The sequence below is a fragment of the Lissotriton vulgaris genome, chromosome 6 (assembly GCF_964263255.1).
Source record: "Lissotriton vulgaris chromosome 6, aLisVul1.2, whole genome shotgun sequence".
Classification (NCBI taxonomy): Eukaryota; Metazoa; Chordata; class Amphibia; order Caudata; family Salamandridae; genus Lissotriton; species Lissotriton vulgaris.
Window position 1 is genome coordinate 754,255,335 of NC_141694.1, and position 72,089 is coordinate 754,327,423.

Here is a 72,089-nt window from a genome sequence, read left to right on the forward strand (position 1 = left end):
TCTAGAACGATTCTTTCCAGAGAAGCATGCATAGTGGTAAAGCCCAGGACGATGGTTGTACAAGAAAATGTGGACATTGGTAGATGTGAAAGGAGTCTCACATAATGTCTGACACAATGAAGCATGGACATTGGTAGATGTAGAAGAATTCTTACACAATGTCTTACACCATAAAGCATGGGCATTGGTAGATGTGGAAGGAGTCTTGCACAATGAATACACAATAAAGCATGGACATTGGTAGATGTTGAAGAAGTCTTACACAATGTCTTACGCAATAAAACATCGACATTGCTAGATGTGGAAGGAGTCTTGCACAATGAAGCATGGACATTGGTAGATGTAGAAGGAGTCTTGCACAATGAAGCATGGACATTGGTAGATGTGGAAGGAGTTTTACACAATGTCTTACACAATAAAGCATGGACATTGGTAGATGTTGAAGAAGTCTTACACAATATCTTACGCAATAAAACATGGGCATTGGTAGATGTGGAAGGAGTCTTGCACAATGAATACACAATAAAGCATGGACATTGGTAGATGTTGAAGAAGTCTTACACAATGTCTTACGCAATAAAACATCGACATTGCTAGATGTGGAAGGAGTCTTGCACAATGAAGCATGGACATTGGTAGATGTAGAAGGAGTCTTGCACAATGAAGCATGGACATTGGTAGATGTGGAAGGAGTTTTACACAATGTCTTACACAATAAAGCATGGACATTGGTAGATGTTGAAGAAGTCTTACACAATATCTTACGCAATAAAACATGGGCATTGGTAGATGTGGAAGGAGTCTTGCACAATGAATACACAATAAAGCATGGACTTTGGTAGATGTTGAAGAAGTCTTACACAATGTCTTACGCAATAAAGCATGGACATTGGTAGATGTAGAAGGAGTCTTGCACAATCAAGCATGGCCTTTGGTAGATGTGGAAGTAGTTTTACACAATGTCTTACACCTGTGGTTCCCAAACTGTGCGCTGCGGCACCCTGGTGCGCCATTATGACTTGCCAGGGGCGCCGCGGCACGATGTGGGCAACATGCAGAGTGGAGCTGCAGGGGCTCTTAGACGGGCTGAAAAAACAGCAAGGTCTCATTAACACGCAAATGGTCTTTTAAAGACCTGTGAAACGTCGGTTCGGGTGCGGCTGTGTGTGCACCGGGATGCTGTCTCATCCTGGGCAGCCATACACGAAGGAGAGGCGGAGGGGGGGGGGGGGGGGCAGGGGAGCAAGGGGCCTCGTTGCTCCTCGCCAATGTCACATTGATTGTTCCTTTCTTGTGCAACAGCACACAAACCAGCATGCCAACCCCACCGCCAACGAGCTCAGCGACAAAATGTGGCTTTTAGTCTAAGTTATCCTTCCCGTTTCTTTTCCTGGATCATCTTAAAGCCCCCTCATCTGATTTTTTTTTAATGCGTATTTCACACCAGGTTTGAGGCTTTCATCCCACCCCAGTATTAAAGTGACTCAGCTTTTCTAACCTCCAACACGTCCCTCTCTCCTTTGTGTGGCCAATGTTGAAGTCCCTTCTGGGTACACCTGCCAGGTGCCTCTTTCCTTGGCATCGCAGTTAACCTTCTCACCCCATCTGACACTGCATTTGCTCCTCTCATCCCAGGGTCATTTACCCCCTGTGCTGGTAGGTCTCCGTTCTCCACAACCTCTATACTAGCTTAACAGGTGCCTCTCACCTGTCTGCTCCTATATCAGAAGCACAGACAACAGCGGGGTGCCCTCTAACACTGTTAAAGCAGTGACATTGAAATATCCTTGGAGTGGACGGACTGGACTGCAGGGGTGCAGGAGGCACCGTACACCCTCGCTGAACTGAATCACACCTATTTCAGGGATCACATTTGAAAAGGACATCGTCTCCTGGGGTTTGACCCATTGCATCCCTTCCTGATGAATAGTAGACATGATGTCAACCCCATTCAGACACGCAGAATCTGTAAAACACAGCCTCAACACTAAAAGCCTTCTGACATAGCTCCCTCCTCTTCCCACCCAAATGGATCCCAGCCCCATGAAAAACTTGGCACAGTCCATATCCAGTTTCTAAGCTGCCAGCTTCACAAATTGACACCCGGGGGTGGGGGTGGGGGGGGGCTGATGTCCTTTGAGTCCAATGGGTGTTGCGCGCCTACGTCTGAGGGCACAAAGACAACAGGCATGGAATAATGGATAGAGGGCACAAACAGGAAGGGAGCAGACATGGAGAAAAGGGGCAGTCTCAGAGCACGAAGGGAGCAGACATGGAGGAAAGGGGCAGTCTCAGGGCACGAAGGGAGCAGGCATGGAGGAAAGGGGCAGTCTCAGGGCACGAAGGGAGCAGGCATGGAGGAAAGAGGCAGTCTCAGGGCACGAAGGGAGCAGGCATGGAGGAAAGGGGCAGTCTCAGGGCACGAAGGGAGCAGACATGGAGGAAAGGGGCAGTCTCAGGGCACGAAGGGAGCAGACATGGAGGAAAGGGGCAGTCTCAGAGCACGAAGGGAGAAGGCATGGAGGAAAGGCATGGACAGACGAGGTAGTCTGAGAGCACAAAGGGTGCTGGGATGGACAGAAGGGAAAGTCTGAAAGCACAGTGGGAGCAGGCATTGCCAGATGGGTCAATCAGGGGGCACAAATGGAGCAGTCATGGACACAAGGAGCAGAATGAGTGCACGAAGAAAGGAGGCATGCACAGAAGGGGCAGTCTGAGGGCGCGGGGGCTGGCATGGACAGAGGGGGCAGTCAAAGTGCACGGGGCAGGTATGGACAGAAGGGGTATTCAGGGGTATGGGGGCAGGCATGGACAGAAGGGTAGTCTGAGGGCACGACGGAAGAAGGCATGGACACTAGGAGCAGACTAAGTGCGCGCAGGAAGCAGGCATGGAGAGAAGGGTAGTCTGAGGACACAAAGGGAGCAGCATGGATAGAAGACACAGTCAGAGGACCCGAAGGGAGCAGGCATGGAAAGAAGTGACAGTCTCAAAACACAAAGGGGACAGACATGGGTAGATAGAGGGGGCAGGAGAGGTCACAAAGGGAGATAGCATGGGCAGAACGGGCAGTCCACTCTTTTAAAATGTCATTGTAAATGCATATTTCATATATTCAATAGGGAATATGCATTTACAATTACATAAAAAGAAAGTGTATTTTGTTTAAAAAACATCTTTACAGACAGGGCCATCTTCATTTTTCTAAACAATTCAAGACCAAAGCCAGTAGAACTCTCGGATGGTCCTTGAAATGGGAAGGCATTCAAATATTACTGAAACATCAGTATGGTCACTGGCTTCAATACGGTCTCCCACGCCTGAGTTCACAACGCATTTACATTCTCGTTGAGAGAAAACGTATCAGCACATAAAACAAAAGTTTGTTTTTCCCCTTTTACGAATGTTATCTTTTTATTTTGTTACAAATATGATTAAATACCTTCACTGCATCCCAATTAATTTAGGGAAAACAACAGGAAGTACTCCCCAGGTCGGGCTTACACCCCCACTCACCCGTCCACTGGTAAAAAAAAATTGGGGGGAGCCACGGCCAACTGCCAATTAGATCAAGGGAGCCACGGGTCAAAAAAGTTTGGGAACCACTGTCTTACACAATAAAGCATGGACATTGGTAGATGTTGAAGAAGTCTTACACAATGCCTTAGGCAATAAAACATGGACATTGCTAGATGTGGAAGGAGTCTTGCACAATGAAGCATGGGCATTGGTAGATGTGGAAGGAGTCTTACACAATGAAGCATGGGCATTGGTAGATGTGGAAGGAGTCTTACACAATGAAGCATGGGCATTGGTAGATGTGGAAGGAGTCTTACGCAATAAAACATGGACATTGCTAGATGTGGAAGGAGTCTTGCACAATGAAGCACGGACATTGGTAGATGTGGAAGGAGTCTTGCACAATGAAGCATGGGCATTAGTAGATGTTGAAGTAGTCTTACACAATGTCTTACACAATAAAACATGGGCATTGGTAGATGTGGAAGGAGTCTTACATAATGAAGCATGGGCATTGGTAGATGTGGAAGGAATCTTGCACAATGAAGCACGGACATTGGTAGATGAGGAAGGAGTCTTACACAATGAATACACAATAAAGCATGGACATTGGTAGATGTAGAAGAAGTCTTACACAATGGCTTACACCATAAAGCATGGGCATTGGTAGATGTGGAAGGAGTTTTACACAATGTCTTACACAATAAAGCATGGACATTGGTAGATGTAGAAGAAGTCTTACACAATGGTTTACACAATAAAGCATGGACATTGGTAGATGTGGAAGAAGTCTTACACAATGGTTTCCACCATAAAGCATGGGCATTGGTAGATGTGGAAGGAGTCTTGCACAATGACTACACAATAAAGCATGGACATTGGTAGATGTGAAGAAGTCTTACACAATGTCTTATGCAATAACACATGGACATTGCTAGATGTGGAAGGAGTCTTGCACAATGAAGAATGGGCATTGGTAGATGTGGAAAGAGTCTTGAACAACGAAGCATGGATATTGGTAGATGTGGAAGGCATCTTACACAATGAAGCATGGACATTGGTTGATTCCAGAGGAACTGTTACACAAGGAACATGCACAGAGGTAGATTACAGAGAGATTATGGCACATAAATCATGGACAATGGTAGGTTACAGAAGAACTTTTACACAAGAAAGGAAGGACAGTTCTAGATAACAGGAATGTTACACAGTGAAACATTGATAATGATAGATCCCAGAAGGACTCACTCAAAGAAGCATTGATAGTGATAGATTCCAGAAGAACAGTCAGAAAAGAAATCTAGGAATTAATAGAGTCGAGGACTCTTACAAAAGAAATGAAAAGCAGTGGTGCGTTCCACAAAGACAGCTGCACAAGGAAGCCTGGACAGTGATATATAGCAAAACTGTTTCACATGGAAGCATGGGCAATAATAGATTCCAAAATGATGGTTGCAGGTGCAGAAGGAAAAGGACAGTTATCTATTCTAAGAATGTTTATTAAGGGGGCATGGACAATGGTACATTCTAGAACAACTGCTAGACAATGAAGCATAGATAGTAATAGATTATAGAACCAATTGTCAGAGAAGAAAGCATTGAGAGTGCTAGAACTATGGACGTCAATTCACCAAAATGCCAGGTGTAACAGAAGTGACTTCACATGCCCCTTGACCTTCATTTTCACTCACACATACACATGCTTATACATACACACACATTCTCACATACACGCAAACTATGCCTACACATGCACACACACTCTGCCTACACATGCACACACATTCACAAATACACACACTATCTCTTAAGTAAACACACTCAAGACTGTAAGCACGAACACAATATACATACATTGAAAGCATTTTTTTGCTTATCCCAGATGCCAGGGAAAGTCATATATCAGCTGCTTGAACTCTATTGTTTTTTTTAACTAATAGCGAATAATGACATTTTATTCACTATTTGTATAATAAACAATTGACAAAAAACGAGGTGAATGAAGCCCCCCGCCCGACATCCATAAGGACAAGCTGCTTCTAATCCTGCAACTGAGTTTGCCACTGCTGATGCTAGGGGTTGCAAAGGCCCATGGCAACCCGTAAATTACGTCCATGGATAGAACCCTGAAGCATTGTTCACAAGAAAGCATGAATATAGGTAGATACAAGTACTGCCATATAATAAAGCATAGAGAGTGGTAGATTTCAGAGGGACTCTTACACAATCAAGTGTGGATAGTGTTAGATTCTAGACGGACAACTACAGAGGGAATTGTGGACAGTAGTAGATTCCAGAATGGCAGCTACAAGAGGAAGCATAAACAATTTTTGGTTTCCAAAAGGATGTGATTGATGTCATAGATTTACACCTTATTTCAAAACTATTCTATGCTATATGATGATACATAGAGGAATTCAGAGAGCATCTACATTGGTCAACTCAATAATGCTGTTGACGTAGCAAGCAACCATTGTAAAACAAGTATTGACAAAGCCAATTGGTCTGTCATTGACCAACAGACATTTGGCAATTGTTGTTTTGCTTTGTCATGCTTTTTGCAAAACTTTATTGTTCGAAAGTTGTTGGAACCTCATCAATGTAAAAAAAAATGCCCCTTGGCGCATGCTGAAGCAAGTGGCCGAAAAATGTGAATGACATAACCACAAACCAATAGATGAAGTATGGCTGAAATCCCCTTTAAGTAACTATGTTATACACATAATTTAGGTAAAAACAAAAGGTCTTGGCTAACATAGACGTAAAAAAGTAATTCTACCTTGTGCTTGGATGTTTTCCTTGTGAAAGAGCAAAATGCAGTCACTCAAAGTGGAGCAGACCAATGGATGAAAAGAGGTGGCTGAAAAGCCCCCTTAAGTAAGTATATTATCTATATAATTTTAGTTATATCAAAAGCTGTTGGCTAATGCCAGACCTAAAAACTCAAGGGGCCAAGAGCAAGGTTGCTTGTTATTAGCCCCAAACTTTACTCTCAAAGCATTCATGAAATGCTCCCACAAAGAGAGAAACGCATCTGTGATTGTCGAATATTTTTGAAAGAAAAAAAATCAACATTTCTCAGTGTCTCAAGTACATAAGATTATGTCTCTCAATTGAGCGACATTTATTGAAAGTAATATTTTTTTCAACATGAAACATTCAAGAAGATCCCCAAGCTCTGATGAAGTTTTCAAGAGTTACCCAAAATGTGTAGGTTTGTTATGTTTTCTATTTCATAAGCGATATTGTTAATAAAGGTGGAGCACGTTTTTAAAAAAAAATATTAATCATATAAGTGAGTTTTTTCTACGGCACAGATCACGTGCTGAACTGGGTCTCATACTGGATGGTTATGGAAAATGATACATAGTGAAATAAAACAATGGATCTAAAATCACAATTTGGTCAAGCAAGGAAGCTTGGATTTTTGGGGAAGCTAAGATTTGAGCGCAGGAGTGCATACAGTGCAGTTCAGAGACTGTAGGGTTACAACCTTCTCGCTTGTGTTTAATACCAAATCTCAGTTTTTATGTGAAATTATTCATTTATTGTTATACAGTTAGTTTGTAGTATATGGAGTTAAAAAAATACACACATCACAACGTAAACTATCACTATATATACAAGTGCGTATTCATAAGAATTAAAGATGTGCTATTTTATTTGTAATATTCCCTTAGACACCCAGTAGCGGCTGCAAGCATTGCAAAGTGGTGCGACAGGCAGAGGACGTAGGAATGCAAACAAGAAGAGAAGATGAAAAATAAATATAATTGTACTTACCTGGCGCCACCGCCTCTCTCCTCTCTCCCAATCCTCGACTCTGGCAGCTGGTGCACACTTGCAGGCTCCCAGATGCTAATCCCAGCACACCTCTCATGCTGGGAATACTATTCCTGAACAAAGTAAACACAAGGAGATACTATTCCCAGCATGAGAGAAGCGCTTGGATTCATCTGAGCACCCTGGTTCGGCACTCAGACAGGAACTGGGAGCCTGTGCCAGTTCTTCACCCAACTGTACAACACAGTCAGGTGTAGAAATGCTAAGTGTGCATGATGGTTTGGCCAGCCCAAGAGGCTGCTAAACGGTCAAACGCACTTAAGGTGCCCACCACTACTCCTCCTCCCTGCTCCGACGTCACATAGGGCATCCTCGCCCTAACCTGGCTCCATAATAAAAATAAAATGATAATGCAATGTTATTAATGTTGTGTTATTATCATTTTGTTTTTCCTTTTTCACTGCTCAGAAAGCAGTGTGGCTATGCTCCTTCCCCTTAGATGAGGAGCCGCCACAGCTAACTGAAGATCAAATTGCCAAAACATTTGTGTCAAAAATAATTCTGCGCTTCACGTGCACCTCCCAGAAGAGTTGGAACATATGGACCGAACTTTGAGGTGGTGGTTGTTTCCGAGACCTCTTCACTTTTGGTAATGTTTAATTGAAGTCTTTGGGATCTTGAGCCTCTCCTAAAATCATTATTTTTTCCCCAAGTCAGTGGAGCCAGAAAGAACATTAATATAAACTAGCTTCACTCGCCTTCCTTTGCTCAGCTTACTTCCCTGTTTGATAACACGGCCGTTTTAGGAGCGGTTCAACACCTCAGTGACCACAATAAATTAATTAAACAAAGGGGCAATACAGTCCCCCCATAGTTTGGTCCTCAAGTTACATCCTTTTACAGAGTCTTCACGGCGGTGTGCAGCGTGGCTTCACAGACATGCTGTGTCTGCCACTGTTTAACGTACAGTTTCTACTTCAAAATCTGAGGGGGATATTCCCCTGCGTCCCCCCACTCCAAAACATAGGGGGTGGATACAGCCCCCGGTCCCGCACGATTCCTAAACCCATAACCCCAATCCTTTGGTGGGGGAGGGCTCTCCAGGAAGTGCCTGCAAGTGTTGCCTTACGCAACGAGCCTTGCATGTTCCTCAGACTGGTCACGACCTCCCATACTGCCCAAGTCAAAGTCAACTACCTAGCAAAATGAGAGCTTCCCATGAGTGTGCTCTCAAAGTAAGCTCAGAGGTCAGTGGCCCAACAAACAAACTTAGGCTTTAAGCCTGCACATATTACATACTGCACTACTTGGACGGCTAATATATCGTGTTAAAATAAAGAAAGGGGCTCAATGGCAGGGAGCGGCCACAAGATGGCGGCAGACTCTATGGTTAATGTGTTGGCGCACTCTACGTTTGCGCCTTCATGCCGACTATTGACCCTCCCAGTGCCTAGTAGCATGTTACACAAAGAGAAACCCCTGCTATCTACTGCTGGGCAGAACTTTTCAACGGGGTATGTATTTTACACAGAAATGTATCTCTTCTGCTGAGAGACATTCTTAAAATGAGCCAGCTGGGACTCTCAGGAACATCTGGCAGGTGCCAGATCTCATGTGGGCCCAGAAGGGGGGAGCACAAGGCGACGCAAACAAATATGGCCGATCTGTCATTCTATAATAAATGAACTAACCCCCTAAATTAAACTTCTTTCCTACCAGCCAATACCTTTAATAACAGGATCAAACCACTTCTCAGCCGCCAGAAAGCAGATTGTTTATCAGAACAGGGCTTGTACCTTCTGATAGTGGTCACAGTTTCCTGTTTCTGTAACAGGAAATGCTCGTTGGTCTCTGGGAGGGAAATGCAACGCCTCACCGTTTAGTACAGATAAGCTGTTAATTATACCTAATGCAGCTTGTCAAAGTAAGACTGTTTCCATAAACACAAAATATGAGAATAGATTTGAGAAAAATAAGGTTAGTATTTATTTTCCTGACCGTGTGGTAAATGAGGCTCCACCCCTAAAGACAAACTTATGGACTACTCTTCTGCAGGAGGGCAGAAAACCAACCCGAATTCAAGTCTTTCTGCACTACTGATGGAGGCCAGGCATTCAAGGCATAATATGCCCCACTATCTTTTCTGTTTATTCGAGCTGAAAGCTCACAATTGACCGTTTGAGCGAGTGCTGTGGGAAAATGCTGGTTGCTATGAAGTGGATTAAGCTGGAAAGGGCGGGTAGAAAGCCACAGTCCGCACACAGCATGAAAGCAATATTGTGAGACCGAGAAACGAGGGAATGGGAGAGGAAGAGGACGGAACACACACCAAATGAACGGAAGGAGGAAAGCGTATATAGTAGTGGCACTAGGCCCACATCCTTGCAGATAAACCACATGGACACAGTAGTAGGGTACTGTTACTGGCCCAGGGCACGTGCGCCTGGCCCCCTTTTATTTGCAGGGTCACCTGACCAGTGACTCCTGTGATGGGTGGGTGTATGGTGTGGGGTGCAAAGACATGCAGAACACTAGACCGCTGAACAGACGCCCTTGTACACAGAATTATTGCCTGGATTTTGGTAGATCGTTTAAAACAAGGGATTCAAGACATTTACAGCAAGCCACAGGAAATGGTCCTATCGTGAATTTATACAGCCACAGTGTAACGTTCCTGAATTATCTCACACTGTAATTGCCAGCCTTTAAAGCAAGCCACAGGGCACTGGCTTCCTTTTGTAAGGGAGGTTCTCTTCCCCCTCCCCCTCTTTCATGATAGTGCTCCACTGCATCTTTCCTGACATCAGCAGATCACTCTGGCAGTCCACACTACGCGGGACGCCATCCTTGTGTTTTGGGGCTGTCCTCCTGTCCTGAAGAAGACCCGCCGTGACACATGAGTAATGCTTTGCTAGGGTCGAAACATCGACATTTAACCTTTGTCCAGTCCTAGACATCTCTGGGTCCTATTTTTGAGCAATTTGGCCCTGTACCAGAGTGATCTCTCTAATCATTGTTCTGACCATTCTCAAAATTGTATATGTTTGTACATAGTTTCACAATTGTACATACGCACTTCGTCACTTGCACTGGGCACTTATGTCACTTTGAAACACTTGTCACTTTTATATTTTGTTTTATTCAGAGAGCCTGAACATATGTATATTCATGTTAATTCAATAACAATAATAATAATTATGTTGCAAATATTTTTAGTCTCTGACTCTCCTTGGGGTTCTGATACTTGTCTTTACCTGTTGCGCGCATTGATTTGATTTTACATACATTGTTATTGGACTCTTTAAGTAAGAGTAAGTTTCCAAATTTCTATTTTGATTTGTTTCTTCCAACAAAGTAATTGTTACTCCTCGACAGAGCCACTGTAGTGTATTATATATAGTTACCCAGGCTCTGAGGGACACCGGGTTACCCCATTGTGTTTACCTTAACTAGAATGTGTCCATCAGGAGATTACATCCCTCCCAAACTTTAATGAAAAAGAAACAAACAAAAAGTACAACCTATGAAGAAAACAACAATACACAGCACTAATGAATCTCTTTAGGACATCTGCCAGGCGGTGCTGGAGCTCTGGCCCACACGGTCAGGAAGCTTTGGTCCGCCTCAGCAATGCAGTTCAGACCAACCTGGTCTGGCAGTGTTGAAGTCTACTTTCATAGTTCCAGTAGCGGTGCATCTGGAGCGGTGTAGAGTCCACTATGGACATCTTCTTGCATGCGCTCAGGCTCCTGTAGTTGATAAACCTGAAAATACTGAGGATGACCTTGGTGGATGAAGGCCTTTCCTTGGAGGCAATGATGCTTTCCAGTTCCTGTTGGCCGAGCAGCTTCAGGCTTGCCCCTTCTACCGGGACTTCCCTCTCACAGGAGTCTCCTGAATGGCTATCTTGTCCAGCTGCCCTGGGACCGTGTGGACCATGGGTACTCATAGTACAGCCCGCGGGCCTCCAGCGGCCCGGTAAGCCTTCCCTGGCGGCCCGCGGACCGTGCAGACATCGTACCCGTGTTTTAAAATATTTTTTTTAAGAGTGTCAGCAAACACCTCGGCAGAGCAACTCAGAGACTCTGCTGCTCTGTGGGGGCCGGGCGATTCCTGCCATAGTCAGAGTGGGGCTGCAGGGGCACTAAGAGGTGAACAAAGCCTCAATAACATGTGAATGGTCTTTTAAAGACCTGTGAAGTGCTGGGATGCGGTTGTGTGTGCCCGGAAGCTGCTCAGCCCGGGCACACACAGGCAGGGTAAAATGAAGAGGGTGACAGAGGAAGAGGGAGGGAGGTAGAGGGAAGGAAAGGGAGGGAGACAGAGTCAGACAGAGGGAGAGCGAGGCAGAGCGAGGGAGGCAGACAGAGGCAGACAGAGGGAAAGCGAGGGAGAGCGAGGGAGGGAGAGCGAGGGAGGGAGGGAGAGCGGGGGAGGCAGAGCGAGGGAGGCAGGCAGAGCGAGGGAGGGAGACAGAGCCAGAGCGAGGGATGCAGGCAGAGCGAGGGAGGGAGACAGAGGCAGAGCAAGGGAGAGTGAGGCAGAGCGAGGGAGAGTGAGGCAGAGCGAGGGAGAGTGAGGGAGAGCGAGGATGGGAAAGCGAGGGAGTAAGAGCGATGGAGGGAGAGGGAGGGAGAGGGAGGGAGAGCGAGGGACGCAGGCAGAGTGAGGGAGAGCGAGGCAGAGCGAGGGAGAGCAAGGCAGAGCGAAGGAGAGTGAGGTAGAGTGAGGGAAGGAGACAGAGGCAAACAGAGGGAGAGCGAGGGAGAGCAAGGCAGCGGGAGGGTGAGGGAGGGAGACCGAGGCAGACAGAGGGAGAGCGAGGGAGGGAGAGTGAGGGAGGCAGGCAGAGTGAGGGAGAGCGAGGGAGGGAGACAGAGTTAGAGCGAGGGAGGGAGACAGAGGCAGAGCGAGGGAGAGAGACAGAGGCAGAGCGAGGGAGGGAGACAGAGGCAGAGAGAGGGAGAGCGAAGGAGAGTGAGGGAGGGAGAGCGAGGGAGAGCGAGGGAGGGAGACCGAGGCAGAGCAAGGGAGAGCAAGGGAGGGAGACAGAGGCAGAGCGAGTGAGAGCGAGGGAGAGCGAGAGAGACTGAGGGAAGGAGAGCGAGGGAGGGCGAGGGAGGCAGGCAGAGCGAGGGAGAGCGAGGGAGGGAGACAGAGGAAAAGCGAGGGAGAGCGAGGGAGGGAGACAGAGACAGAGCAAGGGAGAGCGAGGGAGACAGAGGCAGAGAGAGGGAGAGCGAGGGAGGGAGAGGGAGGGAGGGAGACAGAGGCAGAGCAAGGGAGAACGAGGGAGGGAGACAGAGGCAGAGCAAGGGAGAGCGAAGGAGGGAGCGCGAGGGAGGGAGAGCAAGGGAACGAGAGAGAGGGAGAGCGAGGGAGGCAGACAGAGGCAGAGTCAGGGAGAGCGAGACAGAGGCAGACAGAGGGAGAGCGAGGCAGACGAGGGAGAGTGAGGGAGGGAGACAGAGGCAGACAGAGGGAGAGCGAGTTAGGGAGACAGAGGCAGACAGAAGTAGGGCGGAGACCTCAGAGTGAGGGAGACCTCAGAGTGAGGGAGGGGAAGGAGAGAGGGAGACAGAGGGGAGGAGGCAGAGGGAAGGAGGCAGAGGGAAGGAGAGAGAGGGAGACAAAGGGAAGGAGGGAGAGGGAAGGAGAGAGAGGGAGAGGGAAACCGTGAGTGAGAGGGAAACAGAGAGAGGGAGAGGAAAACAGAGAGAGGGAGAGGGAAACAGAGAGAGAGAGGGAGAGAGAGAGAGTGAGACAGTCAGAGTGAGTGAGACAGAGGGAGAGAGGGAGTGAGAAGGAGTGAGACAGTCAGAGTGAGTGAGACAGACAGAGGGAGAGAGAGGTAGAGAGAGGAAGGGAGAGGGAGAGAGGGAGGGAGACAGAGAGAGAGAGAGAGAGAGAGAGAAATAATGAGAGAGAGAGAGAGAGAGAGAGAGAGAGACAGAGAAAGAACGAGAGAGAGAGAGAGATGTGTGTATGCCGGGTCTGGTGGCTCAGTGGACGAAGGCGTCCACTGCAGGGACCTGTGATCAACTTCATGGTCACAGTTTTGTTGTGCTCTAGCCCCGCCCCCTCCCCCACTGACCCCGCCCCCACCGGTGCTGCCCTCAGACACAAACCACACTGTAAATTTGGCCCCCGAGAGAAAGTTTGTGAGTACCCATGGTGTGGACTGTGCGGGCCTCGTAGGCCACAAGAAGGCGTCGCTGAGGAACTGCCAACAGGACCACAGCCGTCACTCGTACAGCCACAAGGGGTGGTGTCTCAGAGTCTGTGTGCTCTCGCCGTCAGGACTCAGGTTCTATGCCTTCCTCAGAGGGTCTTTGGGTGCCCAGTCTCCGTCTGCTACCTCCATGCTTCCCGGTGCCTGTGGTGGAGCTGCTGCAGAGGCATCTCTTCGGTTTAGATTCCCTTCTCACAGGAACTCCGTTGAGGCCCTTGCCACTGGATTGCATTGTGACTGCTTGGGTTGTGCGGGCCTTTCACAGGCCATGCAGACGGGTCGCTGCAGAACGCCCAACAGGGCTATGGCCAAGCCTTGTGTAACCCCAAGGGTGGATACTCCAATGGTCGGGTATGCTCTTCTTCAGCAGTCTTCAGGTTAGCAGGGGCACACTGAAGGTTCCTGGGTGGCTACCCTCCCATGGCGCCAGGAGAACCTTGTTGAGCTCCGTATGTTTTGAGTGTTTGGATCCACTGTGGTGGTGCGATGCTCCCTTGATGTTCTTTGTGATGATGCACCTGGATGGCGAATATGATGTTTTTTTTACACTTGGGCAAACAGGCGGCAATCTCATGCTGTAGGTGACTTCGCGGAGTGAGGAGGACTGGAGGGACTTCGTGGCCACTCACTGTTATCTTCTGGCAGGTGCACTTGCTAGACTTGATGCCATCGATGACAAGCAGCCGGTGACAGGTGAGTGGACGGTCGCACTGTGAAGCGTGGGGCCTAGATGCAGATTGAGCTTGCTAGTGGTTAACTGTTGGTCCTCCCCCGAAGCTGTCTCCAGTGATGTCTCAGCACCCCGGTAACTGGCTAGTGCTGAAGAACACTTTCTCCAGTGCTGGCATGAGTCCTCTGTCCTGTCACTCTTCTCTTTTTCCCTCTTGCGCGCCTGTGGTGGTTGTTTGCTGCGTGGCTTCGTGCTACTCTCCTTTCCTCCTCCGTGGAGTGGCGTCCTGCCACACTCTTTTCCTTCGCAAAGGGTCGTCCAGCCATGCTCTTCTCCTCCTTCCGACCAGGTTCCTCACTCGGATGTGGCCTCCTACCACTGATTGAGCGGTAATTGCTTCTGGTAAGTTCTAAATATAAAACCCTCATGCTACCTCTAATTTACCGCTGAAAAAGGTGTTGGGCCCTTCACAACTTGTATTACCTTCAGGAGACTTTAAATAAAGTTGAACAGTCAAAATGCAATTATTATGTTAAGCCAATAAAGAGAGTTGTTGAGTATTTAAAGGGTTTTATTTTCTAGTCAAAAGTTAAGTTTTTCTCTGACCCTTTATTCATTAGTAAAATATCAATCAGGTTACAGAATTTGGAAAACAGGAGAAATAGCATTAATACAGAACATATTACAGTCTACATGTAAGCATCACACTTAGAAAAGGAAACGTGGCGCAAAATATCAGTCAAAATTCTTAAAGAGTTTCTAAGAAAAATAGTCTTGCAAAGCTAATCAAAAATCAAATAGTTTGCAAAAAATCTCCCATTAAGAGAAATAAATGCATAAGTCAAATAAATCTTTTCAGACCTAATTAATTAGTCAAAGCATAAACTTAAAGTTTAGCATCTAAATCTAAAAAGCCTTTCTATCTATTGCTGCTCTATGCATCTCTGTGTCTAAAAAGCAAACAAAGAGTGAGACAGCCCGCCCTTCACAGGCCTCAAAGGAATGTGGCCTGCCGTGCCAAAATATGACGTGGAAGCAAGAAATCTCCCCCTGACTCTCCTCGGACGCCCAAGGCTGCACCCGTGACGATCTCGTACCTAACCCATAGAATGAAGCAAAGCCTAAGCCAAAATGAGCAAGAAGCCAGCTGAGCTAAGAAAGCCCTATGAGCAAAAAAGCCATATGAGCCTAGAAGCCAAAGCCTCTTCAGAGAGGTCATTATTTATACTCTAATTCTTGGCAGTCTACACAAAAATGTTGCATCTTCAGGAAAACCTGTACGTGATTGGTCAGTCATGATGGCATGAGGTCTCACTCTCCTGACTCACTCTAAAATCCTGACTATACCAGTTTTAACAAAAGAAGCATACATAATAAATACATTTTATAAGTTTGCAACAATTGCCACGAAAAATGTTTCATTCTAATTCTCTTCCTTCCTTTCACAGCGCAGTAGGACGGATATTTTAACTAACTAGTACATTGGCACAATCACAAGAATGTACAGTTCAAGATGTCTTTGACTCCTTCCGCAGTTTGAGTCAAGCTGGTGTCTGCGCATGCTCTCTTCTCTTTTAATGCAAGCCATAGCCTTGCTGGATTTACAGGCAGACGTGTTTTGTGTAGGCCCAAAAATAAAACAAACACAAAGAGAATATTCATTTCATGTAAATCAGCCCATTATGTTTCCCAACTCCATACTAATACCCCTTATAAATGTTTACCTAGCCAAGCTATTAGTTTCAAGCAACTTTTTTATTATTTATGACAACATGCAAAATAAATGTGCAATGTGCAACATAGCATTTTCATGCTTTAGTGTAAAATTTAAAAGGATACACAGTTAATACAGCGCACACAGCAACAAGCTTTAATGTTTTAGGTAGCTCTTCATGTGAAAAGCATTTAGCCCCCTGTGTAGTGTTTGGTGCATTATTAATTCACACACATTATAAAAAGAGGTGTTATTAACTGAAAATGTTTATCCAAATATGCAACAAGTCAAAGTCTTTTAAGACAGGAATAGTGTATTTAGATTGCAAGGGATGAGCTGGGAAGAGAGAAACACATTCTATTAATCTTCAAAGCTAAAAAGGCCACTTTTCTCTACATTGCAAAAACACATGTAAATTCAGCAAAAGCATTTCAGACTGAATAGGCCTCACTTTCATATTTTCATGTGCCATGTTTTTAACTTGCACCAAAATGTGCGTGGCAATTTAAATGCAGTCTGTCTGAAGCACAAAAAATAAAACAATGCCTCACTGCAGATGAAATCTGCTCCATTACCACCTAGCTCAAGTTTGTGCCTTATGGACATCTCGCTGGCCGTGTCCAGTTCTTAGGACTGTCTTCACCTGATGCGTACCTGTGGCAGGCCTGTCCTGTCTCTAGGACATGCTTCTTTTCATTGTGTACCTTTCGCGGGCCCCATCCTCTCCTCAGGGATTTTTGCGGTGCTCCTCTGACAGGATGGCAGGCTAACTCTTCGCTTGAGGGCGTCGTGCTTGCACCTTGAGCCTGCGCCGTTGTGGCACCTATTTCTGCCTCTATTCAGGCATGCTTGGCACGTTTGGTCACTTCGAGTGATGTGCTCCTTGTTTGTGGTGCGATGCGGCATCCGGCCATGTGTTGCGTGTCCTTGGAGCACATGTTGCGGTGGCAGCTTGCCACGTGGAGTGTGTGACTCTCCTCTTGACTGTCTGGGGCCACTGGCGACTCCGTCTTGAGGCAGTGTGAGGGGCCACACACTATGCTGTCTTCTGGCCCACTGCGAGGCTTCGCTGCTGCGGTGGAGATGTAGAGGATCTCCCTACTGCCTTCAGCATTGCTTCTTCTCTGTGGAGATGTCTCTATCTCCTGGGTACATGCCCGTCCTGTTAGGTTCACTTGTGTGGCCTTCTGTACACCTCTGACCTCGTGAGCTCCATCCTCTTCTTGGGTGCCCTCTTCTGGCACTTGGCATGCTTGCTCTTCTTCCTTGCGATGGTGGCTGTTCACCGCTAAGGGTGTGTGATGCACTCTTATCACTTGAGGTGGCATAAGACAGCCGCTGGGGGTTGCACGCTATGTGCACGGTCTTCACGTACTTCCTGGGGGCCTTGCTGTCTTTTTGTGTTTGCTGCTTTTGTCTGTTTGGTGCTTGTCTGGGCTGGTGCAGCTTTGGGATTCTTGGGGCTCTTTGCTGGGGGTTTTGCAGTCTCTCCTTATCAACTTGACAGACAGTCCATGGGGACATGTGGCACTCTCTTGACCAGTCTGTTACTGGGATGTCTTGAGCAGTGCTCAGTGCCTTCCACTCTTTTCTCTCCTTGTGGTTGGGCTGTGCAATAATCTGTTCAGTGGGTGTGGGCACGTGCCCTCCCCTTTTTATATAATTGTCCCCTTCTGTGGCAAGGGTCCTGCAGTGGTGTATGTAGTGGCTACTCCTTGCCAGTTACAGGTGCTGTGCTGCTTCATGCACTTCCACTTTCTTGCTGCTCAGGCACTTTGGCAGCATATATGTGCTGGGGGCCTGCTCGAGTCATCCGGAGTTCTCTTCACGAGCCAGGTATCTTCTTCCTGAGGTGACTTCAGGCAGCACCAGGTTATTTAGTCTCTGTCACATCCAGGCCCCTCAGGTGTGGGGCATTCACAGCTGCCGCGGCTCATTTTGTTTCGGCAGTTAGTTAGCCCGATTTGGGCCGCTTCATTCTTGTGGCAGACACACAGCTGGGTGCAGTGTACAAGGCTGGAGCTAGACGGTGCTATGCCCGCCGTTCTACTCTAGCCGGCGCAGCCTTAATGTTGCAATTGTCTTGATGCTGGCATGCGGCTCACAGGAGTGACTCCGGCTGTGACTGCAGGCATGCCAGTGCCTGGGCAATTTCACGTTTATGTGCCTGTAAGTCCCATCGGGCCGCTTAGCACCGTCGGCTCGTGGATGCGCTCTATACTAACGACCGCCAGGTGGTGCAGGCTTCAAAGCAGGAGGCTGCAGCAGCTTTCATGATGCTGCAGGCCTCACGGTGTACTGAAGATGAGTGCGATTGGGGGCACTGAAAAATTGGTGCAGCGATCCCCCCTCCTTCACAAGGGGAGGTTGTGGGGTTCGCTGACCGCAGGGAGGTCCCCCCCCCCAGACAATTTGGGAGGGGTGAGGGGTGGGTGTCAGGCTAATATGGGGTGTTTGTCTTTGGGCTATTTTTTAGTAGCGCCCAATTTGGAGCCCAACCTTAAGTTCGGTTGGCTCCTCCCCCGGCCACCATTTTAGATCTCGGTGACCTGGTGGCCGGGGTTTAGGTTGGCTCTTTTTCTGGCTCGTTTTTCTGGCTTTATTTAGCCTTATTCGAGTTGGATAGTTTGAGAAGGTAGAGGTTGTGTAATTTCACGATGGCGGCTGAGGACTACCACGTTCTGGAGGCGATACGCCTTCTTATTGAAGCGGGTCGTCTTGATTTGGTTATAGGGGACGCGGCAGGGCCTTCTCGGCTGGTGCGTCAGGCGTCCGCTGGAGTCGCGGCTGTTGTTGTCGCCTGCATGACTCCAAAGAGGCCCAGGTTTGAGGTGAGTGAACCAGGCCGCCCGCGTTTTCGCAAGACGGCCCCGGCAGTTAAAACGTGGCCGACTGCGGAGCAGGAGGCGGGCGCAGGGCCCCTGCCGCAGCCGGAGTTTATTGTGCAGGCTAGTGAACTGTCGGGGGCATGTGTAGACTCACTGGAGCTATTTCCTGCTTCGGCGGTGCAAGTGCGCACTTCCTCGGCCAACGTGCAGCGAGGGAAGCGCGGGGGCGTCGGGGTACTAAGAGGCGCTCTACCTCAGCGGCCACTTGTTGCAGGGCGGGGCGTCGATGGGTGCGCAAGAGGTAGTTCCCCTACCCTGGCGCCGGTACTTTGGCGTACTCGAGGGAGGGGGAAGCAGGGGGTTGTCAGCCCCTCTCCCACACCTTTGCAGGGCTTGGATAGTTTCAGGAATGAGGAGAGGGGGGCAGGGGGTCCCTCTGCCTCTTGGCCCACATTTGGGGTTTTCTGGCATTGGGGGTGGGGTTAGTCCCTTGCAGGAGGTGGTACAGGATGAGACAGTGGGGGGGGGGGGGCAGGTTCCTTTTAGCCCCCTCCTTTTTTCTCCTCAGGATTCCCCCAGGGGCGAGGTGTTTTCAGTGCACAGTGGCTCTGTGGGTGAGGGTGAGTGGGATCAGGTTGGGGGTTGGGAGCTCTCTCCTCAACAGGATGCTAGTTATGAGTCGGGGCTCATGCCTCCTTCCGCCCATACATGGGCTCCAGGGGGGTCTTTGGTTGGGGGCTCTGGTGCCTTGGGGTTGGTGGGTGCATCAGTGAGGGCCAGTTCTCAGGGAGGGGTTGCCAGATCCTGGTCGGGTTTAGATATTTTTCCCTCATGGGCTGAAGGTCTGCAGGATGCTGGGTCTGGGGTTGCTCTGATAGGTCTTGGACGCCAGCGGAATGCGGTGAGTGAGAATGACAGGTGGAGCATTAGTAGCACAAGAGGTGGCAAAAGGAGGTACCAGGGTGCAAGAGTGTCAGGTCCTGGGCCCTGCGACTTCTGTCATGCAGGCCATGTTGGAATGGAGTAGTGAGGAAGAGGTGGGGGATTCACCCCCCCCCCTCTAGAGCAGAGGCTTCCAGGGCAGAGCGGAATAGGTCTGGTCAGGGGGAACAGGTTGGAGGTTTGGGGTCAGGCTCAGGTGTGACCAGTAGGCAGGAGGACTGGGGGGCTTTTAGTCGTAAGGGTCCCAGCACATCAGTCTGATTTTTTTCTCCACAGGCCAGGGATTTTCATAGTCCGGCAGACTCGGTAGGGCGAAGTGTGGCCTAGTGGCGCCCCGAGGAGAAGGGAGGGTGGAGCCTAGCATGGCACATTCTGTACCGTCAGGGGATCCCGGTGCGGCCAGCAAACTAAGGCCCGGCGCGACCTCGCTGCCCCCAACTGTACTTTCTTCTTGTCGGACAGAGTGGATTTCAGGAAACGCTTCTACAGGTGTTCAACGTTTGGGGGAGTACCGGCGGGTACAGTCGGCTCCCCCGCCTGGTGTGCAGAGAGGGTCTGTTCAGGCCCAGACAGGTCATGAAGGGTCCGGTAAGGCCCATAATAGGTTGTTGTTGGCTGGCCCTTCACAGATGGAGGAGCCGTTGGTGGTGGATTACAATGAGGATAGCCCAGAGGAAGGGGAACTTCATGAGGTTGAGGTCGGGGGCTTCTCATGTTTCTCGTAGTTTTTTGCAGGCACCGGCAGTGATTCCGCCCAAGGGGGCGACAGCGTCTGGACCCAGAAGAGAGCGCGGCCCCTTGGTGAGGGTTCCTCGACTTGGGGATGGTGTGGAACACGTGTCATGGCGGTCGGTGCCTGGTCAGGCCCCCTTATTAGAGCCAGGTGAGAGTTGTGAACCACGGGCCAAACCAAAAATGGTGTCTGTGGGGATGGGGGAGAGGAAGTTGGGGGGGCGAGTGAAGGGAAGCTTTACAAAGGTCGTTATATAAAGGATCAGGGGGTGGGTACAAGGGGGGAGGAAGGAGTGTTGGGTACAAAGGTGGAGAGTTAAATGAACACTGAGGAAGTTTCCATCATTAAAGACCCATTGCACAGCAAAGAATTGAAAATTAAGAAGTTGCCCTATATGGGCATTACAAAACCTTTGGGGGCACATTTGATGTTGGCAACAAAGGAACGGATTTGGAAAGGGGAGTATGTCGAAATTTTGAAACTATTGCATAGGGAGGTACGATCAAAAGAGGGTTCCAAAGAGGAGGAATACGAGTTGGCTAAGCACCGAAAAGTACCTTTAACAATTGAGAATTGGACTGCAGCGTTTTTAATTAATGATAGTGTTTATTGTGAAAAGTTCCCGGAGCGCTGCGTTGCTATTTTCAAAAACATGGACGTAATAAGGAAAGCCCAAATTACAGGTAGTGGTTTTGCATGGGCCCAATATGATGAGCAGTTTAGGGCTCGCATGACTTGGGATCCGGAGGCAAAGTGGGGGAGTTGGATACTGATTTGTGGCAACACATGATGGGAGCCTCAGCAGGGGGTAAGACAATCTTTACATCCAGTGGTTTGCCCTTAGTTTACCGGCCCTTTCAGGGAAGCCCACCCAGGAGGGGTGGGAAGTACAGCTACAACACAGACTGGAGTTGGGGCATGCTGGGACTTCAACAAGGACCTGTGCACGAGGGGATATTGTAGATTCCGACATGAATGTTCCCAGCGTGGTAGGAAGCATCCTTTGGTCAAGTGCTGGGGGGCAGGGAACTCAGGTAGTCAGCAGTGGCCACGGACAGCGGTCAGCGCTCCAGGCCCATCACAGCAGCCCCAGGTTTCAAGAGGGGGAAAAGGCCCACAGGGGTCTGGGCCCAAAGGCTCATACTCCGGTTAAGCTAGAGTAATTAGCTGAAGCGCTGCAGGGGTATGGGAATGTGAGTTCAGAAGATGTTACTGGAGGGATTTGGAGAAGGGTTTCGCCTTGGTTACAACGGGCCGCGGCTGCGGTGTTGGTCAAAGAATTTGAAATCTGCTGAGGAACACAAAGACATAGTGCAAAGTAAACTGGACAAGGAAGTACAGCAAGGTAGAATGGCAGGGCCATTTGATGACTGTCTTTGGAGGACCTGATTGTGTCGCCAATTGGGGTAGTCCCCAAAAAGGAGGCAGGTCAGTACAGGTTAATTCAACACCTATCATGGCCGGAGGGGTCTTCAGTCAATGATTTTATTGATGAGGAGGCGGCCTCTGAGTCATATTCCTCAGTTGACGTTGCCATGTCACTGGTGGGGACCGCAGGCGCAGCTGCAGAAATGGCAAAATGCGATATTAAATCTGCATTTAGATGCTCTCCAGTCCATCCAGAGGATTGGAATCTTCTGGGGATCCATTTTGCTGGAAAATGGTACGTTGACAAAGCATTGCCGATGGGTTGTTCAATGTCCTGTTCCCTTTTTGAGTCCTTCAGTACCTTTTTGCAATGGTTTTTCACACAGTGCAGTGGCCATGAGTTGGTAACGCACTATTTGGAGGACTTCTTTTTTGTGGGTTCCCAGGGCGACACAGAGTGTAAGGCAGCTCTGGACACATTTCAAGAGCTCATGGAGGAAATTGGAGTGCCATTGTCGCCAGAGAAGACAATGGGTCCATGCACGACTGTCTTTTTTGGGAATCGAGATTGATTCAGTGGCAATGCAAGCCCGCTTGCCAATTGAAAAGAAAGTAAAAATGTTGGAGCTCTTGGAGACCATGTTGAAAAAACAAAAAGTGACAGTGAGGGAGGTGCAACTTCTGTTGGGCCATCTTAACTTTGCGTGCCGAGTGGTCAGGGCGGGAAGAACGTTTTGTAGACTTTTGGGTCGGGCTCTGTCCGGCCAGCACTTGCCCCATCACCATGTCCGGTTGTCAGCTGGGGTTAAGGAAGATCTGCAAATGTGGTCCGTCTTTTTGCATTCCTTTAATGGAGTTCCTTTTGCCAGAGAGGAAGACTGGGTTTGGGATGTTCAAATTTTCTCAGACGCATCGGGCAATGAGGGTTTTGGCCTTTATTGGCAAGCCAAGTGGTGTGCGGAGAAGTGGCCAGACCAGAGGAAGGAAGGTGGGAGGAACATTGCCTCTTGGAACTCTTTCCAGTGTTGGTAGCTTTAACACTGTGGGGACAGTATTTGGCCCATAGGAAGGTGCTGTTCCAAAATCAACAATATGGCTGCAGTAGACATCATTAACAGACAGTCAGCCAGAGATGAACAGATTCTGAAATTGCTGCGAGTCTTTGTGTTAGGTTGCCGGAGATTTGACATCAGTTTTAGGGCTTTACACATCCCCGGAGTGAACAATGACATTGCGGATGCTTTGTCTCGTTCGCAGTGGGAGAGATTCCATAGGCTTGCCAAGGACGCGGACAGGACACCGACCCCCATGCCAGAACATCTGTGGTATGTAGGCAACATAGGGTCATACAACTGATGGTAGGTTCGTTGTCAGTATCCACTCGGGCCGCTTATGCGCTGGCTTGGAAGGAATTTTTAGAGTCAGGTGCTTGCAAACGGGAGTCTGGTTGGCGGAGGTCTGAAGATGTTATCCAGTTAATTCTGGATTTAATGGATAAAGGCTTGTCTAGAGTTACGATAGCTGGGAAGCTAGCAGGCATTGAATTTATGGGGAACCTTCTTTGGGGCTATACCCCTTCTGCAGGGGAGGTGGGGAAGAGAAAGTTGGAAGGTTGGGCCAGGGAGAAGGGTTCGGAAAGGCCAGCTCGGTCCCCTTTGTCTTGGCAGACTTTAGCCAGGGTGGTAGAGGCGTTGCCGTCAGTGTGCAGAGATTCTTTTGAGACATGTCTTTTTTTCTACGCTCATGGTGTGGATGTTTTTTGGAGCATTCCGAGTTTCTGAATTGTTGGGTTCTAAGTTAATTCAGGGCCTTAAATGGCAGGAGGTGCATTTGTCAGACAGAGGTGTTCATATTTGGCTGAACAGATCTAAAACAGATCAGAGGAGTAGGGGGAAAGATATTGGGTTAGTAGCGTCCTCCCCCTTGGGACGTGCCCGTTACAGTGGGCACGGCGTTGGTGGGTGTTGTCTGGTGGGGGTGTTGAATCCAGTGTTTTTCAGCATGCCGATGGGGCTCGGGTCAAGGAATACCAACTTCTCATGGTGCTTCGTAAAGCCTTATGGAGTATTGGGCTGGAGGGGTCACAGTATGGTACTCACTCATTCCGGGTTGGGGCTGCAACCGAGGCTTATAACCGGGGTTGGTCTAGACAAGATATCATGCACTTAGGGCGTTGGTCATCTAATTGCTTTCAGTGATATGGGAGACATAATGGGGGGAGGCGCTTGCGTCATCTGATTTGTCATAAGTTTGATGCTGTTTTTCTCTTTTCAGGTTCTGTGGCTAGCCCCCGTGCGGCGGAAATGACCATCTGGATTGTTGGGCACTCTTTTGTAAAATGGGCTCATGTTCAAGCTTGTCGCAGTTATTTTGGGTCTCTATTAGGTTTTAATGGGCATTTGTTTAATGTTGTGTGGAAGGGTAAAGGAGGGATGCTATGGAGAGAGTTGATTCCTGCTCTTAACTCTTGGTTAGTTGGGGGCCAGTGTCCAGATGTTTTGTTAATCCATTTAGGCGAAAACGATCTGTGTAGTGTTAAAGGTGTGGTTTTGTTGAGGGCCATGAAAAGAGATCTTACTTTGTTGAAAGAGCAATGGTCAGGTTGCCATGTGTTATGGACGGAACTGGTTCCACGTAGGGTTTGGAGAGGCGCACTCAAACCTAAACCAATCGACAGGGCACGCAAAAAGATAAACTTGGAGGTTTCCAGATTTTGCAGAGGCCTAGGTTTTGGTAGGGTGATTCATAGAGACATTCGTTTTGATGCGGTAGAGTTTTTTCGGAGTGATGGAGTCCATTTATCTAGGATGGGTATGGATTTATAACTCTTGGAGTTTAGGGAGGTTTTGTCTTGTTGTCTGAAAATACAGGAGGCAGCCAGTTAAGTCATCAGGCGTGGGTTTTTTGCATTCTTTCCTGACGGGGGTCAGTGGTGTTTTTGCCAGGATTGGCAGGATTGTGGTTGTTTATTTGCTGGGTTATGGTATCGTCAGGATGAGTTGGGTAGGCTAAGTTGTTGGAGTGGTTCCAGGGGTTGGGGGAACAACATTGGTTAAGATGCAAGCAGGGGAGTTTGGATAATGGTTTGGGGGATTTGTTAAGTTTAATCGATTATGCAGGGATTTGCATTGTTGGTATTTTGTAATGCTTTAATGTATGGGTGGGGGCAGGGCCAATGACGTGTTAGGGGTGGGGGCGGGGATCAGGGGTTAAGGTAATGTGTTATTTAGTGAGGTCTAGTTTTGTAAGGCGTTTGCCAAGGTTATTATAATTTGTTAATCTGCACCTGTTTCAATAAAGCGGCCTTTTTCACACAAAAAATGGTTGTGGTCTGCTCCCCCCTCACCCCCTACCAAGGGGGGCTTGGGGGAGGTCGCCGACCGCAGTGAGGTTACCCCCGGCCAATTTGGGAGGGGCGGGGGGTGGGTTGCAGGCTAATATGGGGTTTTTGTCTTTGGGCTATTTTTTAATAGCGCCCAATTTGGAGCCCAACCTTAAGTTTGGTTGGCTCCTCCCCTGGCCACCATTTTAGATCTCGGTGACCTGGTGGCCGGGGTTTAGGTTGGCTCTTTTTTTTCCCCCTCCCTCCCTCCCTTCTTTTATTGTTTCCTTACTTGTTAATAATCTATTCTTTTTGTATTTTGGTGGTGTTTGTTGGAACAGGTATACATGGGTCTCGGTTGTTGTATTGTCGCTTGGAACAGGTGCAGGGGTCAGTGGTGTTTTTGCCAGGATTGGCAGGATTGTGGTGGTTTATTTGCTGGGTTGTGGTATCGTCAGGGTGAGTTGGGTAGGCTAAGTTGTTGGAGGGGTTCCAGGGGTTGGGGGAACAACATTGGAAAATGGTTTGGGGGATTTGTTAAGTTTAATTGATTATGCAGGGATTTGCATTGTCAGTATTTTGTAATGCTGTAATGTATGGGTGGGGCGGGGCCAATGACGTGTTAGGGGTGCGGGCGGGGATCTGGGGTTAAGGTAAGGGGTTATTAAGTGAGGTCTAGTTTTGTAAGGCGTTTGCCAAGGTTTTTATAATGTGTTAATGTGCACCTGTTTCAATAAAGCTGCCTTTTTCACACAAAAACTGGTTGTGGTCTGCTCCCCCCTCCCCTCCCTCCCAAACTGAGGATGGCAGTCAGGGCAGCTTGTGGGGCGAGTGTTCGCTGTCGCAGCATTAATTGTGCCGTGTTGTACTCTATGAGGGCACCAGCTATGGAGAGTGGGAACCAGCTGTGGAGAGTGAGCTGCAGCCGTTCTTTGGCTTTAAGTTCCACTGGTTGGCCTCAGCTGCGGCTTGTCTTGTGGACAGGGGAGGGGGTGCGGTGGGGCACGGCTGGTGTTTCTTTCTTTTCGGGGCCGGCCTCCTTCCGATATGCCTTGTGGTGCTCTTCCGGCCAGGTGGGAAGCAGGCCCCCTAGCTTTTTCGCCGTTTCCTGAGAATTGACGGGGCACTCCCTCTTCACGGCAATGACCGGCACAGGCTCCATGCCTCAGCGGCATGGTTGTCGGGCCCACACCGATATCTCTGCAGGGTGTTCATTCACCGACACACCATCGCGGCTGACCTCAGTGCCTTGCCCGAGGTAAGCAGGTGGGCCTCACTTTCTTGGGAGAGCGCTGCTCCTTTCTCCACCTCATACCAGTGCAGACAGTGGCACGTTGGGGTATGTTATGGGCACTTCCTCAGGCGGGGGTTGTGTGTGTGTGCCTTGTTGTACCTTACGTTTCTGACTATCGCAGCAAAGGAGCTGGAAAAGAGGGACTGCCAGTTAGAACTAACTGGGGACACAGGGTGATAAATTGTGAAATAATAGGAATTTAACAACGGTAGTAGTCTCCAGCCTAGATAAAGTATAAATGAACATTTTTTTACTACTGCAGACTAATAGTTTACAGCACCAAGCACTTTATCCTGGAATCACTCAATTCGATCTACGGCACTAGTCTTCTTTTAGATCACCAACTCACTTCTATCCTTTTAACTTGTTTTATTGTAAATCTTAATGAGACTCATGTTAATTAATGCATTGATATAATCATTTTAGTACATTTTTTGAGATTCCTGTTAATTAATGAATCGATATAATCCTCCTTGTACATCGTGTATAATGGTGGATGTGCCACCCTTTTATGATTTAAACTAAATCAAATAAAAGTAATTATCTACTCTACTACTGTTGTTCCTTGGTGGGCCGCGACGCGTTGGACCTCGGCATCCAGCACAGTGGTAGAGACTGTCCTCTCCTATGGCTATGCAACATTGGGTCAGCCTGTTCTTGGTTGTTGTGCTCACTTCACACATGTACGCTGCAGTGGAAATCTCATCCCCCTCAAACACGGGGTTTCCTTCACAGGCGGCACGGCATGGGGTCAAAACCCCCTTATCGCCAATGTAAAGTAGTGGGCACCAAGCCCACATCCTTGCAGATAAACCACACAGATACAGTAGTAGAGTAGTGTAACTGGCCCAGGTCATGTGCGCCCGGCCCCTTTATTTGCAGGGTCACCTGACCGGTGACGCTTGTGATGGGTGGGTGTATGGTGTGGGATGCAAACACAGGCAGAACACTAGAACGCGTCCAGCAGGACACTACAGAGGGCAGGAAATGGAGGCATTTTCATTTGTGCATTTGTACTTAAGAAAGCAAAGCAACGCTCTTTGCTATACTGTGCATGGTGCGTCCACAGCGAAAACATACACTAACATTTGTACGGTGTACCTTCTCTCATGGACTGAAAGTGCATTACAAGGGCTGCTCATATCCCCGGTCCAACTAGCTAAAAAGGGGCAACCTCCACATATATATATGTTTGTATGCTTGCAAACGATGGAGTCCACTCCAGGCACAAAGAAGGCGCACAAGCCTGAGTTATTCTGACAGAGGCCCTTTTACAAGGATCCCCAGAGGCCCGACTCCGCCCCCTTTCTGAATAGGTGGAGGGGGTGGATAAACGGCACGTGCACGTGGGTATTTTACACATATCAATGAAGCCCTATTCACGCAGGCTTCCAGATGGGGTCTCATTAGCAAAAGCTTTTCAAGGCAAACAGCTACGCCATTAACCAGGTTGTCACGCATTACTGAAATGTCACACCACGTGAAGTGATTTCCATTTGCCCCCGCCCCACCGCTCCCCTACGAAATGAAAAGCACTGGTAAAGCCAATGGAGCAGTCCATGGAAAGTCTGTAATGCGTATTTTGCACGTATTTTTATTTTTTACAGCACATGCAATGGAAATTAAAAGCTAAAAATCAAATGATAAATATAAAAAGTGAAAGGACCTGTGCACAAGTGATAAGGGATATTGTCATCACTCAGACTGGAACAGAGCCAATGACTGAAGTAAGCCGACTCACCATTGCCCCCATGGTGTATTCTGCTCTGGGCAGAAGCAAAAAGTAAAGGACAGTTTAGCAGACACATGGATGAATATTACTGACCCAAAGCCCCGCTAGTAACATTTGTTCATATGTATTTCTATTCATGATATTTTTTTAATACATGAGACTGGTGAGACAGATAAAGCTGTATCTAGGCCAGACATAACAACTTGAGTACGCTAGTCCTTGATTTTCTAAAAAGTTTACATTTGATTACGAATCGATATAGAAAAGGCACACCAGAAAGTTGCTGTCCATTTAAGGCCTTCTTAAGGTTCTCGTCTTTGTATAGTCAAAAGCAGCTGAAATTTGCATAAATATGAGCCACAATTCCTGTATTGTGAAAAGACAAGTGATTTTACGATTCACTTCGAACATCCAATCATCTGGAAGAAGGGAATAGCTTAACAAATTAATTTTTTACACAATGAAATATTTGTTCAGCCTGTGCTCCCAGCCCCTGGCATCTAGGATTGAGTGCCCTGAAATAATATTTTTTTTCTCAGGAGCTGTCTCATCCTTCCTGTATTACTTGGCACTTTTATGATTTCGTTTTTACCGTGCAGGGTGTGCCCCAGGCCATTCACAATCAAATTACGTCACACTAAACCAGAGGTGCTGGAACAAGAATTTGTAAAAGGGGGGGGGGAGTGGCCACAAACATCACCTCATCCAACTGCCTCGATTGTACCTTCTATTCTCCTGATGTACATTTTGAGATAGATGCACTTTACTTTGTAAAGCAATACATGTCTTTATTTGTGTATGTGTTAGAAAACCTCTGGAGTATTATGGCCTTACACGTTCAGGTGCACCTCAGCAAGAGTACCCCACTTAAAATTGCTAAATATTTTAAAAAAATGCAGCCAGGAACCGTAGGAGTACACATGGCTCTCCATGTTAAAATAATTAGCAATACTTTGCCATACCACATCATGAGACAAGTTATACTTCAACGTACATCAAATATTTCACGACTAATAAATAAAAGCCTCTTCATTGTTAATTCTCTATTTGAACTCCAATGATATATGGGGGTGCTGCAGCACCCCGCACCCCAACTATCCGTGCTACCGAAGCTGTTCTGAAAGGGACAGGGCTTCTCAGGAGGTCATCACAGCTTCCGCTACCTACTGCACCTGACAACGTTGCCAATGACAGTACAAGCACAACTGCTGACCATCATACTACTACAAGTGTGACAATTCGGACTATTCCAGGCCACCCAAAGGTATAAGAATGGCTTGGACTGCAGGTATTAGTTGTTTCAATGTTTATTAAGTTATTAAACAACTGTTGTGCTCATTTCAAATTCAGACAAAAAATGCCACCATGGTGCAGAGTGTCATAAGAGCCGATGTTGACAAGTAAGTGCCACCGGAAACCACCATGTTAAATAAAGCACTGTTACTGATCTAGTCAGACCGGAAATCCACGTCACCTGGGCCAACAAATGACTTACTGCCTGAACGGCCCTCCTTGCCTGACAGCTGGCTCCGAGCAGCTTCCGGTCTCAAACCACCTCATGTTTATGTTTATTTGTGTAGTACCCACTGCAAACATTCTGTGCTTCTAGGTGCTGGTGAGAGGGGGGATACGTCGGAGTAGAGTTCCATTGAATTCTTGTGGCTAGACAGCAGGGTAATCAGACAGCAGGGCACAAGAGGGAACTTCTTAGTTTAGTTTCTTATCTAGATCTTTGAGAAATAAAATAGTGGATTTTGCCCAATAGGCTACATGGCGGAGAGGATGGGGTGGCCTGAGGTGCTGGTGGGATATTTTAGCGAGTGATGGTGTGACTTGCTTTCTCACAGTGCTGGTTTGTGTATAGGATTTAGAAGAGGTGAGTTTTCAGCCTGGTCCTGAAAAGAATGAGGGGGGAAAGCAGGGTTGTGAATGCCTTCAGGCAGGCTGTTCCAGAGGTATTTTAGAGCTGTCTATAAGCATCTGCATTCGCATTATATTACATTGGTCTCAAGTGGGTTGCTGATAGTTGAGAGACCATGGCAGCTGGAAGGTGGGGTTTCATCTTGCTTTGAAGTTACTTATGGGAAGAGCATCAATGCATTTTTAACTGAGGTATATGGTGAGTCTAGGCTGCACACAAACACAGTAGAAGTTTTGTGGTTGGACTGACTGATTTCAATTTTTATAGCCCAAACATCAGGTGATCTCCTGATGAGGTGGCTTTTTTAAATCTTTGGATTCGGTAAGCAGGTATTCCACTTAAAAGGTGTCGCTGCCGTCAGGATGCGAGTTGACCAGAACCTCAACAACAAAGGTGTGATTTGTGGAGAGATGGATGGCAATTTGGTTTGAAAACATAGATGAAGGAGGAATTATTTCACAATGGTACTTCTGTTGTGGGAGTTGCGGTAGAGAGTGGTGCCCCACCGTACCCGTAGATTTATTACTTTAGGTTTGATAAGTATTGCTTCACCCAAGAAGGTGTGTTGCACAGAGTGTGTTTTTTTGTTCAGGATCTGGGATAAGCGAAGCATCAGTATTTCTGTTTGGACCTATTGACTTTAAACTGTTGTGACCAATCCATGTCTAAGTGGCGATTAGGACATCATCAAAGGCTGACAATTTTTTGTAGTCTAAAACCCCCAGGTATGTTTTAGTGGCATCATCACATCAGCAGAATTGGAGGCTCTAAATATGGCAGCGGTTAATGAAGGGTTTCAAGTATATGTTGCAGATCAGAAGGACGAGAGAAAAGCCTTGTGAGACTCTGCAGGTGACTTGGTTGAGCAGAGACGACAAATCAATATAGTCGCATTATTTGCCTGTGATTACTGCCTGTAATTACACTGAAATAATTACAACCATTTGAGAGTTTTTTTGGAAGACAAAATAGGAGAATTTGATCATTCAAATTATCATTTGCAGCCGAGAGGACGATGAGTGTCAGTATACCGAGCGACAGCTGATCTGCAAGTTTGAGGACCAGTATCTGTTTCCTGAGCTGGGTGGAAACCTGACTGGTTGGCACCAAGGAGTTAGTGGATTTCAGAGTAAGCTTGCAGATGGGCCAGGATAACCATCTCTAGAATTCTTGACATCCATGGAAGACCAGCTGCGAACAGAAGTAGTTAGAGTTACCTCAGCCGAGAAAGACATTCTTGAGGGGGCGTTATTAGGGAGTTCTTGAGGGTCATTGGGTTAGCTCTAGCTAAGAGACAGCTGTTAAAGAGGGCTGATATGGTTTTCACTAGTGTTTCTGTATCAGTGGTTGTGATGGTAACAGGTCATTGCCTGAGTATTTGCTAGGTCTCAGGCATTTCTATAGAATTAAACATGAATGTAGATTTGCTAGGTTGAAGGATAACTTGTTGGGTGTCCTTTCAAGGGACCTTTGGTGTGGTTTCTGTTGCTTTTGCGAGGTGTTGATGGCAGATGCAATTTTTTACAATTTAGCAATGAAAAAGTTTCCAAGTGTGTTGTACGCTTTTGCATCTGAGCTATGATGGCTGCTATGCAGCGGGGAGACACAAACTCTGAGCTACCTTCAAGAGCTTGCACTGCTTTCTTTACTCTCTCTGAAAAGTATACTCTTTTTAGGTCTCGCGCCTAGCGTTGCACTGCGTAGCAGTGCATCGCGCAGCACGAGGCATTTTGTAATCGAAAAAACGGGGTTTCAGCAGTCACTTTGGAAGCTCGTGCGTGTCGTGCGTGTGCTTTTTTGTTTGGTGTAACGTCATTGGTCTTGGCAACAGAGCGATGGGCATGTTAATAGAAATGTCACGCCTTGCTGTTGTGCGAGTGCGTGCGAGTTACCAATTACGGGCATTTTTTTTCTGTGTGGCGTGCTTTAAAGCAAGAGAGAAGAGCAACAGAGCGACGGGCATGGTAAATGATAAATGGTAAATGACACTGTTGCAAGTACAAACGTAGGAGCAGTGAGAATGCGCGCGTTTTCCAATTATGTAGTTTTAGCGGTGCAGGAGTACTTCACAGTTTTTTAAAACACCATTTGTTTGAAACTTAGGCTTTTGTTATGTTTTCAGTCCTTCTCACAGGCACTCTGTCTATCGTTGTTAGAATTAGTCCCCCTTTAAAGAAAGGCTATCAACCCCTCGCAATGTACCTCTACTTGCCTGTCTGCACAGTGAAGTACAAAGGTAGGAGCATTGATATACATGCAGGTACAATGCGCGTGTTCACTAATGACGTAAATGCAGCCTTGCAGGAGTATTTAATAGATTTGTAAAACACCATTTACTTGTACATTTGCCTTTTGGTATGTTTTCAGTTCTTCTCACAGGCTATGGTCGTTAGAATTAGCCCCACACCCCCTTCCGAAAAAAATTGCCTTCTCCCTTTAAATTCGGGTTTAGTTGCCTTCCTGTACAGACAATTACAAAGGTATGAGTAGTAATGTATACCTGTAGGCTGAATGCGCGCGTTTACCAATTTTGGTGTTTTTTTTCCCAATTGCTATTGTTTTAATTTCTGAATATTTGAAAGTTAAATAAAGTCGTGCTTTAAGCGTTAGCAATGGAATGGTATTTAGAGATTGTTTTTTTTTTGTCATTATTTTGTAAGTAATGTAATATATATATAATATACATTAGAAGTCGAAATAAAGAGTAAAACGAAGGTATGCAAACTCAAATTGGCAGAATCCTAAAGGTAGAAGCAGTAATAGACATTCAGGAATATTTATGCATTGACAATGATGCATTCAAAGAAACAAAGCAATACACATGTACATACCAAGGAGAATATCGTGATACGGACATATAAAGATGCACATATAGATCTAGTTCAATAAAAAAAAATGTAGAAGAAGCACAAAGGTAGAAGTACAAGGCAGGCACCAAGATAGAGACACAGGCTTTGACAAACATACACACAGGCAGACATGTAGACATGTAGACACTCACAGGCAAGTGAAGAATTCAGTGTGAAATGTTCCACACACAAAGGTAGAAGTACAAATACATGCACCAAGATAGAGACACAGGCTTTGACAAACATACACACAGGCAGACATGTACACACTCACGGGCAAGTGAACAATTCAGTGTGAAATGTTCCACACATGGCATCTGTACGGGTAATGGTCAACTTGCCACCATCTCTGCTATTCTCCATACCTGCTATTTGTAAGTGGAATTTTCAACTTAGTATCATCTGCAGCCATTACCTTCTGCTGTGCTTCTGTTCTTAAGTTTTAAATGCCCTTTTCCAATTGGTGCACTAATCACTGCCCGGTGATATATACTGGGACAAATAGGTGAACTCACAGTGATACAGACACTGACACCAATGTATGTACAAAGACACACTTACAAACAGGAAGGTATACCAAAACACCATCGTTCTCGCATACACAATGCTCAGCTGCAAAACAATGAACGCAAGTACCAACCCAGACTCTGCACTATAAATGTACCCAGAGGGCTGCACACAAGTCAAATGAAGATACACCTCATACATTAAGTATTCACTTTTATGTCATGCTTCATTATTAGGTCTTCCCGTTCTAGCTACAGGGTGAGGTGTGCTGCGATTTGCAGACATTTGTGAGCACTATTTATGAGACACAGTATATGTTTTGCATGTGTCATTACTGCAGTGTGAAAAGTTTGTTGCTGTGATGGCCTATGTGAGTGTGAAATAAGCATTCGGTGATTACTAATTGTCCAGAATATACGTTCACTACAGAAACATTTTAATTCTTTAATATCAGATGCAAGCATTATGAATGCTGACATTATTTGTTTAACTGAAATAAACACTACAAGAAAAGCACCCAAAATGCTTTTCTTATTGAACAATATCATTGTATGATATTTGATAAAAACCATGATCAACCAACAATGCATGGCATTATTTTTTACTACAAATTTTTTTTTTCATTCTACCAATTTTTGAAACGAAACAAGCGATTGATATTCTACACTTCATACTATACATTAATAATAAAAACGACTTAGTAATAATATTATACAAACCACCACAAGCATTATTACAGACATTATTAGAAGTAATAACAAGCATAACTCAATTCTACCCAGGATATCTATATATTATTTTAGGAGACTTCAATATAGACTTAAACATTAAGGGGCAGATTTATGATAACTGGCGCATCCCCAGGGATGCGCCAGTTATTTTGCGCCGCTGCTCCGCCACCCATGGTGCGTACCATGGAGCAAAACGGCACAGATGCGGGACGCATCTGTGCCGTTAAGGTGGCGCATTGCTGGAGTTGCGTCGCAAGTGCGACGCAGCTCCAGCAAGGCTCGGGGGTGCCCCATCTTTACAATGCTGCGTCAAGACCTACGCCTGCTTCAAGCAGGCGCAGGGTTTTGACGCAGCATTGGCCTGAAAGTGACTGAGTGAAATCTTATAGATTTCACTCAGCCACTTTTGCGAGGCGCACCTGCCCCGGAACGCCCACCCTGCGCCGGAACGCCCACAAGCGGCGCAGGGCTTTACAACATGACGCATCTGCCTAGATGCGTCACGTTGTAAATCAGTCGTAGGGATGCGCCACGTTTACGCCGCAGTTGCGTGACGCAAACGTGGCGCATTCCCAGCATAAATCTGCCCCAAAATGCCCCAAAAGCACAAAACTACTGCACTTTATGGATACACAACTGCAATGCAACCAACTTATAAATACGTACACAACAAACTACCAATCATTATTAGACCACATATACACAAATGCCGAGATAAAAGCATTTGGAACTATAGAATCCTATTATAGTGATCACAAAGCATTATGGATTTCATTTGAATATTTTACTCTTTCTTTTATCTTGCAGATGCTTACCATAGAAGACATCATAAATAAAGCAACAGAAGACAACAAGTCATACCAAAAACCACTGACGGTGAACGTTGTTAAATGCTCCACAAAAACGTATTATAGGAATTCTAAGGAAGATGATAAAATCCTTTATCATTTAGCATTGGCAGATCCAACAGGAACTATAAAAGCAACATGCTATAATGAAGACTTTTACGATCAAACAAAAGACAAGAATGGATTGCTAACTAGGAATTTCATCATGAAGAACAATACAGTCATAATTACAAAGCAAACAAAAATTACAAAGATAACTCCAATGAAATTATCCGATTTCATCATCAAAGAAGCTGAAAATATTTTACAGCCACCACGCCTCCAGCATCGCCCTTAAAAGAAATAAAAGGAGCACAATTGAAATCAATGATGACTGTTTGCGGAACAGTAGCAGAGGTATGTATATATACATGATGCTTACAACACTTTCCACTTAACATGCATCCGACATTACCCATCACTCTTTACAAACATAATCTACATCACTTTTCTACAAATCAACACATACACAGAAATATAATTCATTTCTTATCAAACATAAGCTCCTACATAAAACAAATATTACATGTTTTAGTAAATAGTAAAAACTACCATAAGAAGCCTTTCAAAGTCAGTTAATAACTTTTGAATACCTTTTACAAATAAAAAAATCTTAATGTTAAGATTTTTTAGACTTTACAAATAGTAAAGTTAAAAGTCTTAACTTAAAAACTTACCAATGCCTTCTGTAAAAACCAAAAGTCCTATAGTTATAACTTTTTATCACTTTTATAGTAGTAAAGTTAACACTCCTACCTATACTACTTGCTAACTAATAAAATCTTAACTTTAACACTTTTAATATTTGTTTCAAGCATATTAATCAGCAAAATAAAAACTCTAAACTTTAATAAAAACTAGCAATCCGTCCCGACGTTGTCTGGGTAGGCTTTGCTCAGTGCAAGGTACTCACCAGCATCACACTCCCCTGGGCATGTCGATATCGATGCTCCTCCCTACACTCCTGGCCACTCCTACCTCATGTGAATTGGACCTTGCAGGGTATCACTTCCATGCTCCTGACCTAACAGGGTATCGCTTCCTTTCTCCTAGGCGCTCCTTCCAGGGTGTACCTTCCGCGCTCCGAACCTTGCAGGGTGGCATTTACACAATCCTGTTCACTCCTCGCAAGGTGTCACTTCAGTGCTCCAGCTCTCACAAAGTATTGCTTCCGGCTTCCATGCTCCTGGCAGCTCCTCCCTGCACTCCTGCTGCCAAACTGTGATGTCAGCACGCACGTCGTTAGATGGTGCTACTTCACAGGGACTACTTTTACCAAAAATTTACTTTGCCCTTATAACATATACTTTTTGACATATATAGGCTATGTCCATCTGCTTACCCTGACAATTCCAATGATGTATTGGGTGTTTAGATGGATGCTGTGGTTCCTGAGTTTACTTGCCTGAAAAGGTCCCAGTTCTCACTTTATAATAGTAGTATAGATAAACTAACAAGAATTGTAAGTAATCGAATATAAATATTAGCTAAAAGCCTTTAGTGCTCTTAAGTTAAAATTCCTCTTTGAAAACACTTAACCTAAAAACAACTACTTAGAATAACTACCATGACTGAAACTTGCATTTATCAGTTGTGAAGTTACAAGTTCAATTAACTACTGAATATACTATCTCCATCAATACAGTATGATCACAAGTTGTATAAGAATTTCAACAAACATGCTATTATCATTCTTGTGCACATCCAAATTCTGAAACATTATGCTGTGCACTTTTTGAAAAAACTATTAATCTTTAGTTACACTTCACATAAATACTGCAAGATCAATTACTAACAAATTAATTCATTGATAAAATCTATACGTACATTTTTTTATTTAACACATAATTTCTCATTCCTATCTTAGATTAAACATTGCAACCTCCTATTAATATCTAGAACTACTTCAAGCAATATTCTATATATAACAAGTATTTATCTGTCATTATAAAAAAAGAGTTTAAGTAACTCCTGCTCTTAAAAAACTGTTTTACATAATTAATGTCCACACATGCTATTCACAATCTATGCTACTTTAAAACATTTGTTTCTCTATGGCAAAAACAAACCAAACATACTTCTTAACTTTCCTATGTACTCCTAACTCACTAAAAACTTCTTTGCCACTCATTTGTTACATACTACCTCACTTTAGCAATAATTAAAGCAACAAATACTTATGTACTTTTATAATGCTTACTTTTTGCAGTAAGAAGAAACCACAAATATATTTATAAATGGAAAGGATACTCTTCTAAAGACCATAACCATAAAGGATTCAACAGACAATGTTAAAATAACATTGTGGAGAGAAGCAACAACATTCAAAATAAAAATTAGCATATATGTGCAAATAACTCATGTGACTGTACATGAGTTCAACGGAGAGGAAATCTTGAACACAACAAGACATAGTCAATTTGAAGTAAGTAATATTTAACATCTTTATTTTATAACAGTATTCTTGCTTAGATATCATAACTTTAGCTATACTGCATAGCAAACTATGTACTTAGCCAACAATGAAGTCAGCCAAAATAAGCAAAATGTCCAAACTATTATGTACATTAGTATAACAAGTACATATAGTATTAAGTACACAAACATGTTCTTCCCCATAAATTTCAAATAGCTTTTGTTTACAAGAAACTCTTAAGAATTTAAGAGCATATTACCAAACACAACATTAAAATTAGCAAAAATATAACACCAAAAACCACCCACCAAAAGAACAATAGTAGACTACATAATATGCTCTTTACAATTACACAAAATTCAAATAGAACACCATGTTCCAGTGTAAAAATTAAATTGTATTTGAATTATGTACAATTATTCAGAGTATTATCAAGCCCATTATTATCACTTTACTAGCAATTACCTGCCACAAGAGCAATTTTTTTTAAAACAGTATGCTCATAAATGTGCCCTCAATAAGTAGAATACTTCAGTCTCTTAAGAACTTTTAGTTTCAGTTGCACGCCTTTATTCATGTCATTTATATAGTTTCTCCTTATCAACAATTGATTTTACTAAAAATGTTCTTATTTGCTGTTTACAATCCAAAAACATAATAACTATTTCTCAAAATATCTGCAACCCCCTCTCCCCTTCATCTCACCACTCTCTTCTGTACTCCCTTAAATAAACACTTTATCATCCTGCACACCTTCCTAGTAAACCATATTGCTCCAGGGGCTTTCAAACGATTGATGTACTATATCTGCAGTACTGATTTCCTTTGTCAAAGACAAGTAAGCATGTCAGTTCCTCCAATTAACATTGCTCCATCAAACTAATAATATCAGCACAATCTGCCCCACACTCTAGCAAACTTTAAATTGCATACTCTAGCATTATATGTAATACTTTACAGCGCCATACATAAGTCCATACCTGTAGTCCATTCCTCCAGCCCTAGCTATTGAACACTCTACACCACTTAACACTCTACACCATTCAACACTCTGCGCCACTCAACACTCTGGCCCATTGAACACTGCACAAGTCAACACTACGCACCACTCGAAACTATGCACCACGCAATACTATGCACCACTCAACACTGTGCGCAACTCAAAACTCTGCGCCACTCAAAACTCTGCACCACTGAATACTCTACACCACTCTTCACTCTGCTCCACTCCAAACTCTATGCCATTCATCACATTGTACCACTCAATATTGTTCCAATCAACACTATGCACCACTCAACACTCTACACTACTCAACAATCGGCGCAACTCTACACCCTGTGCCACTGAATACTCTGCTACACTCAAAACTCTGTGCCATTCAACACACTGCGCCACTCAACAATGCCACACTCAACATTATGCCCCACTGAACAGTCTGTGTCACTCAACATTCTACGCCACTCATTACCCTGCACCACTCAAAACTCTGCGCCACTCAACACTCTGTGCAACTCAACACTGTATGCAACTCAACACTCTTTCACAGTCAACACTCGGCGCTACTCAACACTCTGAACCACTCAACATTCTGTGCCACTTAACACTGCACCATTCAACACTATGCACCACTCAACACTATATGCCACTCAACACTCTGCGCAACTGAACACTTTACGCCAGTCAACACTCTTTGCCACTCAACACTCTGCGCTACTCAACACTCTGCACCACTTGACACTGCACCACTGAACATTATGCGCCAGTCAACACTATGCGCCACTCAACATTCTACGAAACTGAGCACTTTACGCAAGTCAACACTCTTTGCCAGTCAACACTCTACGCTACTCAACATTCTGCACCACTCAACATTGTGCACAACTTAACACTGCGCCACTGAACACTAAGCGTCACTCAACACTATGCGCCACTCAACACTCTACACAACTCAACACTCTATGCCAGTCAACACTCTGCCACACTCAACACTCTGCTCCACTCAACACTCTATGACACTCAACACTCGGTGACACTCAACACTATGTGCTATTCAATAGTCTGCACCACTCAACACTCTGCGCCACTCAACACACTGCGCCACTCAACACTCTGCACCACTAAACAACGCTGCATCACTCAACACTATATGGCACTCAAGACTCGGCACCACTTAACAGTCTCTACACTAAACACCCTGTGCCACTAAACATTATGCACCACTCAACATTCTACACCACTCAGCACTCTGCACTACTCAACACTCTGCACCACTCAACATTCTGCACCACTTAACACTGCACCACTCAACATTATGTGCCAGTCAACACTATGCGCCACTCAACATTCTATGCAACTGAACACTTTACACCAGTCAACAATGTTCGTCACTCAACACTCTCCGCTACTCAACACTCTGCACTACTCAACATTCTACACCACTTAACACTGTACCACTCAAAATTATGCGCCAATCAACACTATGCAACACTGAACACTACACAACTCAACACTCTATGCCAATCAACACTCTGCACCACTCAACACTCTATGGCACTCAACACTCTGTGACAATCAACACTGCGCCACTCAACACTCTGCATTACTCAACAGTCTGCGCCACTCAACACTCTATGACTCTCAACACTCGGTGACACTCAACACTATGTGCTATTCAATAGTCTGCACCACTCAACACTCTGCGCCACTCAACACTTTCCGCTACTCAACACTCTGCACTACTCAACATTCTGCACCACTTAACACTGTACCACTCAACATTATGCGCCAATCAACACTATGCAACACTGAACAACACTGCATCACTCAACACTATATGGCACTCAAGACTCTGCACCACTTAACAGTCTCTACACTAAACACCCTGTGCCGCTAAACACTATGGCACTCAACACTCTGTGACAATCAACACTGCGCCACTCAACACTCTGCATCACTCAACACTCTACGCCACTCAACACTCTGTGCCAATCAACATTGTGCACCACTTAACACTGCAACACTCAACACTATGTGCCACTCAACAGTCTGTGCCACACAACACTGCACAACTCAACACTCTGCGCTACTCAACACTCTGCACCATTCAAGACTCTGCACCACTCAACACTCTGCGCCACTCAACACTGTGCACCACTCAACAGTCAATGCCACTCAACACTCTGTAACACTCAACAATGCCCCAATCAACACTCTGCCCATCCAACACTCTGCTGTACTCAACAGTCTGTGCCACTCAACACTCTGCACTACTCAACACTCTACGCCACTGAACATTCTGCAACACTGAACACTCTGCAACACTCAACACTCTGCAACACTCAACACTTTGCACTACTCAACACATTGCACTACTCAACACTCTGCACCACTCAACCCTCTGCACCACTAAACCCTCTGCACTCACATAGACAATAAAAGCATTCTTTTTGCAATTAAAAAAGTACTGAAAGAATGAGTGAGTGATGACATTTATGAATTAATTCGGATCAAAGAGCCATTGCAAAAAAACAACAAATCCAAAGGAAACCAGACCAATGATGGGCGCATTAATTTACAAGAAAAAAAGTCCACAGTAGTACACATGCACATGCCACTGCAAGCATATGTTTTGAATTATCTCAGCTATCAAGGCACAGTAATTCAAAACATATGGCCTTCTGCTATGCATAACATGCACCAATAGTCCATAGGCAGACCTACAATACCAACTATAGCCTATTGTGGGCTCTGTTTGTAAAGCACACACACACAAAGTCCAATACCAATGCACCTATGAAAAAACACACACAACCAACATGAAATACCTAGGATCATTTTAAGAAGCCTCAAAAAGGACTCTGAACTATGCCCACTGTTGATGCAGTACCTATGCCCAAGAACCTAAAAATGTACAGTTGTAGTACATTACAATGTCACCTTAATTTAGAATACTACTGTTATGTGAAAATTTTAAAATGCACAATTCAGAAAAGTAACCTAAAACCAAATTGTAAACTTAAAATGATTAGTATTCATAGAATACACTTACCATTTTTGTAAATCATACATGTAACTTAAAACATGCATGACACTGAGTTAAGAGAAACGTAACACAAACTTAAAACAGACTCAAGACAGACTCAAGACAAACTCAATACATACTTAAGAAAGACTTAAGACATACATCAGTTTGTCTTAACTTACAATTTTGTCTTGATTCTGTATAAAATCTACCTTAAAGTCTGTTTTAAATTAATCTTATGTGTTTAGTCACTCTTAATTCTGTCTTAAATGTGTTTTAAGTTTGTCTTAACTTTCTCATAAGTCTCTCATAAATTTACCTTAACATCATTTTGTCAATAACAAAAATCATAAGTGTATTCTGTCAATAACAAAAGTTGAAACTTTAGAATTTTATCTGAATTTAGTTTTGTCAACCAGGCAGATTTCAACTGTATTACCATACAGTTCATATATGCAAATAATCATGCATTAAAAAAATATATTCACAGGTAAAAGAACCTCCATCGGAAACTATTCAAATTGAAATATATGGTGTTGAGAAGACCGAACAAGAAATGTGTACATTAACAACACAAGTATTGGATACGGATAATTATCAGTCAATGAAGATAAACAATGACACTTTGATGGACTACTTCGGAAAAAGTACAGATGTGGAAGCATTAGCCGATGAATTACTAGTCTTTCTTCCTAAAACTGTAGAAGTCATTTTTTGCAATGATGTCATTACTAAAATTACAAAAGACATGACATTCGATTGATTTTTTTCTTGTTGAAAATAAACTATGTAACATTTATGAACACATTGAATGTAAAATTACATTTTCTATTCATTAATACTACTATGTTACATTTAATACTTACTGTAATTTTTACAACAATAAAAATGTCAACCTTGAATTGTCAATTATAATGTAATCTGTCATGAATCAATGACAGAAACTACAGCATAAATCATACATTTCTATAGTGACAAGTATAACCATATCATAGTCACTACTTTATTTCATATAACAGTCATATCACCTAAATAAAAAATACAAGTTATGCTTACCAACACCAATTTATTTTGCAATGATGTAATTGCTATGTTACAAGATAAATCACAATATAAATACAAAAAATTGTTATGCTGAAAGTGAAATCCATTAAATATGAACAACTTTACTGTTACAAACATTTTTTTTGAATAAAAAAGTCTACTTTACATTACCCATTATAATGTAATCTGTCAAGAATCACTGACAAAAACTGCAACATAAATCACAGACCAATAACATGTTGATGGAGACGATTATAACCATAGCACAGTTACTATTTTCTTTTATGTAACATATCATTAGAATAAAAAATACAACTTTTGCTTACCAATAGAAATGTATTATACAATTGTGTCTTTACTATGTTACCGAAAAAAATAAAATATATCAAAAATAGTTATGCTGAAAGTGATAACCATTAAATATTAGGCACTGTATAATTTAACAACAATATTATGAGAATGAAAATTAAAGTTTTGTTTTACAATACAAATATCATTACTTTGTATATTCACTAGCAGCCCGCCCGGGGCAGAAAGGTGCTGGGGGCAGCATCGAAGCAGGAGAGGTGCAGCAGAGCGGCCGCTTCTGCCCAAGCTTTGTTTCCCCCAACGTCCCTACTTTCACTCTCTGTTCATGGCCCCCGCCCGTCCCTCGCTGCGCACCTGCGGCTGCTTGACTTACCTCATCCGCCGCTCCTCCCCGCGCTGCTTTGTTTACCGCTCCACTGCTCCCCTGCTTCTCGCCGCTCCTGACCGCTTGTCCGCTACCTCATCCGCCGCTCCTCCCCGCGCTGCCACTGCTCCTCCGCTTCTCACCACTCCTTTCCGCTTGTCCTCCGCAGCTCTTCCCCGCGCTCATGTCCTCCGCTCTTCCTGTTGCTCCTGAACGCCGCTCCTCCCCGCGCTCCCGATGTCATGAAGCAGACGTCGCGGCCAGCGCTACTTTCTAGAGACTACTTTATTTCGTAAATGTTTTAAATAACGTATATTTTTTATTTTTATATCGCCTATGTCCTTCTGCTCGCCCTGAGGTTTTCATAGATGTCTTGGGTGTTTAGATTGGTGGTGTACTTTTCGAGTTTACCTGGCTCAAAGGACAGACTTCTCTCTTTATATTAGTAGTATAGATTACACTCTTTCATACTTGTCATACTTTATATATTATATATTCTTTGTCATCTGCACTAATACATACCTATGACTACAAAAAAATACTATTTCACACAACAAAAATATAACTTTAATAATGCGAGACCTATTGCATTGTAAATGCTTGTTTACTTTGTAGATTGCTGCATGGTAAGTTGTGCAACTAGGCTTAAGCTTGGATGTGGAGGTGGTATTAGGCATGCTGCGCCATAACGTTCAATTATTCGGTATTCTATTTTCAAAACATTGAGAGAATTGTTGAGCCGAGGATTCTGTTGAGCTCTAGATGCCCTCTCAGTTGGGGTACATTGGTCTATGGTGTCTTTGGTGAGGCCTCACAGAATACTTAAGGATGAGTGTCGAGGTAGTCGTGGGCGCAGTCTGGTATCTTTCTGACACCTTTCAGACTGCAGTGCCCATTGAGTTATGGTTCATCCAGCTTGGTGACTGACAAGCTCTAGCACCAAGAGTTCACATTTTTATAGGAGAAAGTCGTCTAGATTTTACAAATACAAAACTAAGAGGAAGGCCTTCAGCTTCTTCAGAAGTAGAGAAAATGTGTAACTGAGGAGATTTTTTTTGTTCATTTTTGAGCATATTTCTTCTAGTTTGGTAGAAATTCTTAATCTTCCCTCTTTATCCATGGCTCAACTGCTGTATTTCACTTATGCATTTAGAAGTGGGATTTAATAATTGTATTCGTTTGTCACTGACTTTTTAAATTTCACAGCCACATACTCTGTTTCATAAGCTGTGTGAGCTCCTCCTATGCAGTAGTTCCTCAACCTCTGGGAAACGCTGGCTTTCATCAGCAGCGAGTTTAAAGAAAAATAATTTGGGCCACAATTAAGCGCTGTTGCTTTGTGATGCTTTGCGATCATATGTTCTCTACAATCATTTAGGCCTCATTTTCATTTTTGATTTCACTGTCCATCTGTATAGTATAACCGTTCCCTGTAGTGAATTAAGTGGAGATTGCAAAGTTGATCTGCACCCTGGCCTCACTGCATGACGTGGCATCACTTGGGCAATGCTCCAGGTGCTCGCCTTTGAGTGGTTCCTTCACATGGCTTACCTGAAGATGATACTCAATCACAGTAGGTAAAAAGCACTGTGGGTACTTGGGTCTGGGGGGATCCATCTTGGCCCACTCAATCCCACAGTGTTTTTATTTCTCTTAGTCTTGTTTGCCAGTGGTGCAAGGGAGCCCTTTTCACAAAGGTCAAACAACTCTCATCCATGCAGATTGTTGTAGCCTTCAGTTAAAATAACAAAGAATGCGTCACTGATGTGTGCCTTGAGGAGGACCCTGTGGACTTGTGGGAAATGCATCCCCCGCATTTCTCATTTCCTTTTTAAGTCTTCAATTAAGTAATAACATGTTGGAGAATATTTAATGAAGTTATGTCCTCTATTTAAGATCTTGTAGTTTCACTGAGGCATACTCTTCACATTATCCCATTTGGAATTGAAGAACAGAAGGGACATGACCATAACACCAACTCTCAGGAAAAAAAATGGTGTCATTTTTAGTGGCCATGGAGATCATCATCCTCGAGCTTAGTTAGAAGGAGGAAGACCTGGAGCTTGGCCATCATAGACGCAAAGAAGGCATTGTCGGAAGATTGTGGAGCACGTGTTGAGGAAATATTTAAGGTATGTCTTTAGTGCATCAGCTGTGGTTCCAAACCCATCCTGCTGAAAATGCCAGAGCTGCCATCTGAATCTTGGGATCCCGGTTTAGATTCATTTTTATTGTCTCAAAAATAAATTACTTTGCTGATGGACGGACAGGTATTCCAGGCTCTCTATAGTCAGGGGTGCTTCGTCAATGGTCGCAATGAAAGGCATTCAAACACTAACAACACAAGATTAGATATCCCCAATGTGGGAGATTCTGTGCCCACCCTTCAACAGTCACTTACAATTTTCACTGCTTCACACGCACAGAAACCTTCACCACACACAAACCACACCACGGTTTGCTCAAGGAAATAGAGTGATAGAGTGTTTCATGTAGACTCATAAAAAGCATGTTCAAGGCACTGAAGTACAGCAGTAACCACTTCAATACACATCATAACACATGATCAAAGCTTACCGAAATTCTCTGCTTAGCACCGCGTTTGAGTACCCATCTAGGCCAGTGATTGGCAGAAACAATTTGCACATTGTCACTTTCGGAGGAGTTGACAAGCTCAGAACCAAATACTCATGCAGCAAAAATAAAGTGAAGAAAAAAGCAGACTGGAAAAGAGCAGCAAAACAGCCTAACTGGACACTAGTGCGACAGAGGCAATGCAAGAATGGTGCAAGCTGTTTGACAAAATCCCATGTGAAATCCCAAAAAGGGGAACATGATCAATGCTCCAACATCAGGAAACACTGTCCCTTGCAAAATACCCAATTCAAGTTTGTGCATACTGCTGAGTGTCACTGATGGGAACGGAAGATGCACAGAACACCAGAGTGCGGCTGGAGGTCCACCTTATCATTTAACATTTGCTATGGAAAGATCTGAAAGAACCATCTGAGGATGCCAATGTCTCATGAAAAGAATATAATTTTTTTCAATTTGTTTTTACTTCTTTCTTGTTCTTATCCTTCTGCCTTCATATTACGCCTGCCTACAAACATGGAGAGAGGTTGCTGAAAATATAATGTTGAGCTACCTTATTTTTTTTAAATTGCGTTCTGATGAAAAGGTGCTAAGGGCCAGATATAGGTCGCCAAATACCGGTCGGTAACGGCCGATTTCGGCCGTTACCGACCGGTATTTGGAGATGGAGATGTAGGGGCCTTAAATTTTACCGATTCGGTATATTTACCGATTCGGTAAATTTACCGATTCGGTAAAATACCGAATCGGTAAATCTAGATGTAGGTGGCACTGAAAACAGTGCCACAGGCCCTTAAGAATTCGTTATTTACCACAAAATATTATTTCGTGGTGAATAACTAATTCCAGTGTACATGCACATCTGTGCATGTACACCTGTGCCATGTGGCACAAATACATGCCCTAAGGGCATGTATGTGTGTCACGTGGCACACAAGCCAGAATCAGGGGTGCAACAGGGTGTCAAAGTGACACCCTGTCCACCTTGACAATTCGGTAATTTTACCGAATCGGTATTTACCGATTGGGTAATTGGCATTGATTCCTATGGGCCTCAAGGCCCACAGGAATCAACGGCAATTACCCAATAGGTAAATACTGATTCGGTAATTACCGAATCATACCGATTCGGTAAAAATTACCGAATAATTACCTACATCTCATTTACCGAATCTAGAATACCGAATCGGTAAAATTTGATATTCTAGAGTCGGTAAATTAGATTTACCTACATCGGGCCCCTAAATCTTTTATAATAAAATTGGTGAAATTTAAGAAATGATTAACGTTGGAAAATCTTAATTTTTTTTGCTCTCAACATTTCAAGGTATTTTGGGAAATTAAATGAATTTTTGCAAAATTCACTTGAAGGTATCTTGCCTTAAAATGTAACATGAGGACATATCCCACGTTTACAAGTCATGGAAAATACCACCAAACAAGAACATAGGTCCAGCAAGACCCTTTCCGCATGAACCAGTGTCACGTTAGGAAACATTATCCAAAATTTAGCACCCATGCAATTCAGGAAATTGCACAATATTCACTTAAAGAGAAATTCACACATTTCAGAAGTATAAAATTATTTGCGCAAACCTCTTTAGAGCTTATGCTTAGCATTATGTTAAGTACAGGGGTGAGGTTAGGCTTATTGTTTGCATCAGGCCTAGGTTCAGGGATTAAGGTAACTGCCAGTTTCTGGGTCAGAGCATTGGGATAAGCTTAGTTTTACAGTTAGATTTAAGCTTAAGCTCAGGACTAGGTTAGATGAGGTTTAGTGCTGGTATTAGTTTGGGTTTAAGATGAGTGCTAGGCTCAGTTTTACCACTGTCTATTTATTTAACTTTTTTTTTTAATTGTTTTTTATTTTGTAACAACACAGCAATTAGGACAGTTCTGCATAGGACTGTTACATCAGGTATAGAAACACAATAGCGGGCCTTTCGCAATTACATTCAATTTGAAATCACAGGTATTAAACATGACATTGTAAACACATCGCTTCATCAGCTATACATCCAAGTAGTTATCATTAGTCTAGCTCCTCATTGTCCCCATCGGTGTTTGGTGGTTCGCAGATGTTACCCCTGAACGTGTTCCACTCACCCCATATCTTACCCCATTTGCTTGGGCAACCACGATGGATATATACAGCCTTCTCCGCTACCATCGCCCCATCCATATCTTTACACCAACTATGTAATGTCGGTGACACTGCAGAGCCCCAAAGCCTGGCAACATTGCGTTTTGCCATCAGCATGCCCAACATCACCCAGTCCTGCTGCCGGTGGTTCAAGTCATTTGGCTCCCATACATTTAGTAAGCATCGCCGAGGCTCCGGCAGCAGGGAGATGCCTATTGTTTGAGAAATCGTGCGCATCACTGCTGTCCAGTACATTGATATGAACCTACACTCCCAGATAGTGTGGAAAAAAGTCCCCTCTTCCCCGCAATTACGTAGGCAGAATTTATGCACAGCTCTTCCTATCTTGTGTAGGAGTGGTCTGGTATAGTACGTACGATGTAATATTTTGAGTTGGATCAGTTTTAGTCTAGAGGGAATCGCCGCTTCACGTGGAGAGGCAAGGGCCTCCTGCCGTTCAGAGTCATCAAGTGGGCCCACCTCCTCAGACCAGTGTTGTTTCAGGGTGGTTGTAACGTCCGGGAGGTTATTAACTAGCTTTCTGTATGTGAGGGAAGTGGCCCTTTCCTGCATGTGTTCGGTCAAGAGCCTATCCTCGAGAGGAGTGGATTCCCCAAGGACAGTGCCAGCTGGTATAGCCGATTGAAGCGCATGCCTAGCATGAAGGTATCTAAATATCTCTGTTTGTGACATTTCATATTGTGTTTGTAGATGGGCGAAGTCTACCACCTTACCCTTCTTCCATAAATCTCCTACCACTGAAATACCAATGTTATCCCAGGCCTGGAATCCCTTACTATTTCGGAGGAAACCCAGCCTGCTTGAATCCCACAGTGGTGTCATTTGGGTGATGGTTCTCCAACATTTGAGTCGCCTGTTGGCCCGCTACCAAAGCTGCACAGAGTGCTGCATTGGGCCTATCAAGTCTGAAGGTGGACGGGGGCTGTATAGATTACCCAGCAGTCCCCTGCCTTCCAAAGAGTGTCTGTCAGCAAGGTACGTAGGTTCAGTTTGCGGGGCATGTAACCAAAAATTAATCTGCTTAAGATGTGCCGCCCAGTAGTAGAGTTCTACATTTGGAAGTGCAATTCCCCCATCGTACCAACTTCTAGTCAATTTATCTTGCGCTATTCGGGGCGGCCCTCCACCCCACAGCAGGTGGGATACTGATGACGCAATCGTTTTAAAGTACCGTGCAGGGACCAAGGAGGGAGTATTTTCAAGAACGTAAAGAAAGTGGGGGAGAGCCATAATTTTATACAATGCTGCCTTTCCTAGGAGCGTGAGAGGGAGAGTCTGCCATACCTTCACGTCACGTTTGGAACGGTCCAATAGGGGGCTGAGATTTAGACTGTAGAATTCATCGGGGTCTGGCGTTATGTAGATACCCAGGTATTTGAATGCAGTTGTGGTAGCCCTTAATGGGCAGGTCAATGGTAGAGTAGGCGGCGGACCAGAAAAGGATAAACAGGATGGATTTAGTCCAGTTAATCTTGTATCCTGATACTCTACCGAACTTTTCACACACATTCAGTAGTTCAAGAATTGATTTTTTCGGGGAAGTGAGATACGGAAGGATATCGTCCGCATATAGGATATACGATCCTCCCATATGTCAGTCCACCGGAGCCCCTTGATGGAGGGTTCCCATCTGATCCAGATCGCAAGTGGTTCCAGGATCAGTGCGAATAGCAACGGAGACAGTGGGCTTCTCTGTCTCGTGCCTCGGCCAAGTGGGAAATCTCGTGAAATGTGTCCATTTGCGACAACATGCGCTAGTGGCTCAGTGTACAACATACGAACCCAGGCGCAAAATGTGGGACCAAATCCCATATGTTGGAGCATTGCAAACAAGTAGGGCCATTCGACTGTGTCAAACGCCATAGTGGCCCTAGAGAGAGGATGACAGCAGGGTCTTTGAGATAGGGGGCACGTGCAAGGAACACATGAAGCTGTTGGAGGTTAAGGGCCGTGCTCCGATGTGGCATGAAGCCAGATTGGTCCGGGTGCACTAATGTAGCTAGGTGAGGAGTGAGTCACAACGCTAGCAATTTAGCGAGGATCTTAGGCTCTGCGTTAATGAGTGAGATCGGACGGTATGAGGCACAGTCTGTCTAAGGCCTGCCAGGTTTGTGGATCGCAACAATCGTGGCTAGCCGTTGATCTCGTGGCAGCTCTCCTAAATTCCAGACTGTCGGAGATCATACTAAGGAAGAAGGGGGCTGTCGATTGTATCAGTCTCTTGTGCATTTCAACTGGAAGCCCATTCGGCCCCAGTGCTTTGCCAGACGCTAAGGCATAGGTAGCTGTCTGCACTTCATCTGTGGTAATGTCGGCCTCTAAGAGGAGCGCTGCCTCCGGGAAGAGCTTGGGTATTAATAGATCCTTAATATATTCATATGCCTCAGCAGTCGTGTAGGCTGCCCGGGGAGCATAGATTTGTTCATAGTGGTCAGCTAGGAGATTGACTATACCATCTGGGTCGGAAATCGGGGAGCCTGTAGGAGAGGTTAGTTGTGGAATGACTTTATGTGCTCTCTCTTTTCGATCTAGTCTGGCCAGCATTTTCCCTGCCTTATCTCCCAGTTCATACACCCTGTGTCTAGTGGCTTGTATCTTGGTTAGCGCTATTTCTCTCTGGTGGGCCACAAGTTCCGTTTGTTTTAGGCGAACCACACGGGCGGCTCCCGGAGATGGGTGGGCCTCCTGCTCTTCAATGGCTACGGTAAGTTCAGCCTCGAGGCTGTCCAGTTCCGCCTGACGCTCCATTTATTTAACTTTTAAGCATTTTGGGTTCTAGTCATCACTATTCTAATCATGTTTTAAGTATTTCAATTTCAGTATTTTGTTTTCAATATAACATATTTTAGTTCTGGGACAACTTGCTGTAATAGAGACGTATACCTTTGTGTACGCCTGTGAATGAGCATGTGCGTGCATCTGCGCGTGTGCATCTTTGTGAACACAAGAATGCTAAAGACTTTCTTATTGTTTATGTCTCATTTCTTTGCTGGTTTTGGTTCCAGTCTAGAAAGTGTTTTAAAATATCTTAAGTATTTAATTTAATATTGACAGCATAAGCATTCTTGCCCTGCTAGTGGATTACCACTAGCAGTAGTTGACAACACTGTGCCCCCAGAATATCAAGGAGAGAATATTGAGGACAAGAAATATCATGGGCAGAATATCGTGTCTGAGAAATCAAAAAGTAAGTAGAAATTTTCTATACCTAACTCTGCATATAAGTAACTTGATGCAAAGACATGAAGTTAAGAATGGTAAATCTATACTTCCTCTATATGAAGCACTGACCTTTCGATATTTCCCCCCTCAACATTCTGTCCACAATATTAGTGATATCAGTGAAGGGAGAGGTGTGGCTGACTCCAAAGCATGGGGTTCACAGTTCGATTGTTGGCGGCAGCTCAGCTCAGCATCAAGTGACTCTGGGCAATAGCTCACTTAATCTGTCCGGCGGTCCACAGCGCCTGGATACCCTTAGGGGTGATAAGTTTACACTTTACAAATGTGGAATTATTATTATCTTGATATTCCTATTCTCCATATTCTGTAGTACAATTGTTGACAGCTATTAAAACTAATGAAGTGAGAGATTTAGTTAACAGACAGCCATTTCAAGATTAATAAAACACTGACTAATGGATGGCAGTTTTGTTAGGCCACGCCTAGGCAGCGCTTGCTGTCTCTTCGAGACATGCTGTGTTTAGGATATGGGCATAAAACTCTGCCTACTTTCTGCCCATCTTTTTAATTGGTTCGTGTCCCTGTCCTTTGTAAATGGTGGCTTTTTATTGGTCATTAGGCTTAGCAGTCCCTCCTTAGTACCGCCTTGTCTCTTCTTGTAAACTCCCATGAGGACACTCTCTGTTACATGTGTTGTTACACCCTAGGTTTTAATAAAAGCCTCAAGGCACTATTTTCTTAACCCCTCCCATACTCATGACGAGCTCAGCTCGTCATGAGCCACGGTTCTCGTGTGCTCATGACGAGCTCAGCTCGTCATGACCGTTAGAACGCTCACACGCGGGGCTAATTCCCCTGCTGTGCTGGGCGTTCTAAGGCACGGGCCTGATCATGACAAGCTCAGCTCCTCATGAGCACATGAGAACCGTGGCTCATGACGAGCTGAGCTCGTCATGAGCATGGGGGCGCTGTGCGCGCCCCCCTCACCCCCAGCACAGCGGGGGAATCGGCCCCACAGTGAAGGGTTTAAAGGCCTTCAGAGAGGACACTCACTTGGTCCTAATCTAGGTTGACAGTGGGTACGTTACTCTCTATCGCCTTTATCAACTCCACATAGAGTACAACCTAATTCGGAATCAATATAATAATTATTTTATCACATTTCAAAGCTACTGATTGTATATATGGAAGTACGTATTTGAATGTACTTGTGGTACTGTCTTGCATGCAATGCATTATGGGTGGGGTGGATTTACCATATCTTCTACAGGGTGCAGTACCATATGTGACCAAAAGTTTATGATGCTCACTAGGGACCTCTAGGAGCATATTGCAGTACTGCACCTAAACAAGCAGTGCTGGTGCCTTTGTCACTAGGGACCTCTAGGAGCAGCTTGTGGTACTGCACCTAGAATGCAGTGCTGGTGCCTTGCTCACTAGGGAACTCTAGGAGCAGCTTGTGGTACTGCACCTAGACAAGCAGTGCTGATGCCTCGCTCACTAGGGACCTCTAGGAGCAGCTTGCGGTACTGCACCTAGACAAGCAGTGCTTATGCCTCGCTCACTAGGGACCTCTAGGAGCAGCTTGCGGTACTGCACCTAGACAAGCAGTGCTGATGCCTTGCTCACTAGGGACCTCTAGGAGCAGCTAGCGGTACTGCACCTAGATATGCAGTGCTGGTGCCTTGCTCACTAGGGGCCTCTAGGTGCAGCTTGTGGTGCTGCACCTAGACAAGCAGTGCTGGTACCTTGCTCCCAGGGACGTCTAGAAGCAGCTTGCGGTACTGCACCTAGACATGCAGTGCTGGTGCCTTGCTCACTAGGGAACTCTAGGGGAAGCTTGTGGTACTGCACCTAGACAAGCAGTGCTGGTGCCTAGCTCATTGGGGACATCTAGGAGCAGCTTGTTGTACTGCACCTAGACAAGCAGTGTTGGTGTCTTGCTCTGTAGGGATGTCTAGGAGCAGCTTGGGGTACTGCACCTAGACATGCAGTGCTGGTGCCTTGCTCACCAGGGACCTCTGGGAGCAGCTTGTGGTAATGCACTGAGACATACAAAGCTGGTTTCTGGCTCACTAAGCAAGCAATTGCAATGCAATAGATCCCGCTTTACTGAAAGTATGAGCTATTGGCGTTGCATTATTATTTGCAATGCCAATACCTCAAACTATCAGTAATGCGAGACCCATTGCATTGCATTGTAAATGCTTGTTTTGATAGCAATTTGGTGTTTTTTTTGTGTGTGAGAAGAGTGCTGCAGTTAACACCTGGAGAGGATCAAACATCTTATCAATGCTGACCAACAGCTTGCAAGCACGGCCTTGAACTCAGATGTTTGCATCTGCAAGTTCCAGCGCAGCCCCGCGCCCAGCACACACAGCTGTCGGATGCAGCCTTTAGCTAACTAATTGGAACAGCATTTCATTTTTATTGCTGAAATAAACCTGGCAGTAAATTCTATGCGGTGCTGCGTTGATAGAAACAAGAAGGGCGATTAAGTAATTAACACACCACAACCTGAGACAAAGCGCTTCAAGTTATTTATAAAAAGGGATCAAAGGGTTCTTAACAAGCAGCTCCTCCAGAGCGTGCCTGGGGACCACAATGGCAATGCCAATCACTCCGGCTTTTATATAGTGAAAAGGTTTTTACCAGCTTCACTGAGGTACAGGAGAGGCCCAGAATGGGCAGCAACAAAACAAGCTTTCCTAGCACAAAAACAGGTAGAGGGCCCGCAGGGCAGTCGTCCCTAACACAAAAAAGAGGCACAGGACAGGGAGTCACAACAGCGGTGCAAAATTAGCCCAGGTGCAGCGAACAGGTACCACACATGTGTTAGCAGTGTTTGCTTGCTTGTGTACACAAAAGTAGTATACCATTTGCAGCACAGAGTATACACATTATAATTATAAAATAGGCTAACAGACAAAATCTAAGTGCAGCTAATGCAACAGCACAGCAAACTGACCAGGTGCATGTGTGTGGTGTATGATCTGTTTGTTATGGTGTATGAGTGTGTGTGATGGTAGGGTGTGTTGGTGTGCGATATGAGTATCTGAGGATGTACGGTGTGATGGAGTGGGGTATGAGACATGTTCTGTCTAAGGTATTCTGTAGGATGTTTGTATGGTGGATCTTGGTGACAAGTGTGGTTGTGAGCAGTAGCATGGGCTTGGGGGGGGGCACAGTGGTGGTTGCCCCAGGAGAAAAATTCTTAGAGGGCACAACATTTTAAAAGAAAAATTATTTGTACTTATATTTTTCTTTTCTTCCAACATCTTGTGCCAGGAAGTGCTAACAGTGCACGGCTTAGGGGGCACAATACTTGCCATGCCCCAAGTGCTGGGAACCCATGCTACGCCGCTGGTTGTGAGTCCAGGATAGCAAACTTTATGACATATATACGCTGAAGAGAAATAAAAAAAACGAGAAATAGCTGAACATGATAGGGTTCAGTTACTTATTTGTATAGTTCTTTCCACCACCAGAAGGTATCTAAAATGGACAAGAGAAGGCAGGCTATGCAAAAAAGGGACGGGAGGAAATGAAGGGATGAAATAGTGGGACTAGAGAGAATGGGGAAGAAGCATTTTGGATACAGGGCCTGATTTAGAGTTTGGCAGACGAGTTTGTTCAGCACAATGCGACGGATATCCTATCTGCCCTATTATCAGCGGCGGCTAATCTGCTATGTCGAAGGAGCATCGCTCCCCATATTGGGAGCCAGCTGAGGGAGGAAAAAATAAAATGCTAATAAAACCATTTTGTTTTCTTTCCGCGCTTGAGCCAGCAAGCCAAGTCTGGGCTGGGCGGGGCGGGGCCATTAGAAGAGCAGGGAGAGGAGTAGTGCACACTGTAAGTGCACATGATGGTTTGGCCAGTTCTCTAAGGCTGGCCAAACTGTCATGTGCACTTTGATCTCGCTCCACCCCTAGCTGTGTTGCACAGCCAGGTAGAATAGAGGCACACCCTCCTAGGACCTGAGCAAGTGTTAAACAAGCCCGCTCAAGACAATCACGGCGTTGCTCTCTCATGCTGTATTACCAGTATGAGAGCAGTGCTGTGATAGGCATCTAGGAGCCTGGCAGTGTGCATCAGCCCCTGGAGAATCAGAGTCCGACCGGAGCAGAAGAACCCCAAGACGCCAGGGGCAGGAAAGTGTTTTTTGGTGGGTTTTTTCTTAGTTAAACCCTCCCCCACACCTATCCACCGCCCATTGAGAAGAGCAGCCGCTACTGCCTATTACAAGTGCCATTGGATATAATGCAATTCCAGTAAGGAGGACGATATATATGTCACTCTGTGACTGGTTATAATGCACTTGTAATAAGCTGGAAACTATATCCTAATTGTGAGAGTAACTCCTCCAATTTCTACATAAGGCCCATAGGGGCATATTACCAACAACTAGCGATAATTATCGCTGTGTTGGCTTAGCGGGAATATTTATATCGCCACCCTTCACCTGTTTTTATCGCTGAGATACCTTGCTATTAGCAAGGTTTATCTCAGGAGCGTTACAAAACAGGCGAAATGCGTGAATATCGCTGTCAATACAGCGATATTCAGGCATTACCGTGACAATCCTCTTAGCCATGTTATCCACCTCTCATTGGATAACATGGCTAAGAACTGGTCAGGGCAGGCGTTAGCTTTTGGAGATATTCGCGCTTAGCGCGAATATTTCCAAAAGTAGGTAATAGGAGATAGCGATGTTAGCGACTGTTTCCAGTCGCTAACTTCTTGGCATGCCCACTTTGCATGTCATTAGCGATAATTATCGCTGACATGCAAAGTGGGCCCCAAGATGATCGCTGTCTCATACTAGCTGTCGCTAACTGGTGTTAGCGACAGCTAGGTAATAGGGCGATAAAATTATCGCCGCTTTAGCGGGAAAAATTCCAGCTAAAGCGGCGATAAGGCCCTTGGTAATATGCCCCATAGAGTTTAAGAGTGGGCTAACCCCTACAATCATAGGTAGAGCAGAGTTGAGCCAAGAGCCTGTTTTGGACCTAAGAACTTAATCACAAGCAAAGACATCAAGAGTCCTATCTTGTGCTAGGCACAGCCGGACATTCTTATTTTGCATTTAAATGCATTTTTTGTAAAGTGAAAAATGTGGATTTCACATTTTACGCCTCTGTCCTTCATTTGGAAGGATGCTGCTTGCATTTATCATTTACAAAGCAGCATCTATGGCTTTTCCTTCAGTTTGGCTTCAAAGCCAAGTCAAAACCAGACATTTTGCCTGAGCCAGGCTCAAGCCAGCATTGGCTTGCCCACTTATAGTTGTGTGTGTCTCATAAATATAAAAATCTAACTGAGGAAATGGCCAGTGCATATTGAGCAACAGTTGGAAATCTGGAGATAACACGAGGTGGATGGGGAAGATATTGGGGTTGATAGTGCAAGGTAATGTGTTGGATCGGTACTAGAGTAGGCCAGAAAGCCCCTTACAACCATTGCATCAACACAGTGCTTACAACCAAGCCTCTCCTGAAGCCACTCCTTGATGTTTTCATTTGCCTGTATGTCCAAAGCTGAAAGGCAGGATGAGGGGACTGGGCAGCTCCATGTCTTTTTCCAGAAGCTCAGGTTTCTGGGAGGAGAGTGGTATCTGGGTTTGAGTGTGAGCCCTTAAAATGGCGATGAAGACTTCGCCCTGGTACTCACTTAACCCAAGGTGGCCAGAAGGGCTATCAACACTGGAGACCTTGCCCTAGGTTGCTTAGCAGGCTGTTCACTGAGGCCCAAGTGGTGTTATTCCCGCCAGGACTGGATCTCATATGTGGCATGCTTGGAGTGAAGAGGGTACAAGACCTTGTTGGATTATCATGAGGATTTCTGGGGCACAGGTAGATACGCAGATTTGCAGGACAAGAGTAGCTGCTGCTGAAGCAGTGGATCGGGGGCCCAACTTTGCAGTACAACACCATATTAATCGGGTCCTCAGATTCGTCATGGGACTCAACCCTGAAAAAACATTGCTCTTCAATCGTCTGGACACTTGGACCTCGTAGGACTTTGACTGGAACTGAGACCAGCGGCGGCTCTAGGTTCATGGCGGCCCTGGGCAGGGAGCGTAGGTAGGGGGCCCTGGCAGGTGGCAAAATGCTTGACAATGCATTTCAGTGCAGTGATGGGGATCACTGCACTGAAATGCGTGACCGTGGCGGCCCCTGGGGTTTGGCGGCCCTGTACAAGTGCACAGCTTGCACATGCCTAAGACTGCCCCTGCTGAGACTGCACCAAGGAAGACCCCTGCTGCTACTGGGTCGATGTTCTTCAAGTCTTCTGCGTTCTCTGTGTCTGTACTTCATCCAGGTTCCTCAACAGACCTGTGGGCATTAAGGACACCCAAAGAAATCTCCCTTGGAGTGAAGGAGTCACTCCCCTGCATCTGCAGGCATGGCTACTCAGCTGACCGGTCTGCTACTCCTGACGTCCCATGGACAACCAGAGGATCAGCAACACAGGTGGTTATCTGTGGCTCCCTAGAGGCCCGACCTGTGTTCCCTGCAATTTGGAGGACAGTATCCCTTGTCTGGGCTGCTGGGACCCAACCCCTGGGCACACTGTTGACTTGCTGTTAGCAAGGCTTTTTGCCTCTGCAATCTAGAGATCTTCATGTTACAAGAAGCTCCATCATCAAGCACCTTCCTTCCTGGAGAACAGAGTCCTCCTTGCATTTCCTGCATTGTGGACCTCCGACTTTGGTGAGCTGCTTGAGGTCCTCTTGCGACTGCTGTGCCTTCAGCCTGTGGGCCCTCCTGAGGGTCTTCTTTTGCTTCATTGGGTTCCCCTTCTTGCTCTGGCCTGTTCTGACTCTCCTGCCTTTGTGAATCCCCTGGATTTTGCTGGTCCCATTGGTTGTTCCTTTTCATTCTGCATGTCAGTTGCGGCTATTAATGCTTGTTGGTGCTCCTGCCGGACACTGACCACCTAGACACCGACATCCGACATGTGACCACTCGGGTACAGCTCCTGGTCTTCCTCAGCATCGAATCATCTTCACACCTGCAGCAACATGATCACTGTTGTCTCTTCTGAACCTCTTGACCTCTTTGGGCTTTGTGCTTCCTTGCTTCCCGGTCCCCTCCGAGTGCCATAGACTCCGTCCCCTCTGCTTGCAGGTTCTTCACTTCCAGAATCCACAGTTGGATTCCACCGGACTCCTTCCCAGTCTTCTCCAGAAGCATCTTCTTCGAAGTCTGCCATTATTCAAGTCAAGTCAAAAAGGCTTTATTTCGATAAAAGAATTATCATAAAAGCAATGCATAAGTCACAGTACAACAATTAAAAATTCACACAAGCAAGTAAAAACCGTACTCGTTGATTTAAACAGCAATTGATTGAGAAGCAATTATTTTTAAAAAAGAATTAAACAGTCAATTTAAGCCTTTTGGTACGAATGGACCAAGCCCATGATAAAAATTTGGCTAAAACACAGGCAAAGGTGGCACGGCTGTCAGACATTAATATCCTGATTGCAGTCACGTGACTCCTAGTACCTAGCTGCCGACATAAATTTTTGAGCCAAACCCTTCTTGGGTTTGCATATTCACTGCACTCGAACAAAAAATGTGCCAATGTCTCTAATTTTGTTAGGCACGCTGGGCAAAGCTCTGTGGTTTGTTTACATGATTTCCAACTTGATGTAAAAGACTGAAGGGGAAGGGTTCCTGATCTGAATTTAAAATATAAGGCCCTATCAAAGGGTTTTTCAATAATGTCAAGATACACTTCCCGCTTGGGTTTGTCTTTAAACTTCAAGAAGTCCTCCGTGAGTCTACCCAGAGAAGTAGTGATTCTTTTTGAAGAGATCCAGTCCCAATATAGTTTCTTGAGCGTTAGCTTCGGTGGGGAAGTTCTGTTTGACCATGCATCATTAAGGCCCAAATTAGATAGCAGCACTTTCATGTCTCTTAACCATTTAATTTTGTGCCACCCTGGTAATGACATGATTTCTGCCAGGCCTTGGGCATATTTACTTAGTTCCTCCACACGCCAGAGCCGTGCCCAAAGCAGGAGTGGGCGAAATTTTGCGAGGTCATCAATTGGGCGACATCCCAGGTCCAACATTAGAGGGACCGTGGGGGTTCCCTGCGGTAAAGACATGATTGCCCTGCAAAACTTCATCTCTGATCTTGGTAGAGCATCTGAAATGGATGACCCCCAGAGTTCAGCCCCATAGAGAGCAGAGCTGACACCCTTTGCCGAATATATTTCTAGGACTGTAGCTATGGGTCTTATTATACTGGAGCGTTGTTCTTTCAGGAGTGCTCCTGTAATTCTCTTATGAGTTAAAAGCATTTTGTCCAAGTGAGGTGTCCAATCCATTTTGTGTGAGAGGCGTATCCCAAGATAATCAAAGACTTCTACCCTCTCCAGTGGTTCGGCGTTCAAGATAGGCGAGCGGACTGGTTTTTTGGGAGGGTTCAACACAAGATATTTAGTCTTGCTTGTGTTGATTACCAGGCCGCGACTAGCACAGAAAGATTGAAAGTTGTTTAAAAGTCTTTGGAGGCCCATTGGTGTCTTGGATATTAAAAGCGTATCATCCGCGAAGAGGAGGGTTGGTATGCGCTCGCCAGCCAGGGATGGTTCATCTGAGGGGTGTTTTCGAAGGTGCTCCACCACCCCGTTGATGTAAAGGGAGAAAAGGGTGGGAGCTAGCACACATCCCTGGCGGACACCTCTCTCTACCGGGATACTGCTGGTTTTTTCCCCCCCTGGGCCCCACCTGATCTGGGCAAAACTATTTTCGTGCAGCCTAACAAACAGCACAAGCAGGTAGTGTGGTAGCCCCATATCAGCCAGTACGCTCCATAGGGTCTCTCTAGGTACAAGGTCAAAGGCAGTCTTTAGATCGATAAACGCGAGATAAAGACTGCCCTTGCCTATAACCACAACTTTCCAGTAGACCAACATAAGCCTAAAGGCTTGCTCGATTGTCCCAGTTCCCACTCTAAAGCCTGCCTGGTAGTCGGTAAGGATTTTGTTTTCATCTACCCAGTTAAGAATTCTTAGCAGTAGCACCTTGCCAACCACTTTTTGGCTGATGTCTAACAGGCTAATGGGCCTATAATTTGCCGGATCATCCCTGGGACCTTTTTTGTAGATAGGGACCACCTCCGCCCCCTTCCACGAGGAGGGGACGGGGGCGCCCCTACAGATAGCAACAAGTAGGGAATGGATCAGTTTTCCCCACTTTGAAATATCTGATCTTAAGAGGTCACCAGGGATACCATCCGGGCCAGCCGCTTTTTGGGGGATAATAGTGCCTATTGCGTATTCGACCTCTTTGATGGTGAAATCAAAGTCGCTAGGCTGAATATTCCAAGGTGGTCGGAGCATAGGTAAGCCCCCAACCCCCCCTTGTGGGTCGCTTGTCTGCAACTGGTCGGCTTGGCGGGTATAAAGCTTGGAAAAGTGTTCGACCCACGCCTGACTAGGGATATTACAAGTTATTAAATCACGGTCGGGCCTATTCCGAGCTCTGATAGTATCCCAAAATCTCTTTGGGTCCCTCTTGGAGCTAGCTTCTTTAAGAGTGGACCAGTAATTTATTTATTTATTTATAAAATTTCTAAAGCGCACAAATACCTTCCGGTGTCTCGGCGCTAGAGTTCGTTAAGATTGCAGAGAGCTCCTGCATAGCTTACTGGTTGAAAAGCCATGTTTTGATGTGCTTCCGAAATATAAGTAGGGAGGAGCTTGATCTGATATTAAGAGGGAGCTCATTCCATAATTTAGAGGCAGCAATTGTGAAGCGCTTATCGCCCCATGTTGCTTTCTTGGTGCGTGGAATGTGGAGTAGCTGGGATGCCTCAGAGCGTAGAGAGCGCTTGGGTTTGTATGGAGTAATGGATTTTTTTAAAAAATCTGGTCCGGTGTTGTTCAGTGTTTTATAAATGATGCACAAGGCCTTGAACTTTGTACGGCTTCTCACTGGCAGCCAATGAAGTTGGCGAATGATGGGCGATATAGATGAGAATTTGGGTGTGCCAGTTAAAATTCTTGCTGCAGCATTTTGCACTAATTGTAATTTGTTCATGACTTGTTCCTGTGCATTCAGCCATAATGCGTTACAGTAATCAATCTTTGAAAGGACTAGTGTAGACATTAGGGTTTTGCCTGAGTCAGGAGGAAGAAAAGGAAGAAGCTTTTTTACCATTCTCAGAGTGTAAAAGGACACCGAGACCACTGCATTAGCATGGCTATGGAAAGTAAGCTTATTGTCGAGTAGAACTCCGAGGTTCCTGACTTTTTGCACAGGGTGAGGAGGATCTCCCAGCTCTGCTGGCCACCAAACTGGTGACCAAGACGGGGTCAGATCACCAAAGAGCATGACCTCCGTCTTGTCAGAGTTTAATTTTAGGCAGTTCTGGTCCATCCAAGTGCAAATTGCTCTCATTCCTTCCTGAAAGTTAGCGGCCACTGCAGCACCGTTCCTATGAATGGCCAGGACCAATTGAGTGTCATCGGCGTATGATGTTATTCCTATGCCGAATGACTTGATCACCCTCGCTAAGTCCGATACATAGATATTAAAAAGCGTCGGACTTAGCGAGGAGCCTTGAGGAACTCCACAGGGTAAGGTGAAATTGGGCGAATAGTAGCTACCCATTTTCACAGACTGTACTCTGTCTGATAGAAACGATGCCAGAAGAGTCTTTGCTTTGCCCTGGATACCCATGGCATCGACACGGTCGATCAAGATGTTATGATCGACCGTGTCGAATGCAGCCGATAGGTCTAAGAGTATCAGGATTGCTGTACCGCCTTGATCTAGAATTATTCTAACTTCTTCGGTTGCTTTTATCAAGGCGGTCTCGGTGCCATGACCCTTTCTAAACCCAAATTGGGTCTCGTCTAGTAAGTTGTTATCATCAATAAAGCTAGAGAGTTGTAAATTAATTGCTTTCTCAAATACCTTAGAGGGATAAGGAAGTGAGGCAATGGGTCGATAGCTTTTTAGCTCTGCTGGGTTTAGTGTTGATTTTTTTAAAAGGGGCTTCACGATGACTTTCTTCCAGATCTTAGGGTAATTTCCTGTCTGGAACATCGTGTTGCAGATGTGGGTAAGCACCGGGGCTACCTGATCAGATACTGGTTTAAGTATACTTGGGGGACAAGGGTCCAAAGGAGATCCTGATTTGACTGCATTCATGATTTCTTCTATAGATGTTTGAGGAAGCGGGGAGAATGTATCCAGAATTGGTCTGGTAGATGACTGAGGAGCAGTTGGGCCTCCTCCCACTCCTTTTTTGCTAGGCCTATTATTCTCTTATATTCTTTCCTGGCTAGCTGTATTTGGGGTTGAGATTTGCCTTTAACGGCCTCTATCAACCAGGCCTTGGCTTTCCTGCAGGCTGCTGTAAACCAAACATGCACACCCTTGGAATTAATCTGAGACCCATGTCTCCCAGCATTGCCCTTGACCCAGAAGACTTCACCTATAGTCTTAACAGCAGCTTCAAAAATGGATGTTGCCCCATCCACTACCATGGTTAAGTCGATAGAGTCAAGTTCCATTTGTGAGGCCGCAAGAATCTCCTCTATATTAGCAAGTTTGCCAGGATTACTGGCAACTTTGTCCCACTTTAGGCGCCTCCCACAGGAAGAGACAGTAACCTTATGTGAGTATTTGGGGGGTGCTGACAGTACTTCGTTGGACCAGGGATTCGTAATAATTAGAGAGAGCGAGGTATGGTCTGCCATTATTGTCTACAGCAGGTTTTGATATCACTTCACCCCTATGCACCTGGCTTCCCTAGTGCAGGTAACCTGGTTCATGGGGCATTCACAGGTTTGGTTGCTCTCTAAACTTCTGTCTTCCAAAGAGTTTCCTCTGGGTCCTCCGGGAAGGGTCCGTCTTCTTTAAAACTGCAACTTCTCCATTGACTTCTATTGGGCACGCAGCTGTGTCCACTTTGCACACAGCCTCCTTGGGGTTCCTGGGTACTTACTTTGGGTGGTTCCTTGTGTACCCAGCTCTTCTGAGTCTTCTGGTCCAAGTCCTGTTCTCCTTTGCAGTTTGCATTTTACTTTATAAATATATGGTTTGGTCTCCCCTTGAGACCAGGGTATATTTGTGATACTTACTAGATTATTTCAAAGTATTCTTATGTATTGTGTTGATATCTCCAGGTTGGAGATATAACAATGTGTTAGTGATAGTGTTGTGTAATATATAGATGTATTTTTATATACACAGTGTGGTTCTTTTTCATATAACTGGCACTACTGATTAAAATTGGTAAATTCAAGCTACATTATACTCCTTTAGGATAAGCCTGAAGGCTGCTCTCCACTACTTCGGGGATGAAGAGCAGACACATACAGGATCACTGCGAGAGACGCACCTTGATGTAAGTTTGACTACAGGGGTCTCTCCTTGACTCTCCTCCCATGGGGCATGTAGGACGCTTGACCAGGGTTTCAAGAAATCAACTTAGGTAGAGTATGACATAGGTCAACCTACCCAGTGGTAACTTCATACTAATATTTTGGTAAGATAGGAGCCCTCTTTCATTTTTCTGTCTTGATGAATGCTGACCCCTAGGGCCACATATGCAGAAACATGTCGACAAAATTAACCACTATGTTGATGGGGCACTAATTCCCCTTCTCACCAATCTTGTATTTTTTAATATCATATAATTTCCTATCTGAATAAATGCATTCTGGCGATTATACTGATTTTTAAAACTCACTCACGTTCACAGGCCTCCACTTAGTTTTAGAAGTGCCTCCCTGTCTCTAGGTGTAGGCCCGCTCTCTACCAAACTAAGTTTCCAGAGAGCAAGGACTGCCGATGATGAAGCATGACACAGGTGGTGTGTGAGGAAAGTCCTTTAATTTTTGTGAGATGCCAGCTCTCCCTAACCTTAACATTTCCTAAGTTTCGGTCACTGTACTTGGAGCAGCTTCTGTTGTGTGTTCATGCTAGGCTGGTGGTTAGCTTGCTCCGGGTGCCCCGCCCCTCTAGTTCCCTCCCCTGGGATTTCCTAGGGTTAGAGTTTTCATACCCTCCACAGCTACCATTTTGAGAGCTTTTAAAGGTTATCAAAGACCACCATAAGGATTGTCAGCATTAGTGTAAGGTGTATCACTTAAATAAGCGTGCACCATATACAAAGCCAGCCTCCTACATAGTATCTCCATCGGTACGCCGCCGCCCACAGCCCCCAAACCCAAATAACACACAGACACCAGGTATGTGGAAAAGAAGCTGCAGGTTTATTTGTAGTACAAATAAGAGGTGGGTTATCTTACAGGCGATCCCGTCCGCCCCGCAACCCCTCGTTGCAGGGTACCTGAAGTTTTAGTCAAAGAGAACACCTGCGGCCATAGCCCGGTGTTGTACCTGGGAGGATCTACTCTTCCCACCGGTGGACCTATCGTCCACCCACTCCGCCCTCTGAACAAGGGAGAGTTAACTCACACCTTCCCCAGCCGGACGGAGCGCTATAGGCAAGCCCCCGGTTGTTCAGGTTTACAACCGCCCTAAGGACTAACGGGGCGCCGTCGTACCCCAAGTTCCCAAGAAGGACCCCTTGGAGCATGTATGACTTAGTACGGTGCGCTTGCACTGGAGGCTTCAGGTCCTGTTCCTGCGCCTGTCCTGTATAGGGATCACCCTGTAACTCCTCCTGCAACAAGAGGCAAAACATTAATACATCAATACAGTCCCCCTCCCCACTTCCCCCCTTTCAGCGTGTGAGCGGTAGGGAGGGGAGAAGAAAGGGGTCTAGCATCCGGCGGGGAGGGGGCTACCTAAGTCCGGGGCTGCTGCGGGGAGCAGCCAGAGGACGTCTATCTATGGAGGGGGGCAGCAGCAAAGAGGGTGCGCGATAGGAGGGGCCACCCTTAAAAATCCCCCGTTAGCCCACCCTTTTGACCAGACCCTTAATCTAGCCCCGCCCTGCACTCCCCCCTCCCCGAGGGATAGGCCGCCCGGCTGCCCTCGGACCTCCTAAGGGCCCTGCCTTCCTACGGGGTCCCCTGAAGGGACCACAGGCATCCTGCATAGTATCTCCATCGGTACGCCGCCGCCCACAGCCCCCAAACCCAAATAACACACAGACACCAGGTATATGGAAAAGAAGCTGCAGGTTTATTTGTAGTACAAATAAGAGGTGAGTTATCTTACAGGCGATCCCGTCCGCCCCGCAACCCCTCGTTGCAGGGTACCTGAAGTTTTAGTCAAAGAGAACACCTGCGGCCATAGCCTGGTGTTGTACCTGGGAGGACCTACTCTTCCCACCGGTGGACCTATCGTCCACCCACTCCGCCCTCTGAACAAGGGAGAGTTAACTCACACCTTCCCCAGCCGGACGGAGCGCTATAGGCAAGCCCCCGGTTGTTCAGGTTTACAACCGCCCTAAGGACTAACTGGGCGCCGTCGTACCCCAAGTTCCCAAGAAGGACCCCTTGGAGCATGTATGACTTAGTACGGTGCGCTTGCACTGGAGGCTTCAGGTCCTGTTCCTGCGCCTGTCCTGTATAGGGATCGCCCTGTAACTCCTCCACAGCCCTGGGGGTGGCGACCGCTGCGCCCAGAGCCCCACCACTTAGCTCCCTAATTCCCCTTTATTTGCACCCCGCTGCTTCCAGAGCCTCCCCCAGGTCTAGCAAGAATATAGCCATGCCTACTTTGGACCAATGCACCCTGTCTGATTCCCAGCAGCCAATGGATTTCGCATGAAGCAAGCCGTGTCTTATGTAACCCAACCCACGTATCTCAGTGAATTTACGCATGGCTGCATTTACGCGCCTGCGGGCAACCTCCAGCGCCTCCTGGGATCTAGCCCCATGCCATATGGGTCTAGGAGTTATCTCTGACCTCCAGAAGCCACACAATCCCAACTCACTGCTCAGTATGCTATGGTCCCTCCTCATTGCATCCAGCAGCGCCTCTTGCCTTCAGCTGCCAAGTCATTCCCCCCCCAGGTGTACCACTATGATGTCTGGCCGGAGGCTACTCTCCCTCAGTGTCCTGCGCAGCGTTCCTAGGTGATCTGACCAATGCATACCCGGGAAACCGAATCAAGCTATCCTGGTGTTGCTGAAACCATGCTTCCAGGTGACTGCCTCCACCCATCTTGCAACTCTTGCGACATAGGAATGCCCCAACACCCATACATTCGTTCCTGCAATAAACACAATGGTTTGCAAGTCTTAGTGTATTCACACTTAAAAAAAAAAAAAACATTGTACAGTCAGAAAAAACCACCAAAGCGTGGCAAAACACATTACACTTCAAATCTTAAACCTTATATAATCAGAAAAGCCACTAACCATGGCATATGTACACTCTTATTCTCTCCCTACCTAACTTTTGTCTGCGTCATTTCTGACAGAAGGACGTATCGCACTTACTGGTCTCACATAGATTTTCCGTAATCATGGCCACGAGGCCCCATACAACTTGGGTTTTGCCCAAGGACGGGGCCCAGGGGGAGGCAAGGAATTGTCTGCTTACCTCGATCCGACGCTCAACGCTCCGAGAAGAAAGGGGTCTAGCCTCCGGCGGGGAGGGGGCTACCTAAGTCCGGGGCTGCTGCGGGGAGCAGCCAGAGGACGTCTATCTATGGAGGGGGCAGCAGCAAAGAGGGCGCGCGATAGGAGGGACCACCCTTAAGAACCCCCGTTAGCCCCACCCTTTTGACCAGCCCCTTAATATAGCCCCGCCCTACACTCCCCCCCCCTCCCCCGAGGGATAGGCCGCCCGGCTGCCCTCGGACCTCCTAAGGGGCCTGCCCTCCTACGGGGTCCCCTGCAGGGACCACGGGCATCCTGCAGAGAGCAAACAAGCCCAGGACGGATATTCAAGGGGCAGAGAGACACAAAAGTGACAGAACTGGAAAAGACTTGCACTCTGATGGAGTATTTAACTAAATAGAAAAAGGTATTGCCCTAAAAGTCACCAAGGGAAGGACATAAGTTAACCAGTCAAGATGGATATGCTCAAGGGTAAAGAGAAACGCAAGAAGGACAAGGAAAGCCATCAAATAAAAAGCAAGCACATGAGAGTGACAATAAAGCCTATCAATGATAAGCACTGGGTGGGCTGCTGTGAGCCCCTAGGTTCTTGGAAAGGCCACAAAAGGTTGTTCACAACCAGTTTCGATGTACCGTAGGCTGGACCTAAAAATTGCTTTACAAGTCCCAACATTTGTGGTGATATTTTTATCTCGACCGCATTGCAATGTTGTAGCTGCCTCCATTTATATCATCTTTCAAAATAAAACGTTTATTCAAACTAACGATGTCAGATAAAACAAGTGAGGAAAGAAACACAAGCAGGAAATGTGTTGAATAACAGGAGATCTACAGGGGTCTGATGTTGTCAAGAGTTTTCTGCCATGTACGCAGTAGGACGTGTTGTCAGATTTTTATATTTGTCCCACAGGCACAGAGCGCCTTTGATGAATCAAGCTGAGAGGAGGCAAAAACGTTATAAGCAGGGCAATGCCTGGGGAAGGAACAGCTCCACGGGGCAGCTGACGTCACTACGCAGGCGGAAATGCTGCACGCGCTTCCCTCCAGCTTTCTGTTGTTTTGTCATATCCAAGGACGGTAGCCGAAGTGAGAGAGTTACATCGACAAAAGCTTTTGTCAGTCTTTCTTGGTGGGCAAGGCAGATGTAGATCACTGGAACCCTTCTGACGGCAGTCAGCTGCTGCACGACCTCACCCTGTTTACCACCACGCTGACGAAAGCGAAGTCACGAGGTCTTGAGGTAAACAAAGTGAGAACCATTGAGCAACGGCTGCGCGTGAAGGACAGCTGCGTGGTCAGAGGCCGCCTTAGAATGGAGGACAGCGAATCGCCGTGCTTGAATCTGTTGTTGTTTATAACTCTGCAAGTTTTCTGTGACACTAGTAACACATAAAATGTTCTGTAATCATTGCTCATGTGACCATACTCGAGCTAATTTAGTATTTTGAAGTAGGCGCCAATCAATCCGATGTTTGTCAACAGGTGACATCCTAGCGCATATTTCACCCCGAGCCTCTGGAGAATGTTATAGGAAATAATGTCTGGTGAAATGGGGGCACCATAATTCACCATTCGCAGAGACCTGAGGCACGGACAAAGTGGGCGATAGGCCAGTGCCCCTGAAATCCTTAAATTGACCCTGGACATTCATGCTGTTTCTGTTCTCAAACTGATGTACAGGTTCTTGCTGTTAGACATGACTGTGGGTGGACAGAGGCAGTGGTTGTCCCTGCATGATGTAAACACTAGAACCTTGCAGCAGAGAACAACCCTCACAGTTCTGCAACTGGGGCAATGAATATACCAATTCTTGTCTTAAGAATGGACAGGAAGTGAAGAGAGGGGAGGGGAATCTAACATAGGACAGCGTGGTGGGAGTCAGTGTCAGAGTAAGGGCGCCATTGGCTCTAATGCAAGCAAGGGAAAAAGGCCCCAGGTCCACTGTTGGATATCAAAAGACTTATAATTGGAGTGCAGTGATCCCTCACACCCCTAGCCCCGGTGCCACTGCACCTGATGCACCCTTTTCAGTGGATTCCCTATTCGGAGATAAGTTGCCCCAGAAATAGAGCAACAATGTACAAGAGAGACTCAGGCTGGCTCTAGGGCGGTGCGATCGGTGCCACCGCACCGTGTGGTGACTTCCTGGGGGCGCCATGTTTGGAAGTTTATTCTGGTTATAAAGCACCTGCTGCAGCGTTCCTTTCCTCCAGCAATTAACAGGCCTCACAAAATTGTCAAGATAACTCCTGTGATTAAGGTTCTTCATGGAGAAAGATCAGAGTTTTGTTTAGTTGAGTTTTTGACTTATGTGAAGGTAGTGCAGAGGGTTAATATGCCTGCTGCAAAGAACGTGTACCAAGTAAATTACAGAGTGCATATAATTTGAACAGATAAGCAGGTTACTGCTTTTAAAATAGACATCCTTTTGCTACTTGTAATTTATAACTTAAGGTCCTAATATAGAACAGTGAGCTATTAACTTTCATCATAGAACTGCATACGCACTGCACAGTATACATCAGAACATTGAGTAATGTTGCAAAAAGGGTTATTTGGCTAGAAATTGATTCTTATTATTAAAGAAAACTCCCAACTATGCTGTTTTTTTCGACTCTGAGTTTGTGCTTCTCCATACCAAGCACTCTTTTTTTTTTTTTTTTTTTTTTTATTGTTGCATCAAGAAGCATATGTAAAGAGTGAATCATCTGCTGGCGTAGCGTCAACATTCAGCCATTGTCAGCCGTTTGCGCAACTTTTTGTTTCTAAAACTCTTTTTTTGCATTTTGTGTTCATAACTTTAACAATACAGGCATGATAAAATGCAGCATCCCCCCCTCTAGTCCCCCCTCCCACCACAAAGCACAAACATTACATCATCCTATTCTTGGTCACGTGTACACCGCCTTGTCCCTGTAGTGTGCCTATTCGAGGCTCTCACAGTCGGCAACGTTACATTTGGTTTTTCCGTAATGGTCTCGATCCCCCCACCCCTGGACTCCCCCCCCTTACTGCCCACCCTCCAATCCATTGTATTGCCTCCATTTTGCCCATACTCTCCGGAACTTTTTGGGACAGCCTCTTGCTTTATAAGTCACTCTTTCTGCCGCCATATATAAGTCCAGGCCCCTCCTCCACTCCTCTATGTCGGGTGTTTCCGTTGCCCCCCAGTACTTTGCAATGTCCCTTTTAGCTACCACCAATGCGAGCACCAGGAAGATAAGCAGTGGACGTGGTAGGTCCACCTCGTTTGTCATGCCTAATAGTGCCAATTTTGGTTGTTGCGACAGAGCCACCCCTAGGACCTCCCCTAGCTCCGTGAATATGTGCGTCCAATATGTTTGTATTCTATCGCATGCCCAGATAGTGTGATAGAAGTCCTCTTGCTGTTGATGGCATCTAAGGCAGGTCGGATCCTCTATTTTCCCCATTTTAAGGAGTCGTACTCTATCAAAATAGGTTCTGTGGAGCACATTCAGCTGGATGAGGCGTAGTCTCGATTTGATCGCCACCTCCCGGGGGTGCATTAGGACTATCTCCCAGTCCAGATCTTCCATTTCTCCTACCTCCGCTTCCCATACGCTCCTCAGCCTTGCCAAGTCGCCCAGCATATTATTGGTCAAAGTTTTATATGTGAGGGATACCGCCTGACCCATGATCTGTTCCTGAAGGAGCCTACCCTCCAATGGTGCATATTCCGGTATCTCCGTGAGCGTGATATTTTGGGCCCTCCAAGCATGTCTCAACTGCGTGTATTTGAAGAGTTGTGTGTGGTGCAACCCAAATTCAGTCTTAAGTATCTGGAAGGACTTCAGTTCCCCCTTAACAATCACATCCCCGATGTTTGATATGCCTATGTCATCCCACCTTCGGAAGCCGCGCAGCTTACTGAGTTCTTTTAACCATTGACAGTGCCATAACGTTGTCTGCCGGGTAGGTCTCTTTTCCCACCCCGTTCGCCTTGTGGCCTTGGTCCAGGCGTTCAGTGTGATTACCGTTGCCGGTAGAAGCGGTACCCTCACCACACCTCCGTAGAGATAGTACAATAGATTTTTGGTGGACATTTTGAACCTTTCCAACGCATAGGTCGGGTGGTCCGCCGGGGCGTGCATCCAATCATTTATCGGTGTTAAGTGTTCTGCCCAGTAGTAGGCCTCTAGGTTGGGTAGCGATATCCCCCCACTATATTGGTGGCGTTGGAGCGTCGACAGGGCTACTCGCGGTTGCTTCCCCAGCCATAGAAAAGTACGAAGGTCCGCGTGAATTTTGGGTATCGTCGTGGCCGGGAGCGGGTAATATTCGTTTTGGAGCGCATATAGGAACTTAGGGAGGACAATCATTTTGTACATTGCAGCCCGACCCAATAGGGTGAGCGGCAGTTGCCTCCACCTGGTCATATCCGCCACCGCGCTACCCATTATCCATTCTATATTCTTACTGAATTAAAGTTTCTCATCTAGGGTAATGTAAATACCCAGGTAGTGAAATCCTTCTGAGGTGTTGACCAGTTTCTCCGGTAAGTTCCCCCCTCGTTCCATTCCCTGTGGATCATAGAGGACCGACTTGTGCCAGTTTATGGTATGACCCGCCCTTGCGCCATAACAATCTAACTCCCTAAACAGTTCCGGGACCGTAGTTTCAGGTTTAGTAATGAACAGTAACACATCATCAGCGCAGAGTGATATTTTTTCTTGCGCGGTAGCTGAGATTTCCCGTGAGAAGCCACAAATCTCTGGATTCTGTCGTATCTTCGCCGCCAGGATTTCGATGGTTAGTGTGAATAGAAGGGGGGACAAAGGGCAGCCCTGGCGCGTACCCCTTTCGATTCGGAATTCGCGGGATAACCTCCCATTCACCCGAACCCGCGCTCTCGGTGCCGTGTAAAGAAGCTGGACCCACCTCTGGAATTTCGGGCCGAGGCCAAACCTCTGCAGCGCCGCCATCAGAAATGGCCAATGTACCGCGTCGAATGCCTTCTCCGCGTCGAGGGAAAGAAACCAATGAGGCTCTCTCCTTCCCTTGACTTCTTGCAACCAATTGTGCATGCGTCGGAGGTTTAACTCATACCAAGCACTCTTAAACTATACTGCCTACCAGAATGGATGGCATGTGACTCCTACACTTTTAGTCCTTTGGCTTATGTAACATTTTCTATACACTTGATAGTCTCTGTGTAATGTGTGTGTGAGGCAAAGTGCTTTGACATCCTTTACTGGTATGAGTGGCGCTATATAACTAATTCAATGCATCTGAGAGAGAGGTTATGGAGACATGGTCACTGTTACAGGGTGCTCGAGAGAGAATCCGTGGTGGAGGTGGGCATTGGGGGCGCTAACTAACATTGTCTCACTGGGCGCCACCAGCCCTAAAGCCGGCCCTGAGAGAGAGCACAGTTAATTAAGCAAAGCAGGCATAAGCACATGTTCCTGCATCACCAGCTCCTGTGCCCCTA